The sequence below is a fragment of the Pelobates fuscus genome, chromosome 11 (genome assembly GCF_036172605.1).
Source record: "Pelobates fuscus isolate aPelFus1 chromosome 11, aPelFus1.pri, whole genome shotgun sequence".
NCBI lineage: Eukaryota > Metazoa > Chordata > Amphibia > Anura > Pelobatidae > Pelobates > Pelobates fuscus.
The window spans coordinates 9,940,602-10,012,690 of NC_086327.1; the positions used below are offsets into that span (position 1 = coordinate 9,940,602).

Here is a 72,089-nt window from a genome sequence, read left to right on the forward strand (position 1 = left end):
ACAGAGACACACTCTTTTTGTCTTTCTAGACTGGTATCATCATAAATCTGGAAAATGTTGTAGGTCCTAATAACAACAATACTGACTGTCCCTTCAATAAATAAACAGATCGAATCTGGTAACCTTAACTTGGACCAGCAAGGAATAATCTGGAATGCAAGCTAAACCCCTGAAATCCCATAAGGTATTCAGTAAAAAACAGGAAGGAGACCTTGCATCCCTGTCACCAGACGGATGGAGCCTATTAGCTAAAAATTAAGGTTTGCAGAGGAACTTTGAATGACCTATCTGCAGAAGTAGTGGATTCACGGCACGTCTAGCAACCAATACTTGTGTCATCCTGTTTTATAGGCTTAGAGCAGAGCAGCCTTCCCTATAGATGTCAATATTCTCCTGGCTGCCTGTTATATACGTGTAGAACTGCATCCTGGCAGCCTATTCTATAGGTGGAGAGATTCTCCTGTCACCCTGTTCTATAGGTGGAGAGATTCTCCTGACAGCCTGTTCTATAGGTGGAGAGATTCTCCTGGCAGCCTGTTCTATAGGTGGAAAGATTCTCCTGGCAGCCTGTTCTATAGGTGTATGAGATTCTCCTGGCAGCCTGTTCTATAGATGTATAAGATTCTCCTGTCATCCTGTGCTATAGGTGGAGAGATTATCCTGGCAGCCTGTTCTATAGGTGTATGAGATTCTCCTGTCATCCTGTGCTACAGGTGGAGAGATTCTCCAGGCAGCCTGTTATATAGGTGTATGAGATTATCCTGGCAGCCTATTCTATAGGTGGAGAGATTATCCTGTCATGTTCTAAAGGTGGAGAGATTATCCTGTAAATCTGTTCTATAGGTGGAAAGATTCTCCTGGCAGCCTGTTATATAGGTGTATGAGATTCTCCTGGCAGCCTATTCTATAGGTGGAAAGATTATCCTGGCACCCTGTTCTATAGGTGGAGAGATTCTCCTGTCATCCTGTTCTATAGGTGGGGAGATTATCCTGGCAGTCTGTTTTATAGGTGTATGAGATTCTCCTGGCAGCCTGCTCTATAGATGTATGAGATTCTCCTGTCATCCTGTGCTATAGGTGGAGAGATTCTCCTGGCAGCCTGTTATATAGGTGTATGAGATTATCCTGGCAGCCTATTCTATAGGTGGAGAGATTATCCTGTCATCATGTTCTAAAGGTGGAGAGATTATCCTGTCAATCTGTTCTATAGGTGAATAGATTATCCTGTAATCCTGTTATATAGGTGTATGAGATTCTCCTGGCAGCCTATTCTATAGGTGGAAAGATTATCCTGGCACCCTGTTCCATAGGTGGAGAGATTCTCCTGTCATCCTGTTCTATAGGTGGGGAGATTATCCTGGCAGTCTGTTTTATAGGTGGAGAGATTCTCCTGTTCTATAGGTGGAGAGATTATCCTGGCAGCCTGTTCTATATGTGTATAAAATTATTGTGTCATGCTGTTCTATAGGTGTATGAGGTTCTTCAGAGCAGCCTTTTCTAAAGGTGTATAAAATTATTGTGTCATGCTGTTCTATAGGTGTATGAGGTTCTTCAAAGCAGCCTGCCCTTTAGGTTTAACGATTCTCCTGGCAGCCTGTTCCTTGAAAAATTTTATTTCACCTTTTCAAGGAACACTCCAAGCACAATAACCACTACAGCTAGGCACTCGCTAGTTAAACTATTAGAGATAAGTTTGACCTTTCACTTGGACTCTGCCAAGTGCCACTCCCTCCTCCACTACTTCCATCTTCTCATGGAGAGCCAGAAGTTGTCTATCTGAGCTCAACCCCAAAGTTGCTTCTAGTGGCGATGTCCACTCCCACCTGGCAACATTCAATTTCTGAATTTTCAGATTCAGGAAGTGCGGAGTGTGGGGAGTCGCTGATTGGCTGAGAGCGTCTGCTAACCGCACTCCGCTGGCACTCCAAGCATCTTGAATCTGAAAATTCAAAAGCCGTATGCCGCCTGGGGGGAAGTGGACATCACTGGAGACAACTGTGGGGTTAAGCGTTCAACAACAGTTTAACCCCTTGGTATAAGTGTGCCTCGGGGCGCCTCTTTAACAACTTGAATTAGATGAAGTTGTTTTGGTGCCTGGAGTGTCCCTTTAAGTGCTCTAAATAGTTTGACTACTTACAATGGAGGGCACTCTTGGCACAGTAGCCGCAACAGAGAGCGCAGAGCTGTAGTGGTTATTGTGCTCGGATTGTTCCTTGAAAATGTTACATAAAACCTTCTGCGGACTTTGAATTCCTGATAATTTATATTTTAGTGACTAATGCTGCAGTGAAATGAAAACTGATTTACAAGATTTAAGCCAAGACAACCTATTTATAAAGATTTTCCAACTCTGCCTGAATATTTAGCATTTTGGTTTTCAATCCACTGTTTAGTAAATAAACCGTTCATAACATTTTAATTTATACAGAGGTAGCAGCCCCAGCCATGCATGGAGTGTTATACAGAGGAAGCAGCCCCAGCCATGCATGGAGTGTTATACAGAGGTAGCAGCCCCAGCCATGCATGGAGTGTTATACAGAGGAAGCAGCCCCAGCCATGCATGGAGTGTTATACAGAGGAAGCAGCCCCAGCCATGCATGGAGTGTTATGCAGAGGTAGCAGACCCAGCCATGCATGGAGTGTTATACAGAGGAAGCAGCCCCAGCCATGCATGGAGTGTTATACAGAGGAAGCAGCCCCAGCCATGCATGGAGTGTTATACAGAGGTAGCAGCCCCAGCCATGCATGGAGTGTTATGCAGAGGTAGCAGCCCCAGCCATGCATGGAGTGTTATGCAGAGGTAGCAGCACTGGACATGGAAGTTATACAAAGAAAGCAGTACAGAATTGAATATCCATGTTGTGATATAGAGAGGTAGCAGTCCTGGAGAACCATGATGCGTTATACAGAGATGGCTGCATACCGAGCTATATGCATGCTGTCTGTGTTTTAGAGCCTGATGCACTCATGCTATACATGTTATACAGAGGTAGGAGCGTTAGATTTGCATGGCATGTTATACAGAGGTAGGAGCGTTAGATTTGCATGGCATGTTATACAGAGGCAGGAGCTTTAGATTTGCATGGCATGTTATACAGAGGTAGGAGCGTTAGATTTGCATGGCATGTTATACAGAGGTAGGAGCGTTAGATTTGCATGGCATGTTATACAGAGGCAGGAGTGTTAGATTTGCATGGTATGTTATACAGAGGTAGGAGCATCAGATTTCCATGGTATGTTATACAGAGGTAGGAGCGTTAGATTTGCATGGCATGTTATACGGAGGCAGGAGCGTCAGATTTCCATGGTATGTTATACAGAGGTAGGAGCGTCAGATTTCCATGGTATGTTATACAGAGGTAGGAGCATTAGATTTGCATGGCATGTTATACAGAGGCAGGAGCGTCAGATTTGCATGGTATGTTATACAGAGGTAGGAGCATTAGATTTGCATGGCATGTTATACAGAGGCAGGAGTGTTAGATTTGCATGGCATGTTATACAGAGGTAGGAGCGTTAGATTTCCATGGCATGTTATACAGAGGTAGGAGCGTTAGATTTGCATGGCATGTTATACAGAGGTAGGAGCGTTAGATTTGCATGGCATGTTATACAGAGGTAAGAGTGTTAGATTTGCATGGCATGTTATACAGAGGCAGGAGCGTTAGATTTGCATGGCATGTTATACAGAGGCAGGAGCGTTAGATTTGCATGGCATGTTATACAGAGGTAGGAGCATTAGATTTGCATGGCATGTTATACAGAGGTAGGAGTGTTAGATTTGCATGACATGTTATACAGAGGTAGGAGCGTTAGATTTGCATGGCATGTTATACAGAGGCAGGAGCTTTAGATTTGCATGGCATGTTATACAGAGGTAGGAGCATTAGATTTGCATGGTATGTTATACAGAGGTAGGAGCGTCAGATTTGCATGGCATGTTATACAGAGGTAGGAGCGTTAGATTTGCATGGTATGTTATACAGAGGCAGGAGCTTTAGATTTGCATGGCATGTTATACAGAGGTAGGAGCGTTAGATTTGCATGGTATGTTATACAGAGGCAGGAGCTTTAGATTTGCATGGCATGTTATACAGAGGTAGGAGCGTTAGATTTGCATGGCATGTTATACAGAGGTAGGAGCATTAGATTTGCATGGTATGTTATACAGAGGTAGGAGCGTTAGATTTGCATGGCATGTTATACAAAGGCAGGAGCGTTAGATTTGCATGGTATGTTATACAGAGGCAGGAGCTTTAGATTTGCATGGCATGTTATACAGAGGCAGGAGCTTTAGATTTGCATGGCATGTTATACAGAGGTAGGAGCGTTAGATTTGCATGGCATGTTATACAGAGGTAGGAGCATTAGATTTGCATGGTATGTTATACAGAGGTAGGAGCGTTAGATTTGCATGGCATGTTATACAGAGGTAGGAGCGTTAGATTTGCATGGCATGTTATACAGAGGCAGGAGCGTTAGATTTGCATGGTATGTTATACAGAGGCAGGAGCTTTAGATTTGCATGGCATGTTATACAGAGGTAGGAGCGTTAGATTTGCATGGCATGTTATACAGAGGTAGGAGCATTAGATTTGCATGGCATGTTATACAGAGGCAGGAGCGTTAGAATTGCATGGCATGTTATACAGAGGTAGGAGCATTAGATTTGCATGGTATGTTATACAGAGGTAGGAGCGTTAGATTTGCATGGCATGTTATACAGAGGTAGGAGCGTTAGATTTGCATGGCATGTTATACAGAGGTAGGAGCGTTAGATTTGCATGGTATGTTATACAGAGGCAGGAGCGTTAGATTTGCATGGTATGTTATACAGAGGCAGGAGCTTTAGATTTGCATGGCATGTTATACAGAGGTAGGAGCGTTAGATTTGCATGGCATGTTATACAGAGGTAGGAGCGTTAGATTTGCATGGTATGTTATACAGAGGTAGGAGCGTTAGATTTGCATGGCATGTTATACAGAGGTAGGAGCGTTAGATTTGCATGGCATGTTATACAGAGGCAGGAGCGTTAGATTTGCATGGTATGTTATACAGAGGCAGGAGCTTTAGATTTGCATGGCATGTTATACAGAGGTAGGAGCGTTAGATTTGCATGGCATGTTATACAGAGGCAGGAGCATTAGATTTGCATGGCATGTTATACAGAGGCAGGAGCGTTAGAATTGCATGGCATGTTATACAGAGGTAGGAGCATTAGATTTGCATGGTATGTTATACAGAGGTAGGAGCGTTAGATTTGCATGGCATGTTATACAGAGGTAGGAGCGTTAGATTTGCATGGCATGTTATACAGAGGCAGGAGCTTTAGATTTGCATGGCATGTTATACAGAGGTAGGAGCATTAGATTTGCATGGCATGTTATACAGAGGTAGGAGCGTTAGATTTGCATGGCATGTTATACAGAGGCAGGAGCGTTAGATTTGCATGGTATGTTATACAGAGGCAGGAGCTTTAGATTTGCATGGCATGTTATACAGAGGTAGGAGCGTTAGATTTGCATGGCATGTTATACAGAGGTAGGAGCATTAGATTTGCATGGCATGTTATACAGAGGCAGGAGCGTTAGAATTGCATGGCATGTTATACAGAGGTAGGAGCATTAGATTTGCATGGTATGTTATACAGAGGTAGGAGCGTTAGATTTGCATGGCATGTTATACAGAGGTAGGAGCGTTAGATTTGCATGGCATGTTATACAGAGGCAGGAGCTTTAGATTTGCATGGCATGTTATACAGAGGTAGGAGCGTTAGATTTGCATGGTATGTTATACAGAGGCAGGAGCGTTAGATTTGCATGGCATGTTATACAGAGGTAGGAGCGTTAGATTTGCATGGCATGTTATACAGAGGTAGGAGCGTTAGATTTGCATGGCATGTTATACAGAGGTAGGAGCGTTAGATTTGCATGGTATGTTATACAGAGGTAGGAGCTTTAGATTTGCATGGCATGTTATACAGAGGTAGGAGCGTTAGATTTGCATGGTATGTTATACAGAGGTAGGAGCGTCAGATTTGCATGGCATGTTATACAGAGGTAGGAGCGTTAGATTTGCATGGCATGTTATACAGAGGCAGGAGCGTTAGATTTCCATGGAATGTTATACAGAGGTAGGAGCGTCAGATTTCCATGGTATGTTATACAGAGGCAGGAGCGTCAGATTTCCATGGTATGTTATACAGAGGCAGGAGCGTCAGATTTGCATGGCATGTTATACAGAGGTAGGAGTGTTAGATTTGCATGGCATGTTATACAGAGGTAGGAGCGTTAGATTTCCATGGTATGTTATACAGAGGCAGGAGCTTTAGATTTGCATGGCATGTTATACAGAGGTAGGAGCGTCAGATTTGCATGGCATGTTATACAGAGGTAGGAGCGTTAGATTTGCATGGCATGTTATACATAGTTTGTATCACTGGATTTATATATTCCAGAGAGGCAGCAGTTGTTGTTGTACAGAGGTAGGAGCGTTAGATTTGCATGGCATGTTATACAGAGGCAGGAGCGTCAGATTTGCATGGTATGTTATACAGAGGTAGGAGCGTTAGATTTCCATGGCATGTTATACAGAGGTAGGAGCGTTAGATTTCCATGGTATGTTATACAGAGGTAGGAGCGTTAGATTTGCATGGCATGTTATACAGAGGTAGGAGCGTTAGATTTGCATGGCATGTTATACAGAGGTAGGAGCGTTAGATTTCCATGGTATGTTATACAGAGGCAGGAGCGTCAGATTTGCATGGCATGTTATACAGAGGTAGGAGCGTTTGATTTGCATGGCATGTTATACAGAGGTAGGAGCGTCAGATTTGCATGGCATATCATACAGAGGTAGGAGCGTCAGATTTGCATGGCATGTTATACAGAGGTAGGAGCGTTAGATTTGCATGGCATGTTATACATAGTTTGTATCACTGGATTTATATATTCCAGAGAGGCAGCAGTTGTTGTTGTACAGAGGTAGCATGCTGTATGATACAGAGGAAGCAGTTGTGGAGATGCCTGCTGTGTTATACAGAGGTCGGCTTTATCCGCGTACAGTGTGGTTTTCCTCCAAGTTCACACAATAAAGCAATCCATCAGACGCATCCTAACAATGGCTGCTTTGAGCTTTCTAGGTGAAGTGTGCACTCTGAGCAGGGCTTGTCATGCAGGAGGAGGAGGAGGATCAAAGCCGAGCTCAGCTCACAGTCACAGGGCTGGGCGAGCCTGCACTGTCCCTTTAAAGTGGGAGGTGGGCGTGGCCAGAAGTAGGGCATGAATGAGCTGTAGAGATCGGTACTCACACCAACTCCAGAGACTCAGGGAGGCAACATGGGGGCGCAAAAACTCACCCTCATCACCTTCTTTATCAGCAACGTTTTCCTGTCTCTACAAAGTAATGAAGGTCAGTGGCTGTGTCTATGTTGGGGGGAATGAGTGAGAACCCCTGTATGGTTGTTATACTTCCAACACTCTCTGAAAGTTGGAGTGAGTGGTCCTGTCTGGGACTTCTATTGGGGTAAAGGCTTGAGTTACCCTGGCTGGGAACTTTATTGAAGTATCAGTGTGAGTGGCCCTGGCTGACTTAGACATTTCTTGGGGTGACAGTGTGAGTGAGTGGCTCTGACTGGGAGTTTTCTTGGGGTGACAGTGTGAGTGAGTGGCTCTGGCTGGGAGTTTTCTTGGTGTGACAGTGTGAGTGAGTGGCTCTGACTGGGAGTTTTCTTGGGGTGACCGTGTGAGTGAGTGGCTCTGACTGGGAGTCTTCTTGGGGTGACCGTGTGAGTGAGTGGCTCTGACTGGGAGTCTTCTTGGGGTGACCGTGTGAATGAGTGACTCTGACTGGGAGTTTTCTTGGGGTGACCGTGTGAGTGAGTGGCTCTGACTGGGAGTTTTCTTGGGGTGACCGTGTGAATGAGTGACTCTGACTGGGAGTTTTCTTGGGGTGACAGTGTGAGTGGCCTTCATTACAAATTTCTTGGGGTGATAGTGTGAGTGGTTCTGGCTGGGAGGTTTTTAGGGTGATAGTGTGAGTGGTTCTGGCTGGGAGGTTTTTAGGGTGATAGTGTGAGTGGTTCTGGCTGGGAGGTTTTTAGGGTGATAGTGTGAGTGGTTCTGGCTGGGAGGTTTTTAGGGTGATGGTGTGAGTGGTTCTGGCTGGGGGGTTTTTAGGGTGATGGTGTGAGTGGTTCTGGCTGGGAGGTTTTTAGGGTGATGGTGTGAGTGGTTCTGGCTGGGAGGTTTTTAGGGTGATGGTGTGAGTGGTTCTGGCTGGGAGGTTTTTAGGGTGATAGTGTGAGTGGTTCTGGCTGGGAGGTTTTTAGGGTGATAGTGTGAGTGGTTCTGGCTGGGAGGTTTTTAGGGTGATAGTGTGAGTGGTTCTGGCTGGGAGGTTTTTAGGGTGATAGTGTGAGTGGTTCTGGCTGGGAGGTTTTTAGGGTGATAGTGTGAGTGGTTCTGGCTGGGAGGTTTTTGGGGTGATAGTGTGAGTGGTCCTGGCTGGGAGTTTATATCAGGATGTTAGTGTTAACCTATTGCTCCCTGCATTGCTGGTTTTACGATTTGCTAGTGGGACATTTGCAGGGTTATTCACTGATGAGATTTCTAAGTGACTTGTAAATTTAAGGTCAAAATAACTGAATGGGAAAAATCCTCTGTCAGCTATGCTTCCAGTTCTGCTACTCTGGCCTTAAATTTGAAATTCACTTAGAATTCTCACTTTATTGAATAACCCTGTCGGTGAATTTGGGCTTTATTAAGAATTTGTTGTCTTTGACTTTCAGACTTGAGGGATTTTAGGTTTTCCTGATCTGTATAAATGACAGACATACTGACAGCTGTTACTTGTGCCCCCATTGTTGGTAATGTGGGGGGCTGTTACCCTTGCAGTGAGTAATGCTGAATGTATGGCTGGGTTGTGGCTGGAACCGGTCTGTTGAGTTGGGGAATTTGTCACTGTGTGAATGTGCGCTGACTACCTCTTCAGGTTATTTTACATAGTTTGCCCATGCTGCAATGTTAGGGTCAATACTGAATAACAGATTCATTATTAACCATTTCTCAGTGCTAAAAACCCTCTAACAGGTTGGCAATAGACCCAGTTGCTGGGAGTTTGTCTGAGCTCCAAGTGAGTTTGTAATTTCAGTGGTTTTACAGATTCTGGTTCTAGTCTTTCCCTGTGGCTACTAGAGGGGTGCCAGGCTTGGCTGCTAGTATCTGTCCTATGGGTGTTAGTAATTTACCCCCTGCTTCGCCGTAAATTTGGTGTAGCTTTTAAGATCATATGTTTCAGGTTGGTAAGAAAAAAGAAAAATGATGTTAATAGAGTTGGTTACATCGTATTCTAGTATTATACTTCCCAGTGATACTTTATCATTTAGTCTGTAGAAAGCTGTGTGTTTTCTATGTTTATGCCCCCTGAGTGGGGCTTGAATTTTAATGAAATGCTGCCCCTTCAGATTTTCTTTGGTTCCTATGTTCTCTCCTATTACCCCAGTGGCATTGGACTCCTCTTATCTGAAAGTCTGACTAACTACAGGGTTATTAGTGAAGCCTCAGGTCCTCGTGCCCCTGTTCCTCCACCAAACCATTTCATGTTCTAAATGCACTTCAGTACATCCTCATCTGAGGGTCTTTGTAACGGTTATTCCTTCATTAATACCTTATGTATAATTAGAACGCTTCAGCCATGTGATCACATGCAGGCTGTGAATAATGGGAATGAAAAAAAAGTGCCAGATATATTTTGGAACAATGTGTTGCATATGTAAGCTTCAAAAATAGTAAGTGAAGGCCCCAGGGAGACTCTGCTTTCTTTTATAGACTCCATGTGCCAAGGGAACCCACGTGGCACACACCAGACTTCACTTCTCTCTAGTACTGTAAAGACAGGAGAACAGGGTACCAGGGAGTAACAGATTACAGAAGTCATGAGTACAGGGTACCATTGATCTATGGTTCCTGACCCTGACTTCAAGCTGTGGCTTGAGACCTAGTATATGGGGTACCATGGAATAACCGATGAATTAAACCAGAACTATAGGGTACCAGAGAGTAGCAGGTTAATGCAATTCCAGTGTACAAGATGCAATGGACTATATAGGGTAATTGATAGTTACCAAATATTAGATTCCATATTCAAGGTATGGAAGAACAGGTGATCAGACTAATTTTAGTTTCTCTTAATTATAGGTTGCAATAAAATGTTTAATTTTGTTTCTCAGGTGTACATAATACTTTTACAACATCCGGTATGTACCTGTCACAGCGGCTCAGATCATTTTGCATACAGGATTTTTCTTTTACCCCTTGTGTCCTGTATGTGGATTCCTGTAATCTCAGCAGGCAGCCTGGATTTGTTTGATCCACTGTCCGTACAGTGCTCTGTAATCTAAGGCAGAAATGTTAAATTCTCCTCAGTCTTGTCATGCTCTGTAAGCCTTAGGGGGTCATTTGTCAATTCTGAATGTAGATTGTTTTGCTTTGTAATCTGGCTAAGTAAAGTGCACTATTAACACAACTTAACCCCAACAGCATAGCACAGAACCACAGAGGGGGAGACTGTGTGCTGTTAAGTTTTTAGTTGAGTTGTAAATAAAGTTTCCTGTAAATAAACATGATCATGCTGTACTCGTCACTAAACCAAGAGTTGACAAAGTTAATTGCAATTTTTATGCTAAAAATGTTTGATTAATTCTCCAAATTGCATATTTTTCACGTTGTAGCGATTTTTGGCGTGCAATTCATGATTCTCCTCTGTTCCTGATTTGGTGAATAAACTTTAGCATTTTTTTGTATCTTATTCCGGATTCTAGAAAGTTTTTTTTATTATTATTTTTTTATATATATGCAAAAGGGTTATTTTGTATAGTGTAAATTGTAGGGAATTCAAAGTGAAATTTATTTTTAAATATTTTTAGCTAACAAAACTGCTGTGAAAGCAATGTAAATTCACGTTGAATACTCGGCTATTCCGAATTTAGTGAATTTCCATGATTACATTATATGTACGTTGTGGCTTGTTCTAATAACTGGCCCTCATTTCAGTGCTGGAAATAGGGGCAGATGGTTTAGTGTTAAGCTGATTTCAGAAGCTGCATTGTAGAAATTAACCCTTCCATGTCAATATTGGGCTAATCACTTGTTTTAAGGATGGTTTGATAGGTCATCTGCCATAAAGGGGTTAAGTGGGTTTATGAATATGCTTTATTTCAGGATGAAAACAAAATAACCAGTCTTTATTTCTTTGTCTTACCAACATAGTGTGAGATTGATGTAATTTCAGTTTACTTTGCTCTGTGAGCAGTCAGTGATTCCATGTAGTCTCCCATTAAATGACCAGAGCACTTTGTTCCCCCTTCGCAGCCCTGTTTGACAGATTTTTATTAGAGACAATTTCCAAACTAGAATAGTTCAGGCTGATGGGAGTTGGTCAACGGACTACAACTCTCAACGGACTGAACTATATAAGGGTGCAGTTATCTGAACTGGTGGGTTTCAGATGTTTGCATTTTTATGGATATTTTAGTTTGATCGTTCTCTATTGTGGCATTAATGATGAATTGCTCACGATATAGTGATCAGGGAGGAACACCTCTGATTCACGGTGAGGAATGCTGATGTCTTGCTGTGACGTATCATAGGGCCGCACCAATGTAAATTTATTGACAACCATAAACCTCTGCTTCCTGAGCTGGGTGTAAAGAATATAAAAGAAATCACACAATAATGTGAAGGCCGCAATTACCCCAAAATTCCTTACAGGCTGGGAAATGCTTGGGGCATAACCCCCCTTCCCTCCCCCACCTGCTTAAGAACAGTTTCCATCATCCTCATTAGATTTCTCTTATCACAGCTGAAATCCATATTATTGGTTGCCCTGTTGAATTTCTCTTATTATTATATATTACTAACTGGTACTTTACAGAACCTTCAGGCAGCTTTTTATATGTGAATTTTAATCCTAGACTTTACTTATTTTGATTAATACAGAAAATAACTGACACAGAAAATTTTAAAAAAATCTGTTGTACATTAGTGTTGTAAAACAAGAGTCTTTTGAATTCCTTGCTAAATGAGCCAGTGAATCCTGCCAAGCATTTGGGCATCTCTGTGGATTCCAGCTTTTTTTTTTTTTTCTTCTTCTTCTTCAAAATCTTTATTTATGTTATTGATAATATTAATGGTATTATCACATTGAGTAACTTGCTTACCCTCACTGCCATTATGGCAAGTCTATTGGCAATCTCGGTTTTGTGAACTGTATCTCCCATGGTCCTAAGAGCCTGGGACGTAAGATTGTCCATTTTAAACTTAGGAGGCCATGTTGACATTGTGGACTCTTGGAGAATATCCTCCCAGCACTTGGCTCTGGTTATGACCTGGTAATTCATTCTCACATTTGATGGGGGATCATCAGTCCTATAGAGTTGCTAATGAGATGCATTCACAATTCCTGATGGCCCCAATCATGAATAATAAAAGGCGGTTATAGCCCTTTTACTAACTTTGTTGTCCTTTTTTTTTTTTTTCCCCCAAGAGGTGTTGTTTACAGTCCTATTCTCTGGTTGCTAGAGGCATAAATAATCAGTTTGCATTCCTTTTCTGGCTTTGTTCTTTTTATTTAATGGAAATTGGGGAATAGGAAAGGTAGAAGACAAATATTCACCCCGAAATGGGGACATAATGGATCCAGAAAAGTTCTGTTTTGTTGCTCCCCTTTTTTTTTTTTTTCATAGACTATTAAGTTGAATCTAAGTAAATGATTGCTGAATCTTTGAAATCTAATGCAAACATATTTGGTAGCACAGTTATTTGGACCTATTAGATACTTGTTGTACAGTTCAAACTTTCTATTAAACCTGGAAGGTAACCCTGCAACACCATGCTCTTTAAGATCGTGCGTTTTATGTGTATCTTTCTAGAATGTGTGCATCTTTTTATTAGAATCCCATCCCCTGACTTACAAACGGGAATGTTTTTAATATCTGAGAAGATCAGGAATTTTAGCTAAGTGAGAGATTTGATGGGCTATGTTGAAATCTTTATTTTGAGTGCTACAAGACTAGACTTGCAGGTGAAGAGGGTGTGGGAAATGCTGAATTTCTTCCTTGGTTGGGGGGGGGGGGGGTTGGAGAGCGTTATCCTGGGATTAGACAAATCTCCGGCTCAGAGTTCCCTGTAAAATCTCCCTTTTAATATAGATCTAGAAGTAGAGTGGAGACTTGTAGGTGGCGTTGAAGTTTGGCCTATGTCATGACACAATGACAAGCCCTGCAAAGGTTGTGTGTGTGTGTGTTAAAGCGTCACTGTCACCATCTGGGGTGACATCGCCGTCTGGTGGCTGGGGAAGCAGAAAAATGTGAGGTCTACCTACCTGAATCTTTCCTTTGCAGGCGCCGCCATCTCCCTCTGGCGGGTCCTGTAGTGCCAGGAGCCTATGTAACTTTTGTACTCTTGCGCATGCGATGCAGACCGTATCAATGGGGATAATGTTAGTAGAAAGGACTGTAAGTTAGTAGGGTTTTTTTTTTTTTTTTTCTCGTCTGAAGGGAATTTCCAGCTCAGGAAGGCTGATTTGACTTATCCGGTTTGGATCACGCTGTCTTGCCATGCATAAGAAGGAATGTCTCCTCTTCCTTCCCGTGACCGCATGTGGCCAGCCTACTGCCCCTTGCGTTTTTAGTCATACTGTAACCTCCGGAGAAAAGGAGGCAAATTCCTCATTAACCTCCACAGCCTGCCAGGCCTGGGTCAAACTGCAGCAAACCGTTAAATTCAAACTAAGAAATCCAATGCCATATATCATTATTTCAACACTAGAACTATTAAGATACATAATGATATAATTCCATCCAATCCCTTTTTGTTGTAATAAAAACATTATTTTCCTATAGCAATCAGTGCTTATTCATCTTGGCTCACTTTGTGTTATCCGTAGGAAGCAGCTGGCAGTCGTTCCTGCCCCTGGAGATGATTTCAATTTGGGACATAGGTTTCATATATGGTTATTCACTAAAGTGACAACTGCTGGGATTTCAAGGGGAATATTAAAATTTAGGCCATAAGAGCCAAGCTAGAACTGTTTATAGTTTGGCTATTCTGGTCTTAAACCTGAAATACAATTTGAAACCCTGTGTGGTGTATTAACTAAACTGAGAAATTATGGACATTGTCATTTAAGGGCTAAACTAACTGAACTGGTGACATTTTCCAACTCTGTTTCTCCAAATTGACTGTTCTGGAATAGTATTTGCAATGAACTTGCCGATGTTCCACAATTCCCAGTTTTACTTTTAGTCAATTTGTCAATGTCATGCTATCTTTGTAGTGTGTGTACGAGGATATTAAACCAGTGATCATCGCCGTTGTGAATTTGTGTAGGTGGTAGAGGATGGTTTACATTGCTATGCCCTCTGCACCCAGATTTGCCAAGTCCTTTCACTGCTTTGTGTACTCTGCTCTGTTTATCCAGGGAGGGGGCATTTTATACCAGGAGTTAAGGATTGCAAGCTGAGGGCCACACCTTAGAGACATTTCCTCACCACTCACTAGGGGCTCATTTCGCTTACCACTCAAATGAAAGTGAAACTGGCACATCAGGCCAATTATATGATGAACTGAGAAATCGATTTGTTTTTAAATGTTCCCTTTCAAAGATAAATAACATGAGATTCCGGAACTTATACTGCACACTTCACTTATGTGGGTGCCTCAAAGCACCTTATTACAGCAAGTCTCACATCACAGCTTTGTAATGTTTTGTAAAAGTAATACTATTTTTGTTGTCAGCTCTTTGCATTTATACAACAGTAGTGGTTTGCATGGACTTGCTTGGAGCTAGCAGCCATCTTGAAACATTGTAGACCCAAATAGCTCACCGTAAGTGAAGTTGTAGTGTAACTCTGGAATTAATGTAAGGTCTCTCTCTGTGCAGCCGCTGTTTGTAGTAGTTTCTTAGCAAGTGGGACAGATTCCCTTATCTGTAATTTTCTTAATGGTGGATTATGTCGAATGATTTGTGTTTTATGTATCTGTGTGGGGTCAACGAAATTTCATTGTGACTCACACTTTTCAAATGCCAGTACCTTGTGATCTCACCCAGAAATGCCCTTCAATGCGGAGTTTTGGCTCTATACAGCAAGGCATGTCTGGGCATGACTCTGCAATCCTGAAATTTTGAAAATGGCAGCTTGCTTGTTTATTACACGTTTTGTCTTTTTAAATGGCATGCATGGGTGATGTTTCAAAATGTTAGATAGAATGTACTTCTGCTAAATAAGCTTATCATTCTGCTATTCTATTTGGACACTTTAGCAGCCATGGAATACTATTTACCAAATGCCTGGCCACCAGTATGTGTAAAGATGGTGGAAATTCTAGTACTCTGCAAACTGGCTGGTCATGTTGCAGGGACATTGTTGGTGTTAATAAAAGTTGCAATGGTGTTTCACTTATCGACTATCTCCTCTGCTTCGTTTCCAGTTGTCCTGCTAGATTTCGAGAAGACTCAGGGAGAACTTGGCTGGCTGACCAGCCCTTATGGAAAAGGGGTAAGTTCCACCTACAAATACACTAGATCAATGCTCCGTGAGCACTTTATTTTAGAGGTATGGAATCTCTGCTGTAAGATATAATATGCATATGGGCTACAGATCCTGCTAAGAGTTATGATTCCCCTGTGTCACTTTGGAATAACCAGATATTTACTGAAGGCTGTATTTGTCTTTCCAATCCTGTGAGCTTTACCTTTACCCTGAATTCTTTCCAGAGGATTTGCCAAAGTCAGGTGATTTCCTTTACCCTTTAGTTGCTGGAATGGATGTGTCGCCCCCACACTCTCCCCAAAAACACTTCTGACAAACGCCTTGCTCCAAACCAATCTTCAGTTATTCATAGGGAATTATTGGAAATTTAATTTAACTAGAAAGTGTTCACAAATGCAGATCTGTCTGAATTATAAAGATGGCTTATCTGAAAATGTCACCTTTAAACCCTCCAAATAAATACCTCTGGTTGTGGGGGACAATTATATTCTCTTTATTGAATAGCACAGTGGCTCTGATAATCCAAATTGTATCTTAACAATGTGTACATAGATGGTGTAAACAGTTAACTTACAGCACCATCGTATGCCATAGCATTCTACAAACCTGCTCCGGATTACTGGCTTTCCGATTCTTCAACTTCAGCCTATACAAGACATGTCCATTGGACTACTGTGGTGCTTTATTTTTTATTTTATTTCTCCTTACTAGCCTGGGTGTATAAGAGCAGTGTTCTTTCTAATTACCAAAAGTCCTTCAAGGCAAAACATGGCACCTGTTGGCGTCTGTATCTATGAAAACAAGGAATGGTAACTGAGTGATAGTGAAGGCTGCCAGCTGTGTGTGCTGTTGAACTTTTCTGTGGGTTATACACATGTCAGCTGTGTTGTTCCCCAAGGATTAGAGAGTGTTTAGCAGAGTCGGGGGGCTGTATCTACTGGGTTTCCCATTTTCCTGTGACAAGTACAGAGGTTAATTGATATTTACTCGGCTATTCAGACTTCGCTGACAGATATAATCCTGGGTGCACTCACTAATCAGCAGCCACTTGGCTAGAATTATGATCTTCTAATTAAAAATATTTCATTTCCTCATACAAACACATGGTGTATCTCTTACAGAGGTGTGGTAAACATCATATGTGTACCATGTTATGGACATTTGGAGAAAAACTTTCTAGACGTGCCAGTGGTGTAAGAATTATGTTTTTGACATGGTTAATGTATATAAAGCATTTATTTACCACGGTAATTTTCTCTCCTTAGTGGGACCTTCTGCAAAATGTGATGAATGGAAGCATGATTTACATCTACTCCGTGTGCAATGTGCAGGAAGGAGACCAGGATAACTGGCTTCGAACCAACTGGATTTACCGCAGCGAGGCACAGCGCATCTTCATTGAACTCCGCTTCACTGTGCGTGACTGTAACAGCTTTCCGGGGGTCTCCGGTGCCTGTAAAGAGACTTTCAACTTGTTCTATGCAGAGTCTGATGTGGATTACGGCACCAACTTTCAGAAACGTCTGTTTCGCAAGATTGACACAATTGCCCCTGATGAAATCACAGTGCGGGATGATTTTGCATCACGTAATGTCAAGATAAACGTTGAAGTTCGGACTGTGGGACCGCTGAGTCGCAAAGGATTTTACCTGGCATTCCAGGATATAGGGGCCTGCGTAGCACTGCTGTCTGTACGCATTTATTACAAAAAATGCCCTGCAATGGTCCAAGGTATGGCCCAGTTTCCAGAAACTGTAGCCGGAGCAGAATCGCAGCCATTGGCAAAAGTTTCTGGGAAGTGTGTGGAAAATGCAGTGTCTGTTGGCGGAGAGGAGCCAAGCATGCATTGCAATTCAGATGGCGAATGGCTTGTTCCAATTGGACAGTGTCTGTGCCAGGCTGGCTATGAGAAAGTGGGGGACATGTGCCAAGGTAAGCCTTAAACCATGAATGGGCAGTTTTGAGTTTTGCATGCCAGAGGATTGACCAGAGTGCAAGCAGTGCACAGGTTTAAAAATGGCAGGATCAATGCAAAAAAAATCCCCTCTGCGTTATTCTAGGCTCACCTTGTTATACTTACTGGTTGTGGCAGCCAGTTTAAATCCTGTAATTTTCACCAGCATGGGTTACTTTGGTGAATGCCTTCTACTTGTATATACCACACGGACATCGGACTTCTAGCTCATTCATGCAGAGCCCTTAATTTACATTCCTCCTTTTGTTCACTCAAGTAATTAAAAGAACAATATCTGTCTGTCATTAAAGCATTTTATTGATTATGGCCCCCAGAACACAGGGATGCTGTATCCAGAAGTATACTATACAGTAGACAAACTTGCTGTATGTAAAAGTCAATCTTTCTCAGAATCCCTGAAGATTTACATCCCACTCTTCCATTCTCAGGCATTTAGCCATTGTTATCCTCCACATAATAGTTGCTGGTGACACCCTATATTGATGATTTTACAGATGATTTGAAATAAAAACAATTAAACAGTGAACGGATTAAATAAAATTAAAACGGTACATTTTATTATTTTGATTTAGTTATGGGATCCAGTCTGTACATCAGGTTCCTCTCTACCCTATATGCTAGTTCTCCTCTGCTGCTGGATTAGAGTCTGTGTGGCAGGTTCCTCACTTAATCCCCCCCTATATTCTGATTCCCCTCCTGTCCTGGATCCCACTTTGTATGGCAGATTCCTCTTGTCTATTCCCCTCTACTCCTTGAAATTCAGTCTGGCAGGTTCCTCTGTCTATTCCCCCGATTCCCCTCTACTCCTGGAAATTCAGTCTGGCAGGTTCCTCTGTCTATTCACCCCCTACCCCCCATATTCTGATACCCCCCCTACACTCCTGGATTGCAGTCTGTATGGCAGGTTCATGCTCAGTCTGCTGGGGAACAATAGCTGTCACTGTTCCCAGGCACGTCTCACTGGAGAGCAGATGGGGCCAACTCCCAGCTTACGGCAGGTCTGTGGAATGCGGGGAAGGGTGGTAAGGAGGACAGATCCACTCCGTGTACCTTTTTTTTTTTTTTTTTTTTTTTTTATCACTTGGAATGTGGGCCTGCTAGCACTGTTACATTCATTCACATTGTAGTTCATCATCAATGGTGAATAGATGTTCAGGATTGTAACATGTTACAGTCATTGTGTGATCAAGCATTCTTTTATTTTTATTTTTTAACCCTTTGAATGCTGTCTGGCTTTTCAGCATGTAAGGCCTCCTGATCATGTGTAATCTATAACCAATTCTCAATGGACAGAGAATCCAGAATTAAAAGCTATTTCTTCTTTTTGGGGGGGGTGGGGGGGGGGGGTTACAAATAACTACGGTAGATACTTTTGCCGTGTCTGCTACCTCCACGCTGGGCACCCAATGAAAACTGCATTAAACTAATATTTTAACTCAGAGTGCTGTGACACATTCCACTCATGCTTTACCTTCTATTCCACCTGCTATAGATTTTATTATTGGGGAACCTATACAATTTATTCCAATGGAAGACTTTATCCTGTGCATTTTGCTTTATGGGAAAAAGATTCCATCACCATGAATTAATTTTATTTTCATGGCACATTTTTCAATTGAAACGCAAGGAGGCTCAGAATCCATCTTGTTCTTGCAAGAGCTTGGACAGGCTCAAAGCAAATTAAAGATTTTAGAACCTGCCTCCAGAGTATCCTTGAACTGTAGGGTGCTTTGCAAGGAACAACCCTCCAATTGCTCAATTCACTTTATGCGTGAACAGTCTATACGTTTATATATCTGCAGACTGGCTCCTGTCTAGAAATGCCACTACTCTCCTATTCCTTGCCAGCAGAGCTCAAGGGAAGGGGGCTTGGTAATATTTGTCTTGCATGTGCAAAACACTTTCTTTATATCCGTTAACTGCCAAGTCTGCTCATAACCTATATTTCTATAGGTCCAACACACTGCAAGCATTCGAAGAACTAATGTAGGCTTTTTCTTTCCTGTAGCTAGTGGGCACGGTGGGAGCTTCTGAAGATTTATGACTAGCTCCTTCAGGAGCCTAAACATTAACGATCTTTTTATTGGATCCAGATTGTCTGTGTCTAAATTCTCCAAGAGAATATGCGAGCCTTGAGAGGATGGAGGTCAAATTCACCAGCCAATCCCAAAGAGGGAAGCAGACAGGCAGTACCCTGCAGGTGTCCTTAAACTCCCCAAACCAGTGGGGGTTGGAGGGAAATATGTGAGGAATGAGTAACTGCAATGTACACCTTCTCCTTGCAGGGGCGTGAAATACATTATGGAATTTCGGACAGGGTGTGGGCTGGTGTAATGAGTCGGAAGATGCTGATAAAGTGTTTCCCAACATTGCCATTTATTATTAACATAAAAATGCAAGGATTTTGAGTAAACTGGAAAATGTATTTAGTGAGATTCAAAATAGGATATTTCCTCCCCTATGCACTCAGGGGGAGTGTGTTGTTCTGGGATCTGTGGTGGATTCTTCTTTTGATGGCAGTTTGTCCATAGGACACACAGTTTGTCCCTGGAGGGGGCCCCAGGCTCTTTAACACATAGCTGTGATGGTGATGCTTTGGAATATAGGATTAGTGATAAGACTTGTTGTAATTAGAGATTTGTTAAAGTGCTAAACTGACTGGAATTGCTGGCAGGATGGTTTATAAATAAGAAACTGCTTGTAAGAAGAAAATACCCAGAGAATCTGGTGGATCAAACTTTGTGGGGTTCACTTCTGTGTCAAAGTTAAACTAGTAAATCTAGTATTTCCTATTCCTTTAGCGTATTAATCTGTTCCATCAAGATTTCGGGTAGGTACTTGCTATTGAAATTTCTACATTCGCATGTATACGGCGTGTGACCGTCAATGTCAGAAGGCAAGGCAGAGAATCAGGATCTGGATAGACAGAGAGGGGGTGGTAACACGTGATTTCACAGAGAGGTGTGATTTGTAATAAACCAGTTCACCACACAAAAAGTAATGCAACTTCATCTATGCCAGCTACACAAAGTGTGGCAGTATCTTTTTATTAATATTGCATTACTGTTTTGGGAAAAAAATACTTTCCACCTGGCCCCAACAATCTTTTCTGTTGCTATCTGAACATAATTTCTTCTAAAAGTGCACTCTGTTCAAGAACCTGGTATTGCCCTAAGATGTAAAGTTGACCCCATTTTATTAAAATGTTTTGAATGTTCTGTCTATTTTAAATAAATATTACTCCCTCGCCAGCACTCCCTGTCCCTCCCTCATAAATAAACAGCCTGTCTAAATAAAGCGTTTTACTTGAGAGGCCCTTGGATGGATCCCTTCTGCTATGCTGTGTGCTGGCACAAGCTGCAGGGAGCTGACCCCAGGGTTCTGGGAAAGGGACACAAAGACTATTTTTATCCTTTTCTGTGGTAAGTTTAAATTCTCACAATTTTACAGCCTAGGCACAGGGGGATACAGTGCCCTTGTATATTGGGAGAAATGCTTATTTAGATTTATTGCAATTCCTTCTAGGGAAAAGAGATTAAATAGGCCAGCATCACAGAGGGAATTAGTTATTATTATTATTATTATTATTATTATTATTATTATTTTTTTGTGAAGTAAACTGTTAGGAATGTGTTTTTAACTGAGATTTTTTAAAAATAAATCTCTTACCAGTGCATTATTTTAAGAAACTACATTAGTATTGAGGCATATTTTAGTTTCAGTTTGAAGGGTTGTATTGTGCTCTTGAGGAGGTACAGTTTGTCTTGTGTTGATGAAATAATCCCTGTGATGGTAATAGTAATGACATAGTCCAGCAACCAGAGAGTTAATATGACAGTCAAGCAGATCAGTCAGTTGTGAGATGCCATCTTCATTGGTAAATATTCCTAGCATTGGCCCCAGACCATTTGCCTGTTTCCTTGTCACCTGGGGTGTGAGGAATGCCTTTATTTGGAAGCCTTGAGTGCTTTCCAGGGCCTGTTTGTCAGGATGTGAATCAGTCTGGACAGGTGAGCTTCACGAGATCCGTGGGAACAGGGTGGTGCTGTCACTAGCACAAAATCAGGTCAGCAGTGACTGGTGGCTTTCAGTGGGGACCATCTCTGTACCGGTTTGCCAACTCCTCGTTGCACCGTTCCCACACCATGCAAGGCACAGGTGCTAGACCTTCAGGAAACGATATTTGGAGACATACGTGTAGTCAGAACCGGGTTGTTGTGTTTCATTTCCGAATTCTGAATATTCTACGTAGAGGTGTCTGGCAGCTGTTCGGCAAGATTTGTTAAAATCATGAGCAAATTTACAATATAATTTCTCTTTGGTACCAATGACTGTAATATGCATTTTATGTAATTGGAAGTGCTGTCTGTAAACGCTATATGACACAAGCCTCTAATATCTTCAGTGTTTATAATTAATTCTGTTTATTTGAATTGATAAACCGATAAATCTTCCCACGTTTGCCTATTCCATGAGAGCAATAATGTTGGTTATAGAATAGAAGCATTTTCTATCCATAATCCCCCTCACTGGCTAATTATCTATCCCATAACCTACTACTGGTCTTGCAGGCAAGCGTGCATAGGAAAAATAGATGAGGGTTAAATTGAAAGCTGCAAGAGGAAATTTAATTTCCCTTCTGTGCTTCGAAGCCCCGAAAGTTCACTGTGAGATGTGACCATTTGAGGGGAAGATCAGTGACAGGAACCGGGTCTCAAACAGGAAAGTTTGAATTGTGTAGGAAATCCGATGTGGATATGATGGAATTTGTACCGGATGATAAACTATGGCTGGGTTGCTCTACTGTTAAAACTGGTATTGTAGTGGAGAGAATCAGTGTGTGAGCATTAAAGGGACATCTAACTTTACACTCTTACACGTTAACCCTTTAAGAAAACATGATCAACATTTTCTGTCACGTTGGCCTTTTGCATCTGAAGCTGTGTCCTTAAGGGGTTAAAAACCAGTTTCTATGTCTGGCCACTAGTACTGTATTTTCTGAACACTGGTGACCATGCGGAAATCACTATGCCTAGCAAAGGATTGTATTTCGAGGTTTAGGGGGAAAATGCCCTAAAATGTAGGATTTTTATACCTCTGCCATTAAAAGATACATTGGGTTTCAGACAAGAGACTGCCTGTTCTTTGAGTGGAAAAAGGCCATAAATGTGTCTCCACAGATGTGTGCGTGGGATTCTGGAGAGGCGAGAACTTTGAGGTTTGGTTATTCTTGACCTTGATGACTACTGTCTCCTTTTCTCTCTGTTTTTGGCCAGAAGCTTGAATTCCAACTCCCCCACCATCTACTCTTACCCACCCACTGCATGCCGCTTATTCCCCCTCATTCTAGTCTCCAATAAAGTGTCTCCCTTATCTTCTATGTAAAGGGAGTCAACACCATGTGTTTTAATGTAATTGGCCTCTGCAATCTTTATTTTTAATCCGTGCCTTGGCTCAATGGAGGCGTGGGGTGCTCCTAAATCTTCCTGACATCAGGGAATGCCAGCAATGTGCTTTATTTACCCTGCTTTACAGTAAGGATTTTTAAAAGACTAGTGGAGGGGTCTGGCTGTTGCTGCAAGATAGCGGTGATCTCCGTGTCCACATTCAGGTGGATTTCAAAATTTGAAAGCATTCCTATTTTTGTTGTTTCTCTCTCTTTATTTAGCGGAGAAAGTTTGGTATTCCTAGTAACAAATTGGAGTCAAAGGTCAGGTCTGGCCAAGCAGGAGGGGTCTGGAGTCCATGCTTGGGGGTAAATTTCTGTAATCCTCCCCACCAGCTGCTGCTAAGCCTCCCAGCATGCTAGAGGGCAAGGAGGGGCTTATCTCTTGTGCAACAGGTTGGGTATGGGATGGTGGTAACTGCCACATGGCAGGGGCCAGCCAGGTAAGGAAGATAAAAGCCACATACTAGGCCACTCCAGAAACGTTGTACTTAACTTTGCCCGTAGCACTGCATTTAGGAAGCTTTTAAGTGTGTGGTATCTTAACTATTTAAAAACCTGCCTGGGCTGGTTCCCCAGTGGCCCTTCAGTTGTTGCAGCTATGGGGCCAATGTGTATTGTCCTCAACAGAGAATGAAGAAGAAATAGACATTTGTTTGTTTTTTAAGCTTTGGTGTTTGTTTAAAGTATTTGTAACTAGTTCTGTAAACTGGAGGTCAGCTGACACACCAGATTTTCAGGGTGATACCTGGTACTTGGTTTAAGGAAACATGAAGATAATTGGCTAATTACAGGCTAATCCTTTCAGAAAATAAAGCCCTAATCACTGCCTTCAAGGATAGATTTGAAAGAGACCTGCCTTAGTAACTGCATCTCAAAGGCTTTATTAACTAAGCAATGAGTTGACATCTGGCTTTACTTATTATCCCAAAATGGCCTGATAGATATTTTATAATTTTTTAACATTTTAATTATTTTACAACTGCTCATTGTTAAGTGAATAAACATAAATTGTGCCATCACAACAAAGGCATGGTTTAAACCAAGCAAGGGGCGTAAATCAGTAAGCGGATACAGTTGAATTTTTATAAGTATATTACAATGAGTTGTGAACATTTATTTTTTATTTTTTTTGTTTTTTAACTGACTGTGGCCGCACTGTTTTTAAACAAAAATTTACTTCAAATCACTGCTGGACCCTACATTTAACTCTATCTGCTAATTTAATTTTACCTTGACCGATTTGGATCATTACCTGTCACAGTGGGGTTAATAGGCTAGTGAGGCCAAGGATATGAATCCGGAAAGACAGATCAGTCAGTCATCACAAGTCAAACATTAGTCAGGAGCTCGGGTGAGTCCACAAACTATGTCCCGCATCCTGTTTAGGGCAAACGAAGTGTTGCCGTAGATACACCTGCCATTTTCACCCCTACAGAATGGAGAAATTCAAGCATTGGCTTATATTCTGGTGCATTCAGTGTTAAATGCTATTTTAACCTTTTCCTGACTGGTCTCCTTTAGAGAAATGACTGTATCCATTAACTATGCTGTGAGCAGCACTCATGCACATGCAGGTTAACAGTGAGCAACATGTGGCTTCTCTGTGATATTCCCACCTGCCCTGGGGCTAAATCCCCTTTTCAGTGGGTTCTGGTTTGCCAGGGTTTGGTGGCATAGGATAGGGATGTTTGAAATAAACTCTTGTATATTGCATGCATGAAACAAGCCATTATGCTTAGTGAGCCCTACAAAAATCCAGTCTATCAGATCGTGGTAATTTGTGCAGTGCATTACTGAAACCTTCTCTAGCAGCTTCTCGCAGAGTAAAGCCTGTGTCCTAGCATCATGCAGGTTTGAGGGTCTCCCTGCACTCGGCAGATGCTCAGACCCCCTCCCCTCCTTCCCTCTATTGTCCTGCAATCATTTCATCTGATTACAATGACTCACACTTGGTCTGGCAGAGAGCCTTGTGTTTTATTTCTATGCTGCCAACAAGTTGGGTCAAGAGTTTCCTTTGACCCTTCATCAATCTGTCTTGGGAAACTTTTTAAACTTTGTTTGGAAGAAGAGGGTGTGTCAGAGGGACAAATAAGAGAATACATAAACCAAATCTCATCAGTTGCATTTTAGATTATTTCAAATTAAAATGTTAACATAACTGGCAGAGGTCCTTGGCCAATACTTCCTTCATAACTTTGGATCATTATGGGGCTTATTTCTAATTAAACATTGCTTATGTATTCAGCAGTGCTATACAATAGGTTATTACAATTTCTATTTTCTACATCTTTCAACAGCTGTGTTGTGTTGAGATGTGTACTTTGCTTGAATAAATCTCACACCTCAAAGTATTTTTTTACGCTGTGCTTTTTTTTTTTTACTAAACATATGACCGCTGTATGTTCAGATTTGTGCTAGGCAGGATAAACCTACCCATAGACCCTCTCGGGTTAGTGCTATTGTGGGAATGAGTCTGAATCTCACTTGGTTTCTATTGTTGGGATCTTGTTTGTACTTTTCTAAAACCATTTTCTAACCAACACGTTCTCTGGTTAAATTTAGGATTACATTGTATCTCACCAGGGAGTCTCTTCACTGTATGTTTGGGGTCTTCGATGACCTTTAGGGCTGTATCCAGCTGACTTCCTTTTATGTTCTGAGCTTGGGCCACGGGCAGGAAACCTAAGTTTATTTTAAGGATTAAACACTTGTTATATTCTTAGAGCCTCTGCCCTACACCGTTCTTCCTGCCTTCTGTAATCCTCTCCTGGTACTCAAAGACAAAAAAGGGACGGTGGTCTAATCCAATGTTCTTGCCTCCATCATACTTTTGATCTGGTCATTGTTCTCGACTTGCTTTTCTACCTTCTTTTACCGACTTCTAACCTCAAGAATTAAAGGGACTTAACTTTATTTTTAGTCTATGTATGACATGGGTTAGTCCCATCTTACAGCAGTCATAACACAACCAAAACACCAGTAGAAAACTAAACTCCTCACCGTTTGCTACACATCAAAGAACTTTAATTTGCTGACCATTTAAAGACGTTGCTACATAGCCCCAAATAACTCCACCTGACACCCAGAGAAACTGCTCCCATGAACTGAATATTTTACACTGTATTGTGTTCACTGGTAGAAGATCAAAGGGCCCGTTGTTTTGCTGGATTTATTTGCTGTTCTTCAAAAACATTCACTTTGTAAGCATTGGTATAGCTAATACTTCATATGTATTTGTGTACCATGCCAAGTCATTGACGTTGTAGTGAACTATCACTTTAAATCGACATTTTTGTCTACAGCAAATGTGGCATCGTTAATCACTTGATTGTTTTTGCACTTTTGCTGTTTTACAAACAACAACAAAAAACTGAATAGATTCCAGGTCCCAACATTCCTACCAACTGTGTACTTGCTAGTTGCAGGAGAGAGAATTTTTCGTGTTTAGTTTAGTGTTAGTGTGATTTATTTTATATATATATATATAATTTTTTTTTTTTTTTTTCAAATGCGTTATGGAATGAGGTTATTCTGGGGCTACTAGCCTGCTCTTTGCGTGCTGCAAAACAGGTTCAGCTAGAGGAGTGCTTTTTGGCTGCACCCTGTGTCTAGAGAGGCCATGTGTGAGGGAATAGTGGAAAACTGCAAATGAGCCACAGAAAGTTCATCATCTCTGTGATCAGTGGAAACCTGTACCCACGTATCGCTTGGGAATGTGCAACTTGGCTCATTTGGAGTTCTCAGTGAATGTCAGGGTAAATGGAATAAATCCTTACATGACACTCAATGAGCCATGCTTTGGTTTGCTGCTCAGTGTTGCTGCGTGGTGGCTACACCCAGTGGTTTCTGCTAGAGGAAAATCTAGGTGTAAAGGTGTAAAATAAAAAAAATCCTTTTTTACTTTGGGCCATGTCATGTGTGGGTGAGCAAGTGTATGCATCTGCAGCATTTCCTTATTAACCCTTCAGAAGGAGGTGCTCGAAGCAGTAACTATTAAAGCATGGAGCTGTGTAGATACTGTATTCATATATGACGCACTATTGTCCTGAGCCATATATAGTGCACGCTCACTGTGTGTCTGATAAATGAGTTTTATGCATTAAAGATTGAATTGCGATGTAGAACAATGGAACTCAGCAGAGTGACAAGATACAATGTTTAAGAGCTGTTCACACCGTGCCAAAGAGAGCGTGGATTGTACAGCTCTCAGGGTACTTTTTTTTTTTAAAGGCCAAAGTTTTTTATTTCCTTGTTTTGTTTATATATGTAATTCCTGCAGCATGAATAATAATTAACAAACCATGTCTCCCTCTCTTCCAGCTTGTCAACCTGGATTCTTCAAAGCTGAACCCTCTAATAGCCAGTGTGATCCCTGTCCAAAACACACTGAGCCATCTTCTGTGGGCGCCACTTCCTGTCCATGCCAGGATGGCTATTTCCGAGCTTTAACAGACGCCATATCAGCCTCCTGTACCCGTAAGTTTATACAAAATCTAATAAAGTATTAGGATCAATATTGGCACTGTCGTATTATTTGTAAAGTGCACAAACTGTTGTAATTCACTAATTCTTGTATTTATGTCTTGCTTCAGGATCCCCATCGGTTCCTCGTGATCTCACTGCCGTAGGCTTTGGAACCAAGGTTATGCTGCGTTGGTCCACTCCCTCTTACACTGGAGGCCGTGAAGATGTTACCTACAAAGTAACATGTGAGCTCTGCTTTCCAGAGCCTGGTGACTGCAAAGCATGTGATGACAGCATCCGGTATTCTGAGAGCCCAGGCAGCCTGAAGGGTACCACCTTAAGCATAAGTGAGCTAGAACCTCATCTCAACTACTCCTTCACTGTAGAGGCCCGAAATGGGGTGTCTGATTCCATCTCTGGACGTAGCATTGCAACCATACATGTCAGCTTGAATCAGACAGGTAAAGAAATGGCTGCTTGTTAAGTGTGTTGCCAGCATTCAGTAACATATTCCTAGGATGTTGTGATCACTGTGTACCCCTTGCTCTAATTTCAGAACCCCCAAAAGTGACATCTGTGAATCTGGAACAACGAAGCATGAATTCCCTCACTCTCTCTTGGACTGTGCCGCCACGTCAGCCAAACCGGTCCTGGAAGTACGAGATCACCTATAACAAGAAGGTACACAACATCCCATTCCGCTATGTTCTACCCTGCAGTGTTCCAGCATCTTCAGGTCATTTGGATACATCATAATGAGCTGATTAGTGTGGGGATAACAGGACATATCATCTTGTATTACTTTGTAAGCTTTTTATATGTGCGCTAAGATTGCAGTCCTATACAGTATAAATGGTCACAGACCATGTAGTACAGTTTTGTGACGGTTGCTTACTCTGCATAATCCTAAAATTCACAGTTAGTTGTCCTTGGATGATGGCAATAAAGCCATTTTTAATCTGAAACCCATGCTTCACACAGGCAACACCCTTTGTTCTCTAAATCACTCTACAGTGGACATTAACCGATCATTTGTGCCAGAGGGTGATTGGGAAACTAATCTTCATACCCCTTCTTTTCCAGAATGATGAGAACAGCTACTCCGTTCAGCGTTGTGAGGGGAATTCCATAACCCTCAACAAACTTTCCCCTGAGACCACTTATGTAGTGCGGGTTCAGGCTATAACGCCTGATGGCTCTGGAGCTGGAGGCATTGGGAGCATGGAGTATGAATTTGAAACATTATCTTCTGGTGAGTGAAGGCAGCAGTGTGTTTAATTCTAAAAAATGTAGTCCATTCTAATCAATGATCGCTTTGCAGAGCTCAGACTGAGAGGGATATCAGCACAGTATTTTGTACAGGATGTATAATTGGGGTATTGAATTGCATATCTTTACACGGCTTGATTCTTTGGATTTTGTTTTTTTACAGACTCCGAGGGTACAAACCAGGCTGCCATTATTGGAGGGGCAGCAGCCGGAGTATCTGTAATCGTGGTCTTAATAATAGTAGTCATTCTTCTGCATAGGAGGTAAGTTCAGTGTGCCTCACTCAGGGCTGACTGGAGATATGATTATTTCATTTTATGCATTTTATGTTCCTAATGAGTGTTCTATCCTGTGCACTTTGTGTCATGCAGCATTTAACCCTTTCCATGACTTATTTTTCAGCAAAAGACATGGCCGTGGTCGGCAGTCCCCTGAGGATGTGTATTTTTCTAAATCTGGTAAGCAGATATATTTCATTTCTTTCTACACACTTTTTTTTTTTTCCCTCTCTGACATTTGTGAATCTTTTCATCACAATCCTCCTCTTCCTTCACAGAGCAACTGAAACCCCTTAAAACCTATGTAGACCCTCACACATATGAGGACCCCAACAAAGCTGTTCTGAAATTTACCACAGAGATCCCTCCCAATGCTGTGACCCAGCAAAAAGTGATTGGGGCCGGTAAGCAACAATTTTTCAAAAAACAGAACTGTATTGACTATAAGGGTAGAAAATAATTTCTGGTTTTAATTCCAGGAATGTCCTCTTTGACCTCAACTTTATTTTTTTTATTTTTTATTATTTTTTTTAGGTGAGTTTGGTGAGGTTTATAAAGGGATCTTGAAGCTCCCAGGAAAGAAGGAGATACCAGTGGCCATAAAAACTCTGAAAGCTGGCTACACAGACAAACAGCGCATTGACTTCCTGAGTGAGGCAAGCATCATGGGACAGTTCTGTCACCACAACATTATCCGCCTGGAAGGGGTCATCTCAAAATGTAAGAATTCTATTTTATTTTTTTTATTTTTTTTGCAATGCAGCAATTATTGGAGCTTTGTTTGTTTTTAGATGATTTGTATTCATATATCTCCTCCTTCCCACTCAGATAAGCCCATGATGATTATAACAGAACACATGGAGAATGGAGCCCTGGACAAATTTCTAAAAGTAAGTTCATTGAGCAGGTTCTAGGATTAAAAACTATAAATTCAGGAAGTAATGGTCTCAAGGCTTTTTATTTGTTTGATTTAATCAGGGTGGTATATACAAGGTAAAGGAAGGGGGGTCTTTTTTTTTTTTTTTCTATTATAATTGTTTTCTCAAATGTCCCATTAAATTAGGGAAGTAAATACAAGAACTACTATTATTCAGTAATCTCATGTCCTTGCACCCATAGGACAATGATGGCGAATTCAGCGCCATCCAGCTGGTGGGCATGCTCAGGGGCATCGCAGCTGGCATGAAATATCTCTCAGAGATGAACTACGTGCATCGGGATCTAGCTGCTCGTAACATTCTGGTGAACAGCCAACTTGTGTGCAAAGTGTCTGATTTTGGTCTGTCTCGCGTCCTGGAAGATGACCCAGAGGCAACATACACAACCAGTGTAAGTATCTTATAGCCAGAGGATGCGGGAGAGCATTGTCAGCATTCACTCTGATTACTCTTAGGGCAGTGCTGCCAGAGCACAGGGTGGTGACTTGATTAGATACCAGTTCTAAAGGTTTGTTTTGGTGGTGTCAGCTGTCATTGTTTTATCTTGTTGCTGTAGAGACAGCCCTGAATTGATTTCCAAATGCTTTCCACATGGGGTGCAGTTTATGGAAAAGACTATTTGAGAAGGATTGTTTTATAGCCTTGTTATTTCATCTCTCATTTACTTGTCTCTTGCAGGGTGGGAAGATCCCAATTCGTTGGACAGCCCCAGAAGCCATATCCTACAGGAAGTTTACCTCTGCCAGTGATGTATGGAGCTATGGCATAGTCATGTGGGAAGTCATGTCGTATGGCGAGCGGCCTTACTGGGAGATGTCTAACCAGGAGGTGAGAATTCTCCAGGATCCTGTAATGCTGGACGTTTGGAAGTGGGAGAGAGACCATTACTTTTAAAAGTTAGGGAAGGGGACATTGAAATGTAACAAGGAAATATTTTACAGGTTAGGTTGTAGATGTTTTGAATAGCCTTCATTAAGAGCAGTAAAGGCTAACTGTGATATGCATAGGGTAGTAGATACCTGGAATAGCCTTCCAGTGGGAACAGTAAAGGCTAAAAGTTATATAGAAAGAGTAGTAGATACCTGGACTAGATTTCTGGAGGACATAGTAAAGGCTATCGGTGACATAAAAAGCATAGGAGAGCTAAAAAAGTGAGTTTTAATAATCAGAGTGCAATTTAACAGGGCCATTTGCTTCCTATCTGTGACACAGTCTAAGTTTCTTTAATGGTCATTCATCTTTTCTGGTCTCACATGAAATGAAATGACTTCCTGTCAGGAACTTTGTGGTGTCTGCTCTTTGCTAGAATAACATTTCATTGCTAAATGAATAATACTCCAATGCAATGTGTGTGAGCCCTCTCCCTGACTCCTCTGTGCCCATTACAGGTCATGAAGGCCATTAATGAGGGTTTCCGGCTCCCGGCTCCCATGGACTGCCCCTCTGCAATATACCAACTTATGATGCAGTGTTGGCAGCAGGACCGTAGTCGTCGGCCCAAATTTGCAGACATTGTCAGTTTCCTGGACAAGCTTATCCGAAATCCGGACTCACTGAAGACTTTGGCTGATTTTGACCCAAGGTATGTTTTCAGTAAGGTGTAATTACAGAGCTTTGGGCAAACACTGTGTCCGTACAACATTCTGCATGCTAGAAATTTCAGCTCATTGACATCTCAATTGAATCAGCAATCTTTTTCTTAGATTGGACTTTGTGGAGCTTAGACTATTTTGGGGAACAATTATAACCTCCAATACTTTGTCCTCCTAGGATTTCAATCCGCCTTCCCAGCACCAGCGGCTCAGAAGGAATGCCATTCCGGAACGTTGCAGAGTGGCTCGAATCCATCAAGATGCAGCAATACACTGACTGCTTCATGTCCTCTCAGTTCAATTCCATGGATAAGATTATCCTCATGAACCAAGAGTGAGTGTCCTGATTTATAGACCGTGTGCAAAGTCTCAGAGCTTACATGGAAGTCAGACTCCTAATTCACACATGCAGTAGCTCCTACATTGCATGCAACTGTCTTTCTGTCTGTAAATTCTGACATTGTCTCCTGAGTCGTTTGTTAGCACATGATATGCGTGCCTGAATTCAATGTGACAGACTTTTTTTTTTTTTTTTTTTTTTTTAAACAGATATTTAAAGATATGCGTAATTCCTTCTAGATTCTTGTCTATTAAAGGGACACTCTAGGTAGTGTAATCACTTCATCTCGTTGAAGGGGTTATAGTACCTATAGTCTCCTGGTATCATTCCATTGTTCAGTGAATCGTTAAAGGACCACTATAGTGCCAGGAAAACAAACTTGTTTTCCTGGCACTATAGTGCCCTAAGGGTGCCCCCACCCTCAGGGTCCCACTCCCGCCGGGCTGGATGGAGTGGAAGGGGTTAAACACTTGCCTTTCTCCACCGCCGGGCTCCCTCGGTGCTGGAGACTCTCCGCCTCCTTTCCCCGTCATCGGCTGAATGCGCAGCAAGAGCTGCGCGCGCATTCAGACAGTCCATAGGAAAGCATTCTCAATGCTTTCCTATGGACGCTGGCGTCTTCTCACTGTGAAAATCACAGTGAGAAGCACTGAAGCGCCTTTAGCGGCTGTCAATGAGACAGCCACTAGAGGCTGGATTAACCCATTTGTAAACATTCTCTGAAACTGCTATGTTTACAGCCGGCAGGGTTAATTCTAGATGGACCTGGCACCCAGAGCACTTCATTAAGCTGAAGTGGTCTGGGTGCCTATAGTGGTCCTTTAATGCTAAACAAGGGTACTTTTCAGCCAGGCCCCTCTGTGCTACTTAAGCTAATGAGGAAGCATTAGTCAAAGCATCAATGGACAGCATGCGTAGACAAAGAGCATTAAGCACCATATTTGATTACTCCGAATAGCGGAGTTTCTCAGGTTTGATTTAAGAGTTAATGATTTGTGTTTTTCCTTTGCAGTGAAATCAAGCAGCTCGGCATACGGCTCCCGGGACACCAGAAACGGATTGCTTTCAGTATCCTGGGATTAAAGGAGCAGGCTAGTACCATGGGGATCCCAATCTGAACCTCCAATTTAGCACAGGAACCCTAAGCATCAAAGGATCAGTGAGGTGCAACAGTACCTTCATGAAGCTCCAGTTTCCATATCTTCTGTGACCAAAATAAGAACCTCCTTCCATGGCCCTAGAAACGTGGGCATACTTGAAATGAAACGCATTGGGTTCCAGAGCAGGATGGGAATTGTAAAGGGTTGGTGAAAGGAAACACCAGCGGTGTCTCCACTTCCCATGATGCACATGGGCAGTCCAGTCTGTGGATCCTCATGTTCTGTGTATGCTTTGTAATGGTGCAGTCATGCCAGTGTGCACTTCATATAGACTGCTACAGGGATAGGGAGCAGAACACACACACACACCTCATTAAGACTGGAGTGGATGTGATTGCAGTAAGGCATTTCAGGAGCTGATATCCAGACGCCCACTGGACATCCGTCAGCTCTTGCATTTCTTTTATCTTTTTCTTCCTGTGTGTAAATCCTTAATCATTCTAAAGGCCATTCCTGCAGAATGCAGTGCGTTTGCTGGACTTGAGAGAGCACTTTGATTTTTATTGGACTTAAGGTTTATAAAGACCAGCCCTCTGACATCCTTCCGGATCCAAAGTGGGGGGGAAGACGCAAAACATTTGGCCAGTTACAAGACTTCGGCGCATTCCCCATAAAGTACAGGCTTGGCAACAGCTGAGAATATAATTCTACAAATTTTCTTTTGAAACCGGTTTATTGCAGCTGATGTCTGTTTGAAATGGTACAAGAGACAAGTTCACTTTGACTTTTTTTTTCTATATTAACCTGCCTGAGGGCAAATCAGAATTATTACATTGAGTCTGGATAACTTTTCCTTCCACAGAAGCTTCCCAGTTCCCTCATACAGATACATCAGTGTCCAGGCCTTACACCCTATTCCATAATAACTATTTTAACCTTTTTGTATTCTCAAAGTGAAGACGACAGTAGGGGTTATGCACATAGAACAATTCAAGATCGCTGTTATTAAAGTGGAGCAATTGCTTTGGAAACCTATAGAATGTTCCGGCTGATTGTTCACATTTTTACAAGTTTTTGCTGCAGAATTGCTCTTTATACCAAGGCCCTAAGAGTTTGTCATGGACACTTGTTAGACAGTGAGGGCTGTGTGAAAATCATTATTCATCATATGTGCACTTCTGTCAAACAGAGGGATAATCTGCTTTTTAAGCTATTCAATGGCCTGTTATCCGTTATCTTTGTGCACTAATCCGCACAGAGTTTTTATGACTTAAACATACACACTTACTGTCTGTACCTACCAAGAGCCCTACTGAGTAATAACCCAGACATTTTCTGTTGTACGGCCCCAAGAAAAAAAAATATTTTTTGTTATATTTTGCAGATTTTTACAGTGTAATATAACAAAATTATACAGCGAACGATGTTATGTTTCAATTTTATATATTTGGGAGGGCCATTACCGACAAGTGCCTTGTTTCACGTGTCCGATTCTTCATTTTTCTTGTTATTTTATTTTTATAATTTATTTCTGCTGTGCCTTGTTTTTGTATTAAGAGTTGCGCTTTATGCTCAGTGTTAATACTGTTTGTCCGAATTATTTATTTTTTTATATTTATTGATAGACCTCTGAAGGCTGGTTGTAATTTTCTCCGAAATAAACCTGCATATTAGTTTTTCAAAAGTATATGGTGTGCTTTTATTTCTCAAGTCATTCAGTTAGTTTAACACAGAACAGACAAGTTAAATTATTTTGTTGCTGGTTTTGAATACAAACCTGTAAACGGTTCATGTTTCCTTTTTTTTTAACCCTACTTTAGATGCGCCACAAAATAAAACCAGAGGTACAGGTACAGAAATCTGTTTATTGATCTTAAAACAGAAATGATTAAATTGAAGTCTGCCTGGGATTGTTTCTGTAACGGATCACCTGGCACCCCGACTGTGTACCTCCGTTGATGGATGCTCCTAGTGCTTCCTCAGGGCTCCAAGCACTCCACTCGACACCATAAGCACTGCAGACCGAACCTCTCTTCCTTCAGAGAGCAAAGCAGGAAAAAGCTCTTAAAAGAGCTTAGTGATTATAGCCAGGGGAGTATACAGAGTATAGCAATCCCCAGTGTAGATGCAGCCTTTTCCCCCACACATGAGACGAGGCTCTATGTTGAGGGTAAAACAGGAACTCTGCAGTCTGAGGGTTTGTTGGCACTTATATACAAGTTTTCCCACAAGGTTACCACCCACGTGGACCTTGTGGAATACACGACATAATGTTGTAAAAACCAATCAGGACAGACTTGTACATTTAAACACTCCCAAATACTACACACAAACCCTCCCCTCTGCCTGTGATATAATTACTGAACCCAATGGGTTAACTTAATTATCACCGGCAGGAAAATATATTGTTTAATACAATATTCATAACTTCCAAACTATAGATGCAATTTACATATTCTGAACCAGCATAATCGGTATACAAACATATGTAAAAATCATCCAAATTGTTCAGTGGTTCTGAAGATAGTTGGTAGTCCTATTGACCAACCTCAAGCATGGCTTTCCTGCCCAAAAGAGTTCCATAGATTTGGGCTGTGCGGTCGGTCTATTTCACAGAAAAAAAGACCAAGTCCCATTCGAATGCACAGACGGGGGCCGCTCGTGCAAATATCCCATATTAATGCGGCGTTTGAATATTCGAACGCACTTCGATTTCCGTCGAAGTGGCATAGAAGGTAAGGTTCAGCTGTGTTCGTGCCATCGTGTAGCCGATTTCAGTTCCAGGAGCTCAACGGCAAAACACCGCTGACCGCGTTCGACTAAACAAGATGGCCGCCACCACATGTTCGACTATACGTACGGCGGCCACCCAGCGTTTGACAATTAACTTGTAGTTAACCACCAGCCTGGGAGGTAAATGGGCTGCAAACGTCCACTTGCCTGGGGTCCGCCTATTCAGTAATTGGTTCGGTAAGCCCCAATCACCGAACCATATAGGAAAAGGACATAAACAAATATTTTCACAGTCTGGGGACACAGTGTTCAAGGGGCACTGTGTCAAAAGTCTCAATATGCCCAAATAATGTTTTTAAAGGGCCATACACCCCAGGTTAATAGTCATAAGGCAGGAGGCTGGCAATTAGGCTCCTCCAAAAGCAAGTGGCGTAGGGCACTTCGTCACAGTTTCCCTTGGCAATAATGTATGGTTATGTAAAAAGTTATATATACATCAATGCAATCTACCAATTTATGCTAGTTCCTCCACACATACACAAATTCTAACTTTAAACTATTTTTCAAACCGTTCTTGATCTGAGAGCTTTGGACGTCACATCACTCTTAGAATGTAAAAGTAGAGCAGGGTTCACAAAACTATTAAAATATTAATTGCATTCAGCTTCTCACTCTTTCAGGTACTCATACACCTCAACCACAACCGATCTGTTGCAAGCCCGAGTAGCTCTTTGCTACTGCTTATATTAACCCCTTTCATGACAGGGAGCTAGATACATTCCAGTATGTTAGGACACATCTGAACTTTTGTCTCTCCAGGATTTGAGTAAATTAGTCCAATGACCATCTAAAGCCAATCTAATGTTATGCTATAATACAGTGTTTCTTTTTAGAATATATTGTGTTTTTGTATACATGTTCCCTATACGTTGTAAAGTATCCCTGTATCTCTCCATATACTTTGCTTCAGCTAGAAGATTATGCTCCAGCTCGCTTTTGTGTGATGAGCAGCTGTACGATCCATTAATTTTTCTGTAATGTGTTGGGGCAAAAATTAGGAGGATTTTAGCTATTTTATGTTCCACATCAAATTGATTGTTCCCCTCTCTTTCCACTGACTGGTAACATGACTGCACAGCTGGCCTTCAAGTGGACTCTGAGATTCTCTACAAACCACTTCCTGGTTCCCATTAGATCTCCCATCACTTGGTGAGAGGGGGGAGGTCCAGTGACCTTAACTTGTTTCCCATGTGACCCAATACATGTAAATCCTGGAATCCATTCTGTCCTGTGGTTTTGTTTCTTTCTGTTTTGTTTCTTATGCTTATTGAATTAAGCAGCTGGTAGTCTATTTCCCATCAATATACTGCTTTCTTGACTTCCAAGCCAACAGTCAGGGGAGCACAGATTCTGTAATGTGGGAGGGGAGAGAAAGGTGACCCTGTAAGAGGTTCCATATTGCTTGTTTAAATTAAATGTTGCCAGTTTTTCCTCTTTAATTAACCAAGTTACATCATATGTGCTTTTTATTGTGGTAATTTGTTTTACTGAAGAACCCCATATCATATTCTTATATTAAGGCATTCGATATGGTCTTTTAATTCCTCTCTATGGTAAAGGAAAGCAAATTCCCCACTAATAGCTTCAGGTCTACAGATCCCAGCTGTCACCTGAATATCTAAATTATATCTATGTTCCATATGGAGTTATTTTACATTTCCTTTAAAACGTTTGCTTAGTTTCTGCCTTTCGCAGAAAGACACAGGACTGAGTGAGGAGAATGTTTACCATGATGCGGCGTCCAGGTGTGAGACGGAATGTTTACAATGCAGGTGAATAAACGGTTGTAGCGTATAGAATGTTGACAATGCTTGGAATTCAACAGTTATAATGACAAAAGTACAGTATGGGACTGAAACCTATACCCATTGTCTCTTACTGGCAAATTTCACTTCAAAATGGAAGTATGCTTCTATGTACTACTTATTAAAGGGGACCCAACATGCCCCAAGTCACTAATGCTCTTTTGATCATGATATTCCATCTATACATTGTGCTTGATATCTCTTTAGAAAATGTATAGCTTGTGAGGAGAAAACTGTTTACAAATTCATCTTTCTCCTTGTTGTCACTCAAACCTTTGGCAAGGACTCTATGCCGATGACTTGACTAATTTGGAAGAGCAGAAAAGACCTCGCACAGACAGGCCTTTTGCTCTCCCAAGCATACCAACTACAGTGAATGTGCAGTGATTGCCCTGGAAACTCCCTAGCAGATGCTGCTTTAGCTGCGTAAAGCGTGTAGAAATAAGGGTCTAACATCACTATGTTCAAAGCCAGCATGCTGGAGGTTTGCTATCCCTAATTAGGACAATCACACAAAATAGTAGGAGGTGTTGATACCGGAGAAACTGACGGAAGCCAAGCACAGAGAGATGGACACAGGTTTCTTCAGGAAGGAAGAGATTCTTTATTGGATCACCGATCGGGACTCAGAGGGACTAATGTCACCAAAATACAGCAAGTTCTGAGCCCCGGACAATAGTGCAGGCTCCTTATATAGGCACATAACTCCTCCCATATTAAGCTCCACCCGCACATTCTCTTGACCAATCAACACAAATAAGAATTAACTTCCTGTTTGACCGCATGGCTTGTCCAGCACAATGGAGGAGGGGAATACTATATCCTGTATTCTTGCACATGCTCCGTACACTACTGATCGTATCTTGCCACGTGCAACCAACTGATCGATACGTCAGCATATGCACGTACACATGCCACGTGGTAATCTCGGCCTACTAAATTTATTTTTACCGAGATTCCACCACATTCCCCCCTTTGATGCCTCTTGATATTTTACAATTACTTGAGGCATCACTTAACCTTAGTTTGCTTACACCGCAAGTTACCTTGAACCAGACCAGACTTATCTTATGATGTGAATCTTCAACACTCATCTTCCTGCATTGGTTCTCCCTGATCTAGAGCCTTATATTTATATATTGCCATTATCTGTGCAGCAGCCTTCCTCTCTGCTATATTTTCTATCAGGCTTTGCACAGACCTAACTACTAAGGGTATAAGACACGGTAGGAGTAGACACAACATTAAAATCAGTACGACTCCACCTACCACTGCCTTAAGCCCTCCAAACCACTCATACCAGCTACCAAACCAACTACTTGGATTATACCCTTTCCATACCTGAGTAGGCACATGCGCTAGTTTAACCATATGGCTAGTAAGCTCAGCTATTGCTTGTCCTTCGTCATCTATTTGAAGACAGCAATTGCTCAGGTTAAACTTCCCACATACACCTCCCTCTACTGCCAAAAGGTAATCCAAGGCTAATCTATTTTGGTAGACTGCTGTCCTCATCCTGGTATTATGCTTAGCTAGAAGATTGAGCGCTTGTGATGTCTCGTTAGTGATAATCTCAACCACCGCCTGTAATCTTATAATGCGGTTGAGCATATAAATAGGGGTTCTATAACCAAAGGTACCATCTTCTGCCCACGTGGCTGGCCCATAATAATCTATAATACGCTGGGGAGGCCATTCATTATCTTCCCAGGCGCCTATCTCTATGGGTCCCCTTTTCTTCCTATGATTCACATCATACACTTTAACACCTAAAGTCTCACCTGTTTCAATAGGTAACAAGAAGAAGGATGGTTTGAGCATACCCAACACACATGCCCCTTCCCAGTCCTGTGGCAACTCCGAATAGGCTTTCTTACCACAGATCCAGTACAAATTTGCTGGGGCTCTCCAGGTAGATGTGATGGATAAATCAAACCACACATCCTTTAAATTGGCGTATCTAGCAAACGGGTTAGATGGTTCTGAGACATTTGAAGCCGACCACCAAGTTGTATTCTTTGTATCATCATCATAAGCTTTTTGCCCTAGACAAGTTAATTCTCCTACAGAAGTATTATACATTATTCCTTTCCTTGCTATGCAAACATAACCTATGATGGAGGTCTTTAATCTCCACTCAGATTTACCTCTAACACTCATATGATAATCGGCTTGTGTAGATATTAATTGGTCAACTGCCTCAGAACCGAACATTACCTCCTTTGCTTCCCAAGGCCATTGGTCTCCCATGTTAGTACCTCCACACACATAGCAGTTGGTAACATTAAGACTACCGGCAATACTTTCGGCTAAATCAATGAACAGGTTTTTAGCATTATGGGGGATCTTATTATCTATACTCATCTCTTCATAAAAGGAATGGTATACTTGATGAGTCTGGGAGGATACCGTATCAGTCTCCATCCCTATAAACAATATTGTCCCAGGATCTAAACCCGTCCCGTATATCTGAAACCCAAATAAATTGCCATATTTGTCTAAGAACTTGTCGGGGTTATTTATAAGTATATGGACTGGATTGCATTCCATAGACTTACAATATGGGCTGGTAGGCAACTTAGTCACTATCATGTCCTTGTCTACTGTCTGTCCCCAAGTTGCCCACCCCACACAAGACCAATATGGGCAAAAGTTATAGTCTTTATTTGGGCATCTAGGACTCACATATTTATTTTTACTACTGGGACAAATATATTTATCATTAGACCCATACGTCCTCTCCCATATAAGATCCCCACATACATTCCACGGCTTTCTACCACTTGATATCGCCTTACATGCATCAAATAGCAGAACACCCGAAGAATGTACGGATTCTAACACCGTCTTATTAATTAGGGTCCCCTGAGGATCTCCATTCCTGAGAGTCAACCAAATTGTACGAGGTTGATACTCCGGACTGAAGCACTTAGGTTCTCCTACTCCTAAATGGCACACACTATAGTCTATATTTAGGTATCTACATCTCGATACATCTCCTTTACACTCGTATTGTGAATGCCAAATTAGGGTTTGGGAAATATGGTTACCTGTTCTCGTAGTCTTAATGCATACCTCACAGCTAGGAGTGTCGGTACCTCTACCATCCTGAATATAAAAACACACATAAATAAACATTATCATCAACACATCTTTCGCCGTCATCCTCAGTCTTCGTCCGTGCGAAGGCACCTCAGCTTCCAGGATGTAAGGGCTGCAGGGAATGGAGTTCTGCTCGTCTTCACAGGTGTCCCTTCGAGACTTTCCTGGCTTATATACTATATGTTGGTAAGCGGACAGGCTTTATTATGGCCTTCTCACTCACGCACCAAATCCCAAAAATAATAAAATTTGTAATCCACAATAGTTCCTCGTTACTCCGACTGAGTCGTGCGTTTTAACCGGATCTTGCAGGGATTCTCTGGATCTGCTGTAACTTGCCAAGAATCGACTGCTGCTGGTTTAACCCTGGAGTGATGTATCCACGGAGTCACTTCGGCTACTTTTATTGCTGTAGGGGTAGACAAAAGAACAACATAAGGACCTCTCCACTTGGGCCCTAACGGTACATTATTCCACTCTTTAATCCACACTTGATCTCCTGGATGATAACTATGAACAGGGGGATAAATATTCACAGGTAATCTATCTTGTACCCATTTCTGTACCTCCTCCATAGTCTTACCCAACTCTACAACCTGCTGCCGGGTAATTCCTTCTCCCAACTGACTCAAGTCCCCCCTTAAGTTACCAAGTACGGGAGGTGGTCGCCCATACATGATTTCAAAAGGAGAGAGGCCCATCCTTCTGGTAGGGGTACTGCGGATTCGCAATAGAGCTATGGGTAAGAGAACGTTCCACTTAAGTTGGGTTTCCTGACACATTTTAGCCAACTGGTTCTTAATAGTTCTATTCATTCTCTCTACCTTACCAGAACTCTGGGGTCTATATGCCGTATGAAGCCTCCACTTTATACCAAGCATATGAGTCAGTTGTTGTAGGCACTGGTGAACAAAAGCTGGACCATTGTCCGATCCTATAGAACAGTGTAGTCCATATCGAGGTATTATTTCTCGTAACAGGAATCTCACAACTTCTCCTGCTTTCTCTGTACGAGTAGGACATGCTTCTACCCAGCCTGAATAGGTGCACACAATTACCAGCAGGTAACGATGTCCACCCGATTTAGGCATCACTGTAAAGTCTATTTGCAGATCGGACATGGGGAGTCCCCCCATAAACTGGACTCCTGGTGGCTTTACTGGTCCTTGTCTTGCATTATTTTTAGCACACGTTACACATCTGCGTACAATGGCCTGAGTCAAGTTGGACAATCTTGGTATGTAGAAATGTTTTCTGAGAGATTCTTCTGTGCTGTCTCTCCCAGAATGTGTCCCGTTGTAATAATTTTGGACAATTTCTACCGCTAGTGATGCTGGAATGACTATTCTTCCATCTTCTAGCTGATACCACTTGTTCTCCAAATACTTTCCTGGTTCAGTCTTTAACCACTCCTCTTCTTGAGCTGTATAAACTGGAGTCCATTGAGACAGAGGAGTAGGTATAAGAGCAGCTATATGCCCCACATACTCCTGTCTTCCCGATTCAGCGGCACGCTTAGCTGTACTGTCTGCCATCCGATTTCCCTTGGTTACATCACCATCTCCTCTCAGATGCACTCGACAATGTATGATACCGACTTCTTTCGGCTCCCACACTGCTTCCAATAGTTGTAGGATTTCAGCTGCATACTTGATTTCTTTGCCTTCTGAATTCAATAGTCCTCTTTCTTTATACAAAGCTCCGTGGGCATGAGTGGTTAAAAACGCATACTTGGAGTCCGTGTAGATGTTCACTCTTAAACCTTCAGCCAATTGTAACGCTCATGTCAGTGCTATCAATTCTGCCTTTTGTGCTGATGTTCCTTTCGCCAGTGGCCGAGCTTCTATCACCTTGTCTATTGTTGTTACTGCATATCCTGCATAGCGGATCCCTTCTTTCACATAACTACTGCCGTCGGTATAATATTGAACATCGGGGTTCTGGATGGGAAAATCACGAAGATCTGGTCTACTTGAAAATACTTCATCCATTACTTCCAAACAATCATGTTGACTTTCAGTAGGTTGTGGCAAAAGGGTAGCTGGATTTAAGGTGTTTACAGTCTCTAAATGCACTCTTGGGTTTTCACACAACATTGCTTGATACTTGGTCATACGGCTGTTACTAAACCAATGATTTCCTTTGTAATCCAACAACGTCTGTACTGCATGTGGGACTCGTACATAAAGTTCTTGACCCAGAGTGAGTTTATCGGCTTCAGCTACTAGCAGGGCAGCTGCAGCTACGGCTCTTAGACAAGGTGGAAGTCCGCTGGCCACTGCATCCAATTGCTTAGACATGTAGGCAACAGGTCTTTGCCATGATCCCAAGTACTGTGTCAATACTCCCACAGCCATTCTTCTTTGCTCATGTACATACAGGTAGAATGGTCGTGTGTGATCAGGTAGACCTAATGCTGGGGCACTCATCAAAGCCTTCTTCACATCTTCAAATGCCGTTTGCTGTTCTTGGGTCCACAAGAAGGGGTCGTGCTCTGTACCTTTGATAGCTGCATACAGAGGTTTTGCCAGTATCGCGTAGCTGGGAATCCATATCCTACAGAAGCCTGCTGCCCCCAAGAATTCTTGCACTTGTCTTCTATTCTTGGGTATCGGTATTTGGCACACAGCTTCTTTTCTCTCTGGCCCCATAATTCTTTGACCTTCAGAGATATGGAATCCCAGATATTTGACAGTTGGCAAACACAACTGAGCCTTCTTTCTAGACACCTTGTATCCTGCCTTCCAGAGAATGTGTAGTAGATCGTGCGTTGCTTGCTGACAGATTTCTTTTGTAACTGCTGCTATCAACAAGTCATCTACATACGCAACAATACACACTCTCCTGGGATGGACTCGAAATCCAGTAGATCTTGACTTAGAGCTGAACCAAATAGGGTAGGTGAATTTTTAAACCCTTGGGGCAGTCTTGTCCAGGTCATTTGGCGTTTTGAGCCCGTTACAGCGTTTTCCCATTGGAAAGCGAAGATACATTGACTTTCTGCGGCAATTCGGAGGCAAAAGAAGGCATCTTTGAGATCTAAGACTGTAAAGTAAGTAGCCCCGCCCGGAATTAAAGCAAGCAGGTTATATGGATTGGGCACGACTGGATGTATACTAACAACCGCATCATTGACTGCTCTCAAGTCCTGCACAGGTCGATACTCATCTGTACCGGGCTTTTGAACAGGCAGCAATGGGGTGTTCCAGGGGGAAGTACAGAATTTTAGGATACCATACCATATGAACTTATCCAGATAAGATTGTATGTTCTTCTTAGCCTTCTGCGGGATGTGGTATTGTCTTAGGCTCACTGGATAAACCCCAAGTTTTAGTTCGATTTTAATAGGTGGAATATTGCGGGCCAGTCCTGGTGGGTTGTTCTCTGCCCAAACTCCTGGTATGTTGAATAAGGACTCATCACTCCTAGGGTTTTGGCTAGTCAACACTGTATAAAGTCGCCACTCTTCTTCCTTTGGTACGGATAATGTCATAATACCTGAAGGTCCATTAAACTTTAAGGATGTTGTTCCATTTGGTAGGAACGTAATCTGCGCTTGTAACTTAGATAGCATATCACGTCCCAGCAATTGGACTGGACATTCAGGCATATAAAGGAATTGATGTTTTACTACGTGGCCTCCCAATGTACAGAGTCGACTTTTAAGAACCGGTTTTTCAGCACTTCTTCCAGTTGCTCCTATCACAGTAATAGTCCTTCCAGATGGAGGAGCAACTAGATTAGTCACCACTGAATGTTCAGCACCAGTGTCGATCATGAACGCACTCCTTTTTCCCCCTATTGATACATCGACCATAGGCTCCGCTCGACCAAGGGGGATGAAGCCCGGTCGGTATCAATAGTCCTCCATGACCGTGTCAGCCAATCCCACAAAGTCCCTACCTTCTCTATCGCGGGACCTTTGCGCTGCTGGAATATACCTGTCTTCCCTAACACTTCCTCTATTCCCATTACTCCCTCTATTACCATTACTCCCTCCGGGGCCTCCTCTACCTCTCGCTCTGCCTCTAAAGTTTCAGTAACCTGCCCTGGGTTGGTCTCTCTCGTACTGCTCTCTTTGTGGACATTCGTTCCTCCAATGCCCTTCTTCCTTGCAATACGCGCACTGATTCCTACTCAAAGGCTCCCTATTCCATCTACTATCGCCTCTATCTGGGCCCCGTCTATCTACGCCTGCGATCGCTACCGCTAGCATATCAGCCTTTTTACGCATCTTGCGCTCTTCCTCTTTCTTACTTTCTGTTTCCCTATTCATATACACCTTATTCGCTACCTCCATTAGTTGGGTGATTGACATACCTGCAAACCCTTCTAACTTTTGTAGCTTGCGCTTAATATCTCCGTAAGCTTGGCTGACAAAGGCGGAGTTCACCATTCGGGAATTATCTGCGTCTTCCGGATTAAAGGGGGTATACAAGCGGTATGCCTCCAATAATCGGTCATAAAAGACACTGGGCGCTTCATCACTTTTCTGAATCACCTCAACTGTCTTCGACATATTAATAGCTTTCTTTCCTCCGGCTTTCATGCCAGCAATTATAGCGTCTCTATAGGCTCTGAGTTGAACCATATCAGCACCATTTACGTTCCAATCGGGATCGGTGTTGGGGTAATGTGTTGCGGCCCATGCTGCTGGATTAGCTTGATTCAAAGTACGGGCTCTATCATCTAGTGCTTTAATGGCTGCTTGATTAATTCTTGTCCTTTCCTCATTATTAAACAAAGTCATTAATAACTGCTGGCAATCAGCCCATGTCGGGTTATGCGTCTGTACTATTGAGGTGAACAGATCAGTCATAGCTTGTGGTTTCTCAGTATACGAGGAATTGTGGGTCTTCCAATTTAAAAGATCGGTTGTAGTGAATGGGACATATACGAAGACTGGGTCAGCATGTGCCATTTGACCTGCGGCATCGATATAGGCTGACCCGGGATTCAGGCGAAGAGGCATCTGATAGTGCTTTAATTGTTGGGTACCGGTCAGTTGTCGGGTCTGTATGGGGCTACGTGGAGGGGCGTCAGTCATAGGTTCCAGTCGGGGAGAAATAGGGTATGGGGATGTGGGAACTTGGTTTTGGGAAAAGGTTGTAAATAAAACACTTCAAGTCGAGCTAGATGAAGCTTGACCGGAAGTCTGAAGTGGCGCCAAATCAGGATATTCGGATTTAATGGGGGTTGGTTCTGATTCCGGAAGGGGAGATTTAGTACGAGAGGGGGTGGATTCTGTACTGGAGGAGGAAGCGGAAGTGGATGGGGGTAATGAGGGGAGGGTTGCAGGACTTCCTGCATTTGCGTCACTTCCTCTTAACGGAAAGTAAGGGGGCGGCAAAGGGATCTCGGACTCAGGGGGCGTGTCCAAAATGGGCCTAACACTAGTCCTAGTGGACAAACAAGTCCTAGCTACCATGAGGCGACACTGCTCCTCGTGGCATGTCTGAAGCCATTTTGGCGAGTCATTTACGGCCTGTCTCCAACAATCAATATAAGGAAACTGGCCGTAAAGTTCAGGCCTACCTGATACAGCCACGTGTAAGCGCTGTACCAGAGTTGGATCCAAACTGCCACGTGGCGGCCATGCCGCAACCAAAGTAGGCCACTCCCTAGTACACAAAGTGACCAAACGTACAGGAGACATTTTAACCCCAAAATCACAAGTTTTGAATCTCTTTTTAAAATTCTTCACCATACAACCTAAGGGATCCGGAATCGTTGACTGCGACGCGCCCATACTTAACAATGGAACGTCGTCGACAACGAATACTATACACGCGTACTATTCAACAGTCACACCCGTTTCCTCTGGCAACAGCACCACATGGTACGGTTACCAAGTGAAACTTTCACAATAATACAATAAACACTCAGGGAATTCCCGTACACACACAGCTGTTACACCAGTCACTAGATAATCAATATTATGCCCTTTGGCGTAACTATACAGTCACCCACGCTATAATTCTCTATATATGAATTACCCGTCTATAACACAGCCCAGTAACATCGTCTTTTACAAATAGCGGTTACAGTACGGTTAGCATAGGTCAAAGCACAAGTTAGGGTCACAATACAATTATTAGTGGTTATGGTGTTAAAACATGCAATAGACGACAATGATTAGTACTTATATACAGTGTCAGTAAATATACAGGGTTATGGTACCGTGCACTATAATACAGCAACACACTATTAACACTCTCGTTAGACGGCTGAGCTCGCGCTATCTAACAAGATATACACTTTACTAAACAATCTTTATCACATTTACAATTCCCAACTAAACTATTGGCCAGTACCTTGAATGGACTACCTAAAACTATATACACCCGTTTTGGTTAGCCACACTGCCCAATCACCACATATAGCGAGCTAGAGAACCGAATTTACACAGGCGCCTCTTAGTCGCACTATCAAAAGTCTAGTGGGTTCCAAATTTACACGCCTTCCCACTTAGCCCAGATAGGTTGAGAGCTAGCGAACCGAATTTACACAGGCGCCGCTTAGTCTCCCGGTCCCTCCGACCTAGCGAACGTAATATACACCCTAGAACGCTAGTCTAGACAAGACACCGGTGTCCGGCTAGGGCTATTTACACCAGGACCCCGCCTGACTAACAAAATCAAACGGTCTGACTAAAGAGCGTTCGATCGAGCGGTGCGCCTTCGCTCCTTCCCTCCGACAGAGGGGGCAGATACACAGATTCAAACCCCTTTGGGCCTACCGCACAATCGGTATACCCCTAGTGGGTCCTGCCGTCTAAAACAGCAGTTGTCTTACCTCCTCGTTCCTGAACCTGAGTTCACACTCATCGACGGGGACACCCCAGCACTTCTCACGTAGAGGCCGATGATCTCCTGGACAACAGACCAGTGGCGCCGAGACGAAGGGAGGTCCACGCAGAAGTTCAGGGGTGCAGCCGTAGAGAACGTGGGCAAAGATAGACCGTCTCACGCCTCTGCCTCTCAGCTACCGTTGAACGATGAGCTTCCCGGCCAATGCACCAAATGATACCGGAGAAACTGACGGAAGCCAAGCACAGAGAGATGGACACAGGTTTCTTCAGGAAGGAAGAGATTCTTTATTGGATCACCGATCGGGACTCAGAGGGACTAATGTCACCAAAATACAGCAAGTTCTGAGCCCCGGACAATAGTGCAGGCTCCTTATATAGGCACATAACTCCTCCCATATTAAGCTCCACCCGCACATTCTCTTGACCAATCAACACAAATAAGAATTAACTTCCTGTTTGACCGCATGGCTTGTCCAGCACAATGGAGGAGGGGAATACTATATCCTGTATTCTTGCACATGCTCCGTACACTACTGATCGTATCTTGCCACGTGCAACCAACTGATCGATACGTCAGCATATGCACGTACACATGCCACGTGGTAATCTCGGCCTACTAAATTTATTTTTACCGAGATTCCACCACAGTGTGTTATACAAAGAACACATCCATGAAGCCTTGAAGATGGCAGCTCGGGTAGGAGTTGCAGTGAGTATGTCTATACATTGTGCTTCTTTGTGATATGTGATGTATTCAATATGTGGGGCGATTAAAGTTAAGTTATTTTATTCTTAACAGGTTCATTTTAACCCCTTAAGGACACATGTGTGACATGTCATGATTCCCTTTTATTCCAGAAGTTTGGTCCTTAAGGGGTAAATAGACACTATAGTCACCAAAACAACTTGTTTAATTAAGCAGGTTTGGTGTATAGATCATGCCCCTGCAGTCTCACTACTCAATTCTCTGCCATTTAGGAGTTAATCACTCTGTTTATACTGCCCTGGCTTCACCTCCCTGCATGTGACTCACACAGAAACCCTAAACACTTCCTGTAAAGAGTCATGTAATGTTCATACTTCCTTTATTGCAAATGGACACCATACCTCCCAACATTTCAAATAGACAAAAGGAACAATCTAAGTATGGCCAGGGGCGGAGCTGTTCGTAGAAATTATATGTGACATCCTAAAATAATTGGTGACTATAAAGAACAATGACTGATTTCTAAACACATTTATTGTAGTTTAAAGACTTGTTACTCTCTGTTATCTACTCACACACCAAGAGTACTGAGCTCCTAGAAAAAAGAGACAGTGGGTTCCCTCCAAATAGGAACACCAGAGGGGAAAAAATAAATAGGAAGAGCAGGAGCTCAATGTCAGGACTGTCCTATTGGATCTAAGACAGTTGGCAGTTGTGCATGGGAAAGGCAAATTCTAGATGGAACAATGTAAGGAATATTAAAAAACCCTATATGTGGTATGCTAGACTATGAGATGTATTCACTAAAGTGACAAACATCTTGATCTGTCAACTCCTAGTGTACACCGCCCCCACTCGCTGTTTAGTGAATAAGCCCCTGTCTCTTACTCATTGAATTCTGACCCTGAGCTGTGTTTGGTGTCAGGATACACAGATCGTTTGTAGTTATATTAGAGGTTATTACAATGCTCTGGGATGGGCGTAGTCCTGTCTGAATCACACTCATTTAAGTTAATATTTCCCTTAAATAGAGGACTATGAACGGATTTCACAATAATGCTCAGGGCTGAGTGATAACCGCTAATCAAACCCCAGCACTGTAACTCTTTCATTTCCATGAGTTCCATGAATGCCTCATAAAATAGTACTGTGCTCCCTTTAGGGCTATGAGGTAACGCACACTATCAGAGCTGTACCCAGCAACGTGGAGAGCGCACACTGTCAGAGCTGTACCCAGCAACGTGGAGAGCGCACACTGTCAGAGCTGTACCCAGCAACGTGGAGAGCGCACACTGTCAGAGCTGTACCCAGCAACGTGGAGAGTGCACACTGTCAGAGCTGTACCCAGCAACGCTGAGAGAGCGCACACTGTCAGAGCTGTACCCAGCAATGTGGAGAGCGCACACTATCAGAGCTGTACCCAGCAACGTGGAGAGCGCACAGTGTCAGAGCTGTACCCAGCAACGTAGAGAGCGCACACTGTCAGAGCTGTACCCAGCAACGCTGAGAGAGCGCACACTGTCAGAGCTGTACCCAGCAACGTGGAGAGCGCACACTATCAGAGCTGTACCCAGCAACGTGGAGAGCGCACACTATCAGAGCTGTACCCAGCAATGTGGAGAGCGCACACTGTCAGAGCTGTACCCAGCAACGTGGAGAGCGCACACTGTCAGAGCTGTACCCAGCAACGTGGAGAGCGCACACTATCAGAGCTGTACCCAGCAATGTGGAGAGCGCACACTGTCAGAGCTGTACCCAGCAACGTGGAGAGCGCACACTATCAGAGCTGTACCCAGCAATGTGGAGAGCGCACACTGTCAGAGCTGTACCCAGCAACGTGGAGAGCGCACACTGTCAGAGCTGTACCCAGCAACGTGGAGAGCGCACACTGTCAGAGCTGTACCCAGCAACGTGGAGAGCGCACACTGTCAGAGCTGTACCCAGCAACGTGGAGAGCGCACACTGTCAGAGCTGTACCCAGCAACGTGGAGAGCGCACACTGTCAGAGCTGTACCCAGCAACGTGGAGAGCGCACACTGTCAGAGCTGTACCCAGCAACGTGGAGAGTGCACACTGTCAGAGCTGTACCCAGCAACGCTGAGAGAGCGCACACTGTCAGAGCTGTACCCAGCAATGTGGAGAGCGCACACTATCAGAGCTGTACCCAGCAACGTGGAGAGCGCACAGTGTCAGAGCTGTACCCAGCAACGTAGAGAGCGCACACTGTCAGAGCTGTACCCAGCAACGCTGAGAGAGCGCACACTGTCAGAGCTGTACCCAGCAACGTGGAGAGCGCACACTATCAGAGCTGTACCCAGCAACGTGGAGAGCGCACACTATCAGAGCTGTACCCAGCAATGTGGAGAGCGCACACTGTCAGAGCTGTACCCAGCAACGTGGAGAGCGCACACTGTCAGAGCTGTACCCAGCAACGTGGAGAGCGCACACTATCAGAGCTGTACCCAGCAATGTGGAGAGCGCACACTGTCAGAGCTGTACCCAGCAACGTGGAGAGCGCACACTATCAGAGCTGTACCCAGCAATGTGGAGAGCGCACACTGTCAGAGCTGTACCCAGCAACGTGGAGAGCGCACACTGTCAGAGCTGTACCCAGCAACGTGGAGAGCGCACACTGTCAGAGCTGTACCCAGCAACGTGGAGAGCGCACACTGTCAGAGCTGTACCCAGCAACGTGGAGAGCGCACACTGTCAGAGCTGTACCCAGCAACGTGGAGAGCGCACACTGTCAGAGCTGTACCCAGCAACGTGGAGAGCGCACACTGTCAGAGCTGTACCCAGCAACGTGGAGAGCGCACACTGTCAGAGCTGTACCCAGCAACGTGGAGAGCGCACACTGTCAGAGCTGTACCCAGCAACGTGGAAAGCGCACACTGTCCTAGCTGTGCCCAGCTCATTCGATGACAGAATACAGATTACAGATTTTGGGGTCTATTTTGCCCTTGAATGACTAGTAAATCATGATTCCAAGTCAAAGGGATAAAAATGCAAATGTAGCTATTTAAACGCTACGATGTGAACAGGTCCTACATTTATCTAATAAAGAACTTACAAATATCAGAGTGTTTCACAAAGCATCATTTTAGGGAATTACATTTTGAAATTGTATTTAGCTAGAATTCAGAGTTTATTGAATAACAGTTTATGCACAAACATTGTGGATACATAGCTCACTCTGGAAGGGCTGAGGCTTTATACCTGGAATTGCTGTGGGAAGGAATGAAAGGTCTATAGTCCATACTTAGAGGCACTCTCCGCTCTTTATTTCTTGGTGTGAGCTCGCTTTCCTTTTCTGTGTCAGGACAGCTGAATAAACCAGTGACCTGGCACCGACCTGAGAATTTATTTGTTGCCCCATTTGCACTTTGGCAGCCATTTAAATTGAGATGTGAAAGTCTGCTAGATCCATCGCACCATTCCAAACACATAATCCCTTCTGGATGATGGTGGCCAGGGTATGAAATGGGCTGCCCTGGTTGTTGCCGTCATGTGCTGTGTGAGGGAATCTCTGTGAACTTCGCCATGCAGATCGTTTCAGCATTTTTCTTGGTGAATGGACATCACTGCCTTTGATCTGAAAATGCAGTACTTACACCAAAGAGCATGCATATGACTGACTTTACTAACCTGAACAACTACATTAAGCTGGGGTTGTTTTGGTGACTACAGTGTCCCTTTAAGGCCAGAGCAGCCAAACTGGAAGTATCGCTCAGTAAGAGGGTTTTTCCAGTTTGGCGATTTTGGCCTTATATTTGAAATTCACTTTGCATTCTCGCTGTAGTCAATAACCATGTAATGACTCTGCATTTACTGCTTTACACTTTTTTGCCTATTGTATGTAATAACCATTATTTACGGCTTACGTGATTTTACAACCTTCACTTTGTTGTATTTATATTTAGAAAATAAGTGTGCAGAACGTGGTTTATTATCTCTTGTAGATTTTTATTATCGTAACGTTATGGATGCGCATGTTTTTGTTCTGTAACTTTACACTGCTCAATAAAAACATAAATCTATATAAAGACTGTGAATAAAAAAACCTGAGTTTCATTTGTCTGGAACGGAATGAAGGGCTGTGTCAGCTTTATGGCCCCATGGTGGTGGGAATGTTGGAGAAGGAGGTGTGTTGTATGAAGTAAGGGGTGATGTTGGATGAATTGAGGGTAGTGGGCAGGAGGCGATGTTGCAAGACAGCGTGTTGGAGTTGTATGCTTGAAAAAATTAGGGTATTTTGGAAACGTGCTGGAATGGGGACTTGTTGGAAGAGGTGATGAGGTTGGATTGTGCGGTGTTGGAAGTTGTGGGAATAGGGTGGCGGGGTGGATAGTATCAGAGTGTGCTGGGGGAGAGAACAAACATGGCTGCCCAGTTACCCATTGCTGGGGGAGAGAACAAACATGGCTGCCCAGTTACCCATTGCTGGGGGAGAGAACAAACATGGCTGCCCAGTTATCCATTGCTGGGGGAGAGAACAAACATGGCCGCCCAGTTGCCGATTGCTGGGGGAGAGAACAAACATGGCTGCCCAGTTACCCATTGCTGGGGGAGAGAACAAACATGGCCTCCCAGTTACCCATTGCTGGGGGAGAGAACAAACATGGCTGCCCAGTTACCCATTGCTGGGGGAGAGAACAAACATGGCTGCCCAGTTGCCCATTGCTGGGGGAGAGAACAAATATGGCTGCCCAGTTGCCCATTGCTGGGGGAGAGAACAAATATGGCCGCCCAGTTACCCATTGCTGTGGGAGAGAACAAACATGGCTGCCCAGTTGCCCATTGCTGGGGGAGAGAACAAATATGGCCGCCCAATTGCCCATTGCTGGGGGAGAGAACAAATATGGCCGCCCAGTTACCCATTGCTGGGGGAGAGAACAAACATGGCTGTCCAGTTGCCCACTGCTGGGGGAGAGAACAAACATGGCCATCCAGTTGCCCATTACTGTGGGAGAGAACAAACATGACTGCCTAGTTGCCCATTGCTGTGGGAGAGAACAAACATGGCCGCCCAGTTGCCCACTGCTGGGGGAGAGAACAAACATGGCCGTCCAGTTGCCCATTGCTTTAGGAGAGAACAAACATGGCCGCCCAGTTGCCCATTGCTGGGAGAGAGAACAAACATGGCCACCCAGTTGCCCATTGCTGGGGGAGAGAACAAATATGGCCGCCCAGTTACCCATTGCTGTGGGAGAGAACAAACATGGCTGCCCAGTTGCCCATTGCTGGGGGAGAGAACAAATATGGCCGCCCAATTGCCCATTGCTGGGGGAGAGAACAAATATGGCCGCCCAGTTACCCATTGCTGGGGGAGAGAACAAACATGGCCGTCCAGTTGCCCATTGCTGGGGGAGAGAACAAACATGGCCGCCCAGTTGCCCACTGCTGGGGGAGAGAACAAACATGGCCGTCCAGTTGCCCATTGCTGGGGGAGAGAACAAACATAGCTACCCAGTCACCCATTGCTGTAGGAGAGAACAAACATGGCTACCCAGTCGCCCATTGCTGTGGGAGAGAATAAACATGGCCACCCAGTTGCCCATTGCTGGGGGAGAGAACAAATATGGCCGCCCAATTGCCCATTGCTGGGGGAGAGAACAAACATGGCCTCCCAGTTACCCATTGCTGGGGGAGAGAACAAACATGGCTGCCCAGTTACCCATTGCTGTGGGAGAGAACAAACATGGCTGCCCAGTTACCCATTGCTGGGGGAGAGAACAAATATGGCCGCCCAGTTACCCATTGCTGGGGGAGAGAACAAACATGGCTGCCCAGTTACCCATTGCTGTGGGAGAGAACAAACATGGCCGCCCAGTTACCCATTGCTGGGGGAGAGAACAAACATGGCTGTCCAGTTGCACACTGCTGGGGGAGAGAACAAACATGGCCGTCCAGTTGCCCATTACTGTGGGAGAGAAGAAACATGACTGCCTAGTTGCCCATTGCTGTGGGAGAGAACAAACATGGCCGCCCAGTTGCCCGCTGCTGGGGGAGAGAACAAACATGGCCGTCCAGTTGCCCATTGCTTTAGGAGAGAACAAACATGGTCGCCCAGTTGCCCATTGCTGGGAGAGAGAACAAACATAGCTACCAGTCACCCATTGCTGTGGGAGAGAACAAACATGGCCGTCCAGTTGCCCATTGCTGGGGGAGAGAACAAACATGGCCGCCCAGTTGCCCACTGCTGGGGGAGAGAACAAACATGGCCGTCCAGTTGCCCATTGCTGGGGGAGAGAACAAACATAGCTACCCAGTCACCCATTGCTGTAGGAGAGAACAAACATAGCTACCCAGTCACCCATTGCTGTAGGAGAGAACAAACATGGCTACCCAGTCGCCCATTGCTGTGGGAGAGAATAAACATGGCCACCCAGTTGCCCATTGCTGTGGGAGAGAACAAACATGGCCTCCCAGTTACCCATTGCTGGGGGAGACAACAAACATGGCTGCCCAGTTGCCCATTGCTGTGGGAGAGAATAAACATGGCCGCCCAGTTGCCCATTGCTGGCTATGTCGCTGTTTGGATTGTATAGTCCTGTGTCAGTGTCTTTCATCTTTGCAACTAAAGAGAGTCATCTCTCAACCTCAGAAGAGGTTAACGTGACTAAGAGCCCGCACTGAGAGATAATGACAGTCCAGGCTTCCTGTCACATACCCCAGGAATGTAAATTAAAAAGGAGGACTGAGCTCGGCCTCAGATCCACAAACTGCCCACTGCTTGAATTGCTTGCAGAAAAAAAGGAAAATGTGGAATAATGGTAAGGCGCATGTGGGAGTTAATTTTAACCCTTCCAGCACAACAGAGGAGTGCACATTACAAACCTCAATCGGAAACTGCGATGCTCAGCTTGTTAAACAATACCGAAGATGGAGATTGAGGTGATTTTGGTTTCCATTTTACAGTCAGTTGTTGGATACCTGCAGCTCACTGTTCAGTGAATAAATCCCTTATCCTTCCCTCACACTATTTATGTACTGTGTGTGCATGTCTACACAGGTTGGGGAACGTCCAGACAGGTTTATTGTAGATGGTTTCCCCTCCTTACCTGGCAGAGAGTGAGAGAGCCCCCACTCAGGCCGTCAACGCTACCTCCTGACAATGAACCCACGCCTTTGACAGAGTCCCACTAGGTGGAAACATTGGGTGTTTAGGTATCCTGGCTCCAGTCACACGCCACTATTGATACAGACGATTTACATGAACTTGTGACATTTATTTTTGCCTGGCCGATTATTACTTGTGTAGATTACCTTATCTTTGTTTTTGGACTATATAGATTTTGTATAAGGATATTATTTACCTATTTGTACATGTATTTTGTATATTTGAATCATTTAATAAAGTGTTATTTTAATTTTGCTACTTTTTTTTTTACCACAAGGGGCAGTGTTTTTTCACCAAATTGCACCCACTACGGGGAAGGCAGAAACCGGGTAATGCCAGTTTCAGAGGGGGAACCCCTATTCTGTTTCTATAAAAGTCATTAACAACCCTACAAATATAAATGTTAAAGTGTTTTTTATTCGATAAATACTCAATCTGTATGATATTCTGGTATAATCAGAATTTATAACTGTTCTCAGTTACCAGATACCATAATGGAGGGGATTATATTGTCTGTAATAATTTATTAATACAGATTTATTTCCATTATCACTTTAATGTAGAATTAAAATGATTTTGTCACAAACAGTTCTGTTTATTTTACTAATTGACATCTGAATGTAATATGTAATAGACATGTTCCATAAACATTGAGTGGTTACAATATTACTAAGTATATGGTTATTGCTATATGGAATATCTGTCATTTTGTAGGAGATGTCGAGCAGACGCCAGACGCCATGCAGGGTGTTAATGAGCCGTTCATTGTGCTGGATTCTGGGGCTTAGCGTTTTCACGGGTGACAGAGTCACTGAAAGCTGGAAATTCCCACGTTTTCTCCTGTATTGTATCCTCGTGCTTTGCCTGCTGAAGATCCATAATAATGTTTTAGATCTGGCTTTCTTTATAGATGAATGGTGTATACGGCCTAAATCTGTGTACACCATGCAGAACGTGCAGCCTGGGCAAGGGGGGGGGGGGGGGCGTTGGGGAAGGAGAGCAGTATGCTGGAAGATTAAATGACCATGTGTGGGCAGACTGTGCCCCAGTATAACCCAAACCACAGACAATTACAGGGCAGTGAATACATTCCATCGCTTTACAGACATTCCTTCGTGCTGCCCTGGCAAAACTAGCCAAGAGTGCTTCCCTAACACAGGCTTTTATCCTTCTGACCAAGCACAAAGAAAGGACAGACAGACTGAGAATGACAGACAGAGACAGATAACAATCGAACCGTCCAATCAGACATCTTTAATCCTACCGACCAATCACACAAGGGGAATCAGACAGCCAAACAGAGAGACAGACATCATTAATCCTATGATTCAATCACACAGACAGAGAACCATCAAACATATTCCAATGACATAGCATTAAACAATAACGTAAACTTACACTAACAACAGTACACGCTAATAGCATATAAGAATATTTTCTTGGGTTTTCAATCTAACATGCTATTCGATTTAGGAGTTGAATTTAGAAATACCCAATATTAACATGTTCTTTGCTTTTTTGGAAAGTTATAGGGCAATACGTACAAGTAGCACTTTGCTATTTACAAACCATTTTTTTTTTCAAAATTAGCGCAGGTTACATTGTAACGCTGATATCTGTCAGGAATGCCTGAATAACCCTTCACATGTATATATTTTTTAAAAGAAGACAACCTAAGGTATTAAACTTGTTTTTTTTTTACTCTTTTCATGCAACCATTTTACCACTAATGTATGCCAAATTAAAAAAAAAATTGGTGATTTTTTTTGGACACACATAGCAATTTAAGAATACAAAACAAAAATAGTAATGCACTCCACCTTTCTTGATGTACTTGCCCGGTGCTTATCAGCAAACAGATACAGCCAAAAGTACAAGATAGCACTCCAGGGACTTCCAAGTCGAATGAATAAAACGTAGCTTTTATTATCTCATCCTGATGAAAGTCTGTGATACAGACTGAAACGTTGATTTTTATTTTGAGCTAATAAAAGCTACGTTTTATTCATTCGACTTGGAAGTCCCTAGAGTGCTATATTGTACTTTTGGCAATTTAAGAATACATGTACGGAGAACTTTATGGGTTACTGCTAAAGAACACCCCAATATGTGTTCAGCAACATCTCCTGAGTACAGTGATACCACCCATGTATACGTGTGTCGGGTTCTATGGGGGCTAAAATACCTTATTTGGAGGGTGCGCATTCCATTTTCCCAACTTGGAATTTTCACAGCTTTTCATTATGCACCCATGTCCTATTTGGGAAATTTTTGAAGCTGGCCAATGTAATTTACCGTCATCAAACCATATATTTTAGAAAGGTAGACACCCTAGGGTATTTCAAGTCTTCCGAGTCTCTACTCCAAGTCTCCCGAGTATAACAATACCCCCCATGTACAGGTTTTATGGTGTTTTGTAAAGTTACAGGGTCAATTTAGTGCTTGTCCGATTCAGTTTGCCAGATTGGTTTGCTGGGTCTGTGTAGCCTTTTGAGACCATATGTTGCCCAGGAATGTGAAATAACCCCATCATGGCATACCATTTTCAAATGTAGACAACCCAGGGTATTCAAAATGTATTGTTATACTCAGGAGACTTCGCTGAACACAAATATAAGTGTTTGAAACAGTAAAACTTATCACGATGATGAAATCACCAGTAAAAGTGCAGTTTTTGTGTAAACAAAATGCAAAAAACAAATAATAAAGCTAACGTTGGCCAGCGTTTGTGACTAAGTGGCTACTACAAAAGACTGGACATACCCCATTCTGAATAACGTGGGTTGTCTACTTTTACAAATAGTATGCCATGATGGAGTTAATTTTCATTCCTGGTCTCAAAGGCAACATAGGCCCAGCAAACCAATCAGGCAAATTTCAATGTGCAAATATGGAAAGGGGGAAAGCCCTACATTTGACCCCTGTCAGATTGCAAAAACCCATAAAACCTGTACATTGGGGGGACTGTTGTACTCAGGAGATGTTGCTGAACACATATTGGGGTGTTCTTTGTCAGTAATACATAGCAGGAACTGAGAATCCATGCCTAAAGTACAATGTGAGAGAAAAATAACACAAAACAATTACTACCCAAAAGTTTGACAAAGACTGGTGGTAGAATTAGTGCAAAGTGTTAAAATAGCACCATTTGAAATACCCCAGGGTGTCTTCTTTTAAAAAATATATGGTTTGATGGGGGTAAATTACATTGGCCGGCTTCAAAAATGTCCCAAATAGGACATGGGTGCATGATGACCAGCTGGGAAAATTCCAAGTTGGAAAACTGGAATTCGCACCCTCCAAAAAAGGTCTTTTAGCCCCCAGAGAACCCGACACACCTATACATGGGGAGTATCACTGTACTCGGGAAATGTTGCTGAACACATATTGGGGTGTTCTTTGGCAGTAACCCTTAAAGTTCTCCGTACATGTATTTTTTAAATGCTATGTGTGTCAAAAGAAAATCACTAGTTATTATTATTTATTTATTTTACATTTTGCATAGATTGGTGGTAAAATGTTTGCATGACAAGAGTAAAAATACCCCAAGTTTTAAGTTTAGGTTGTCTTCTTTTAAAAAATATATGCATGTGATTCCTGACAGATATCAGTGTTACAATGTAACTTGCGTAATTTTGAAAATAAATGGTTTGGAAATAGCAAAGTGCTACTTGTACTTATAGCTCTATAACTTTCCAAAAAAAGCTAAGAACATGTTAACATTGGGCATTTCTAAACTCAGGACAAAATTTTGAAACTATTTAGCACGGGTGTTTTTTGGCGGTTGTAGATACAAAGTTAGATAAGGTGTGTTTTTAAAAAAAAAATCATCATATTTTATATTTTTTTATAGTAAATTATACAATATGATGAAAATAATGGTATCTTTAGAAAGATCATTTAATGGCGAGAAAAACTTTATATAATATGTGTGGGTACAGAAAATGAGTAAGAGGAAAATTACAGCTAAACACAAACACCGCAGAAATGTAAAAACAGCCCTGGTCCTTAAAGGGACACTCCAGTGCCAGGAAAACAATCCGTTTTCCTGGCACTGCAGGTCCCCTCTCCCTCCCACCTCCCAATCCCCGGTTGCTGAAGGGGTGAAAATCCCTTCAGTCACTTACCTGAGACCCCCGTCGATGTCCCTCGGCGGTGGTTTCTGCTTGCCGCCGCTCCTCCTCTTCCTTACGTCAGCCGGTGGGCGAGACTGATCCCGCCCGCTGGCTGAGGAGACCTAATGCGCGTGCGCGGCATGCATTAGAGCTCTCCATAGGAAAGCATTGAAAATGCTTTCAATGCTTTCCTATGGGGAATTGAGCGACGCTGGAGGTCCTCACACAGCGTGAGGACGTCCAGCGACGCTTTAGCACAGAAAACCGGTGCTATGGAGCAGGAAGTGCCCCCTAGCGGCTGTCTAGTAGACAGCCACTAGGGGAGGACTTAACCCTGCAAGGTAATTATTGCAGTTTATAAAAAAAACTGCAATAATTACACTTGCAGGGTTAAGGGTAGTGGGAGTTGGCACCCAGACCACTCCAATGGGCAGAAGTTGTCTGGGTGGCTACAGTGTCCCTTTAACGATAAGAAAATTAAAAAACGGTCTGGTCACTAAGGGGTTAAAATAGCCGCTAACATATAGATAATTATCAAACAAGGGATTGCGATTGAGGCCCGTGTTCACCATTATATCCCTCACTGGCGTGCAGGTAGCTTGGCATCTCATTGAGTAACACAAGTTTGGTAACATGCCTTGATTCTTCTCACCACAAAACGTGACAATTTGACTAGAAAACTTTCCTGGGAATAAAATGGGAGATGATTAATAAAGGCCCTTTTAATCTAAATGTTTCTCTTTTACAGTTTTTTTTTGAAAGGTAAGTTCTAAATAAGCTGCAATTAGCCCAAAAATGACCCAGCACCAATAATTACTAGTATTGTTCCGAGCCCCATCCTGGCCAGCTCAACTTCACCAGCAATTACAGAGCAAAGCAGGCATTCTTCCAGCATTTCAGGAATGGAATCAGCCTCTCGCCAACGGGGAACTAAACCTCTCCATAATCACAGGCCTCAGAAATGAACAGTAAAGGTCTACAAGCAAAAATATAACTGGCTACAGCTGTGTTCCAATTCTCTGCTATTTTAGTGTTGTAAATAAACCCCTTAGTTTTCAATATTGGGATAAAACATTGTGGTTTATTTTAAGACAATTCTAATTTGACACAATGACACATCCTCCTCGATGTGCTACTATCTGGGTCCTGTCCTGGATATTAGGAGACATATATTCTTCTCATAATATTCAGAGTAACTAAAACCTGTCTAGATCAGATATCGTATTCACATCATCTTCAGTCTATAGAGCTGAACTTTGTAATAGCAAAACGTTCAGTTAGTAGAACTGGGCTCCTTCACTCTCTATCACCTGATATGAGATACAGGAGCCCAAGTCTTCCATTTCTGTCCTCTGTCCCGGTGTAGAGTGTCGCGTCACAGGTACACACCATCAGTTCTCAGAAGGGAATCTTCCGAGGGCTTGGTCTCTGAAGCTTTCTGCCTGACTAGGTGCGTATGTGCTGGGAGGGCACTCTCTTAAAGAGGTAGGGGGTGGTGCAAGAAGGGAGATGTGTTGGGAGCCCAGGGATGACGTGGTCCCTTCACATATATATAGCAGTCTGTCTCCTTGCCCACTTCATTCTGTTGTACTGTGCTCACTGTGGTGCTACGTGTGCCTATCATGTATTATATGAATATCTGAGACTTTACTTGTTATATCGTTTGTGAACCTGTGCTGCCTGTCCTGATCTTTGGCAATGTCTCTCTACATCCCCTGTTTTTAATGCGTTTGGTGAATATTCGCCAGTAACCTGCTGCATTGTGGGCTCCTTCCACTAATACCTTACACCCTTATATCCAAAAGCACATCCTCTTTCTCTGGTGTGAGAGACAAGAACAAAAAAAATGTCTAAAATGTAAACAATACATTCAAGCCAAGACATCAGTCAGTCCTGAAACAGTCACAACCATGAAATTCGTCTTCCAGGCACAGGATAGCAGGACTAAGCTGAAAGGAAAGAGAAACGTATAAAAGGTACCTCAATATGCCCGCTATTGTCAAGACAATATATTCTACAGGGGTACAATATCGCCCAGACAATATCACACTGTCCGGGGAGCGGTGACATTTCTAGCCAAAAACATGGAGAGAGTCAGAGAGGGAGAGAGGGGTGAAAAGCGAGAGAGACTGAGGAAGAGGAAAAGAGAGTAGATAAAAAGAGAGACAGGACGAACGGGGAGGGAGCGGAATTTTGGGCCACATTGCGATTAGTGCAGCAATCAGTAAGGACATTCCATTGGTTTCCACGGTGATTGTTCATCTTATCAAAACATGTTATCATATTTCAATACTTTGTAATTGTATACATAGAGACCAGTATGATATATCTTTACATCATACTGAGATGTGAGATATATAAATAGATTCGGGTTAAACCCCTGCAATATTTACGATATGTTCAGATGATGGGTTTTTTTTTCAGATGATGTTTTTTTTTTGTTTTTTCCTTTGATACTGTAATAAGTGACATCTGATTATGCCGACACAATGATGTCACAGTGGTGACAGACACACAGACCTGAGCAAGTCACGATAGCAAAGTTTGTGGGATTTGATTTTGATGGCTCAGGTTAACCCTTTCACAGGAATGCTTTAGTAAAAACCATTATAGCATGCCAATCCTGGCATATTCTTTCATGAATGGGTTAAACACTGTGTTCCCTGAAGCACCTTCTAAAAGTATTTGCATTTTTTTAGGGAGTGCCATTTCCTTTTAAATGAAAATTTTACCTTGCGGGGAATAAATGTCACAGCTAGTTCACATCAATCTTTTTATTCACGTGAAGGCGGAAAGAGATACTGTATCATTTTTAGCACATGAAGATCAAACGTTTTCCGCAGACACATTTTATCTAAGGCTTACCGCCATGGAATAAACTCCTGAGCCCGCCATGCCAGCGAGGATAACGTCTGTTACAGTCCGGCCATTCGGCTTCCTGTGGAAGTATTGCCATTTACACAGTATGTGCGTACTTGCTGATTCGTGTGTTAGGCATGGCTTCATCTGGTGCAGATTTCTGTATTATTTTATGGTCTTTTACGTGTTGCATGTTAAGTTAACACTCCCATCTTCATGGCAACTTATGCTCATTTAAAGGGACACTCCAGACCCCTAAAGCACTTTAGCTTGCTGACATGCTTCATGTGTGAAGAGTGTGTCGTCTTTTTTTTGTGTGCAGATTTTAATAGAAATTGACACTTTTATAGATTAACCTTGTTACACACTCTGGTTGTCAATCAGACAACTGATCCTCTTACTTCCTGGTTATTTAAAGGGACACGCCACTGCCACAAAATAAATATTAATCACTGTTTAGTAGATATAACCCAAACAAAACGTGAATGCATTTTGTTCATTGAGTTATAGCTCAAAACAACTTGCATAAGTTGCAGTTCTGCCTTTGCAATCCTTCCCCTTCTAACCCCGCCCATACTTTCTGTGGCTGTCCAATCACAGACTTCCCAATGCTGCTCATTGAGACGTAATTGCTGCCTCTTGAGCTTAGTTCAGCTAAACTGACCAAACCAGGAAGTAACAGGACTGGTTGTCTGATTGACAGCCAGGTGAGTGTAACCAGGTTCATTTATAAAAGTGTAAATTTCTCATGAAATCTTTTTGCAAAATGAAATAGAGGACACACTCTTGACACACAAAGCTTTTCAGCAAGCTAATACTATCCAATGATTTTTATTTTTGTTGTGTTTAGCCAGTGGCGTGTCCATTCAAGTTGTAATGGGGGACAGGAGTGTCCAGGCACCTTGAAGAGTTAAACCGTTTGGCAATGTTTTTATACAGAAAAATTTGTCATGAATTGAAAGTAAAAATAAACCTTTAAGGCAAAGTAGCTGAACGAGAAATATAGCAGAATACAAAAATGTTTGGGCTTTTGTGACCTAAAATTTGAATTTATTAAAATGATTAAACTGCCCAAGTACTCAATGCTGACATGAAGCCCTGGAAATTAAGCCCAGCTCTGAATTATGGGATATTTCACTTGGGATTTTAGACTTTTTTTCTCTATTCCGTTTTGTTTTGGCTGAGATTCAGCAAGGGGAATAGAACGGATTATCCTAAAACAACATCCGGAAGAGATACAATCTATCTGGGCATTACTCTCCATCCAAGCAAAGGCATGTGCTTATCATGTGCACAGAAAGCATGTACAGACCTATCACCGAAGGAACAAAAACAATAATAAACTGGATGGAAAAAAACTGCAATAACAATGTTCCTTCTGGATTTTCTTCTTTCGTTGTAATGACCAAAAATCAAAATGCAGCCTCCGAACACGCCACAGAAAGGAGAGAAAAGAATAAAATGAATAAAACATTTGTACAGAAAAATTAAACCTCCAGAGACAGAGCGGACAAGATCTTGTGTTTCCACAGCTTGAAAACGTCCAAATAGTTTTAGTACATGAATATGTTTGAACAATTCTTGATAAAAAGTAAGGTGATAACGCACAGATGGTAGAAGTATTTCACAGCAGCAACAAATCTGTTAATAAAAACATAAACGCGACATAGTGCAGACTTTATAAAAGTGGTATACGTATAAGTAAAAACAGGAGGACACTCACATATTCAAGAGCCCTTCACGTCGGCTCTGAACTCAGTAGATATAATATCCCCACTCAGACTGATGTTGTGAAGAAGGTAACAACGTGGTAAATCTCCAACCAATGAAGTTCAGGAACCAATAAAAAGTAAATTACTTTATTATACATAAAATAAAAGCACAACAAGACAAGGGGATAAGGCTAAGGGCACAACGCATATCAACAGTTAGTGGTGTTCGTCAGGTGCACCTAACGAAGACCATTGTGTTGCATCTGAGGAAGACCAGTAACGGTCAAAACATGTTGCGCCCCTAGCCTTATCCCCTTATCTTTTTGTGTTTTTATATTATGTATAATACAGTAATTTACTTTTTATTGGTTCCTGAACTTCATTGGTTGGAGATTTACCACGTTGTTACCTTCTTCACAACATCAGTCTGAGTGGGAATATTATATCTACTGAGTATGTTTTTTTTACCAGATTTTTTTTATTTTTTTATTACCAGATTTGTTGCTGCTGTGAAATACTTCTACCATCTGTGCGTTATCACCTTACTTTTTATCAAGAATTTATGTATGCATAAGTGTTTTTATGGGTGATTTTATTCTGCACTGGTTATTTTTAGTATTATTGTAACGCCAGTTATCTTTAAATATCTTTTGGGATTTGTATATTTGAACAATTATTACATTTATTATAGATTTGCTATTTGATAGGTAAATTAACAAAAAAGTATATTTTTGTAATGTCCATTTTAAATGTTTATAAGGACTTGACTTCACTAATATTAAACTGCATATATATGGTCTGCAGACAAAACTATCACAAATCACAATATCTGACTGCTAAGTAAAAAGTAATAAACTGTAAACTGATCACAATATGTAAAAACATACAACCCCATTTATACCAACAAGATTTTATGATTCATTTATTAACAGCCAATGTTTCTTCCTGAAAGATTCACTATGAAAGATTGGGCTGTTAAAAAGATTGCTGTCATTATAGCAGCAGTATAATGTTGCAGAATTAAAAAAGACACCAATTATACATCATTAATACTATCAAGCTGATTACACCATTGTACCCAGTTCTCTAATTATGTAGGGTGCAGCAGTATGCCCCATGATGTAGGTTTAGTGGTAGGAACTAGAAAAGGTTAGGGGGCTTAGATGAAATTTTGGGTTATGTGTAATTTAGGGTTAAAGGTTTTGCTTGGCTGAGCATCTTAAGAAAGAATCCTCAGCCCAAACCGTGATGGCAGTGGAATTCAGTCGATCATTAAGTTGACCTGATATCATCTTGACCTCTGAGGAGTCTTTTTTCAAGCGCATCCTAGGATTGACGAAGACCTCTCAGAGGGCTAAACATTGCCAGCCATGATCTTGACAAAGACCTTTCAGAGGTCAAAACATCGGCAGGTCAGTTTAAGAGCAAATTACATTCCCGATGCAGGACAATTTGGACAAAGGATTTATTCATTTATCTTTTAAATTTGGGGACCTAGGGGTGGAAGACTTATCCTGACTGTCCAGTGCACCCACTGTTATATCCTGCATACTTTAACAGTATATTAAGAGCAGACATTGTCTAAACCCAAGTACCCATCATGAAACAAAACATAACCACAACTTATGTCTAACCCTAAACCTTATGCTAACCTCTCACTAACCCTAATTCTTATGCTAATCTCCATTTAGCTCTAAACCTTATGTTAATCTCCCTCTAACCCTAATGCTTATCTTAACCTACCCCAATCCAAAACCTTATCCTAAACTACCGCTAACACTTATCCTAACCTCACACCTTCCCTAAACCTTATCCTAACTTCCGCCATCCCTAAATCTTATTCTTACTTCCCCTAACCCTTATCTTAATCTCCCCCAATCCAAAACCTTATCCGAACCTCTCTCACACCCTTACCCTGGGTTCCCTCAAACCTAAAACTTTTCATAATATCACAGTAGCCATAACCCTTATTAACCCTCCCTGTAACCCTTAACCCAACTTTCCCCCAAACCTAACCCTTATCCAAACTTCTCCTAGTAAAAACACCATTGTGACGATCACTGTTGTTAATGTATATCAACAGTGAAGTATGCATTTACTATAAAAATTTTCCCAATATATCAATGAGCTGCGTGTCTTATAAATCCATTGAACTCAAAGTATCCTTGTAAGATGAATTTTGTACATACCCCATATTACAAAGTACATCTCTGAAACATGTATTTATTGTAAGCACCTATTATGCCTTGTATGGCCTTAAATTACGGTTTTGATTCAAACCTGGATCTCCAATCCAATAGGCAGGATGTGGGCCACCTGTGGCAGTAGAGTGGGTATTTCCTTTCTGAGTGCTTGGTACCCGTGAGGACCCTTACAAGGTTCAGGCCGATGACAGACGCCATGAAGTGGTTTGTGATAACATACTGATACATTTACCTAGTCAGGAATTGCCTAGCAAGTTAAGTGGCGGCATTGACAGATCTACGGTAACGAACCTTTCCATCCTCCAGGGGAAGTTTCCTAAATTACTTAAACTGCAAAATGACAGTTATTAGTAAAAAGATTAATGTCTGTGAAATATGCCGGATTCCTGAACTGTTTGGATATCTCTATCACACAGATTGCACTAATCCAGCTAGATTCAAACAGACGTGTTTATTGTTCAGGATTACACGATAACTAACAGTCAGTTTCTGTACATCGGATCTCGCTGCCAAAAACTTGACACTTATTCATTACATCTCCCCCTGCGGGTCACATCTTCTCTTCAACACAATCAAAAATAACTGATTTATCTTATTGACACAACAATTAAATTAAACTCATAATAAGTAAAAATAAAAGCATTTATAAAATGTCCACTAGTGTTTTAGGTTAACGTTCAGATGAGCTTAATTTTAGTAGCCTTTTATTTACGGATACATATTTATTACACATTTGTACTTTTTTCTATTTTCTTTTCCTTGTTGGCCTCTTGCAAGTCATTGTATAATGGTTCTACTAATCTAATTTGCTTCACATTGAATTCAGGTTTTGGATTTACATCTAGTGTTGTGTCTGTTGTGTCTCTTCTGCTGGAGTAATGTGTTCTCTTCTTTTATCTGCTGTGATATTGTCCAAGTAATCCCCTGTCTTCTCTTTATACCGGATGGACCACAATTCAAAGTATGGTTTAAAGAGTCAGTAACTTTTTATTTGATAAATTAACCAATTTTAATGATCTTACATACAATGAATGCTTGACATATGGAGATTTGTTTGACTAGGTATGGAAGATGGCATCATTTAAATGAGTTCCATTTGCCGCCTCGCAAAGTCGGGCGCTTTCGATTGTAATTTTTAGAACTTTAGTTAATGTTTGAGGCTCTAGCGCTCAAATTTCTGCATGGATAATTTTGTGGAGCTGCTCAAGTGAATGCAGTTTATTCATGTACACCTGCTCCTTCAGTTATCCCAACAGGACGTAAGCGGGAGCTGAAAGGTTCATTCTTTACATTGAAGTGGTGGTGGTAGGTCTTTTCCATCCTCTATTTTTACTTGTTCCTTTGTAAAAATGACCCACGATGAATTTCCCAAGACTCAGTTATAATACGTACCTGCAACAAAAAATACAACTACTAACAAATAAGTTATCTACTTATCAAATCCTACTGTGAACTTTGCCCACCCTGTATAATAAAGGTTTCAGGCGTTAGCTTTGTGTCAGTACTTACTGTATTTTCTACGAATTATATCTGCATAATGTCATTGTTATATAGAACACAGATCATTTGCATACTGCTGGTTAGAGTCTGCTGTTTCTGTATTCTCACAGTCCGAACACAGTCCGGTTGGTTTTGAGTTTATCTTCACAACAAATCTTTGATGACTCTTTAGAATAAACGAACACCTCATTTCATGAGAACGATATGTCTGGAGATCCATGTTTTTACATTGTAATGGCAGTTTTGAATCTGGAGTCTTTTAAATAACCCACTCTCTAAAAATGTCTAAAATGGTTCTAAAAAGCTGAGTGGATATATCTACGCCATCATTTCCCCAGGAATATTGCGTGGGTGCAGAGATGTCTTCATTTCTCTATACAGGTTCTTATCTACTCGTTCATTGCAGGCCGATACTTTATAAACATCCTTCAGCGCCTGTGTGTGAGTCTACGTTACCTCTGTCCTCAGACCCTCAGGCCTTACGGTTCACTCACCCATGAAGATTATAGCAACCATGATTGACAGCTCATCTCTGAAGTGAAATCTACACTATAGTACATTCCTAGCTTTAGGCCAGCCTTGTAATATGGCGTTTTTCGAGAATTGTATTGTCGTTTCTGTGCTTATTGGTTTGAATTTAGCTGCTTATTTGATAAGGGCAGATGATGGATCCTATGCCCTAATAAGGTTCGGCTTTCGATGTGTTTGGCAGCTGCCTTGGATGAGGTAGGAAAACATTAGATATTTCACGAAAACGTAAGCGTGATCATCGCACTATTAAGAGATTTGTGGCTGATTCCGAGCACAGACGGGTTCGTGCAGATAAAGGCACATTGAGGAAGATTTCTGCCAGATCCATGCATCGGATCAAGAGAGCAGCTGCTAAAATACCATTACATAGCAGCAGACAGATATTTGAAGCTGCTGGTGCCTCTGGAGTCCCACGGACATCAAGGTGTAGAGTCCTCCAGAGTCTTGCAACTGTGCATAAACCTTCTATTCGGCCACCACTAACCAATGCTCACAAGCAGAAACGGCTGCATTGGGCAGAAAAATACATGAAGACTAATTTTCAAACAGTCCTGTTCACTGATGAGTGACGTGCAACCCTGGATGGTCCAGATAGATGGAGTAGTGGATGGTTGGTGGACGGCCACCCTGTTCCAACAAGGCTGTGACGTTAGCAAGGCGGTGGTGGAGTCATGTTTTGGGCCAGAATCATGGGAAGAGAGCTGGTCGGCTCCTTTAGGGTCCCCGAAGGTGTAAAGATGACCTCTGCAAAGTATGTGGAGTTTCTGACTGACCACTTTCTTCCCTGGTGCAGAAGGAAGAACTATGCTTTCCGTAATAAAATCATCTTCATGCATGACAATGCACCATCTCATGCTGCAAAGAATACCTCTGCATCAATGGCTGCTATGGGGATAAAAGGAGAGAAAGTCATCGTGTGGCCTCTATCCTCCCCTGACCTCAATCCTATTGAGAACCTTTGGAGCATCCTCAAGCAAAAGATCTATGAGGGTGGAAGGCAGTTTACATCCAAACAGCAGCTCTGGGAGGCTATTCTGACATCTTGCAAACAAATTCAAGCAGAAACTGTCCAAAATCTCACAAATTCAATGGATGCAAGACTTGTGAAGCTGCTATCAAATAAGGGGTCCTATGTTAAAATGTAACGTGACCTGTTAAAATGTTTAAAAAGTTAAAATGTTGTTATAAGTTTGATTAAAATAGCTTTTGATTTCAGAAAAAATGCTCCAAATACAACAAATGACAATTTTCAGTTCTTTACAACCTATAAAGTGTTTTGAAACTTACTGTGCGTAATAATTTGGAACAGTGCATTGTAAGTTTTTTATGTTTAAAAAAAATACTGTTATCATTAGGAGGTTTGTTAAAAAAAATTTGAATTGTACTCTTTTTTTTTTAAATTCTTTATTTTTGCAGTGCATATGAGATAACAACATGCGTGGGGTACCCCAACAGCAATCCTCACGCTTTGTATAAACATTTGTAACAGTAAGGGGTTTGTTGAAGCATGCACAATTTTATAATTAATACGTGTTTTGTATGATTATTCACACATGGTAACGTTTGGACGGAGCTGCCTGTGTTTAATTTATACGTTAAGCCATATGCTAGTCATGGCACTCCTGCAGTTGCTTATATGGGTATGGGGCAGTTACTTGTTAAGTTCAGCGCGGTGGGCAGCATTGCAACTGTAATTGTATGGTTACAAGCTAGGTAAATGAGAGTGATTACGTTCACCACTGGGGTCGGGCCGACCGCTGTGAGGACATGTAAATAATTCAGATAGGGGACATCTAAAAAGAAAAAAGCAACCCTTAGCCAGGTACACCTAGCCCCTGATCCGGACAAGTCAGCATTACCCTCCCCTGCTTTAGTTTAAGGTAAAGCATTATCAGTGACATTTCCCTCCATTGAGCCCATGAAAGACAGAAAAAGACAGAGGGTTACATGTTAAACATCCGCCCTTATATGCTGGGTGGTGTCTATATGTGAGATCGTTTTTACTTGACGGTGGGTATGCCGCTTTGGTCTCTGCCTCGTTACTGTCCTCATTAAGCTCTGGACGGTCCAGTTGGCGGTTGGTTGGCCCTGTGTGTCGAGGGCACGTCGGAGCTGGCTGTGAGGCGGTCTAGGAGTGCACGGTACCTTGCCTGGGGATCCCATTCCCCGATGTGTTTGGAAGGTAAGTCGTTGGTTGTCAAGTGGCCATTGCTTGCAATGTGTTGCGTTCTCCAGCATTCCACTCTGTCTTTTCTTTCTGTTTCGGGCCTTCCCCTGCTCCTGAGCCGCAGTCTTGCGTTGCCCCTGGGTGGGTGGATGTCTTGCCTGGGTGTTGTGTCGGATTTGAGTATGCTGCTGTAGCAGGCGTTGAGTCAACTTGCGCCTGGTTGTCACTTTGCTTGTTGTATGCTCTGGGGGAGAGCTTTTCAACCCTCCGGCTTCAGCGCACGTGGTGTCCGCCATCTTGACTGGAGTGTCCGAGCTCCGTTTCAGGGTGCCAGTGTTGCTGGGCTCGGGTTCTGTCACCGCGGTCTCAGCCCCAGGGTGAGGACCGGGATCACCCCCACCGGCCCAGAGGGGAAGAACAGGGCCTTGTTCAGATTCGTTTGGGCCCCAGGCTGGGTTCTGTTAGGCAGGATAGTGGGGCAGCGGCTGTCCACCCCACTCACCGCCGGAGTAGGCCCCGATTGGGGCATCGATGCCCTCTCCTTCAGGGGACTGCAGCTCGTCAAGCCAGCCTCACCCTGGATCCAGTATCCCCTTTGCTCCGTGGACCGCCGCTGGTGGTCGCTAATAGTGCAGAAAATCATAGTTTCTATGCTTAAAGTTTGGTGGCTTGCCTGCGGCCATCCAGCTCGGCGGTCCGCCCCCGCCCCCTGAATTGTACTCTTAATAGTTGATAACATGAGAATTATGCTGACTGTTATTTACATCAATTATTTAGGTAAATGAGAAAAATATCATTTGCATAATAATTTGGAACATGGTGTATGTCCAGGAACTTCTAGATGCCAATGCATATCTCCAATAGGTGGTATTTCCTGAACTGACCCACTTCTAAGCCATTTAATGTTAGAGAATGTTCATTATAGGACACTTTAGCCACTTTCAGTTTCTCCAAATTCAGGGGAAATTACAATCTCATGTCTGATCTTTCTTGACATGTTAACGACTACTGATAAGCCACTAACAATGTTAAAAAGATCACAATCCCACCATACCGAGCAATTTTACATTTATGACAGCGGTAAAAAGGGCCTTAGGTAAAAAAACTCAAATATCTGTGATCACAATGCTGTCATGGAATTCATTTTTATTATTTTACTTTTTCTGGTTTTCCTGCAGATATTACTATGAGTGTGCACACGGTCGGTTTCAGTAGCAAAGTTACATAAAAAACAAATAAATGGTATGGGAAATGAATGAACTTTAGTATATTTATCTTATAACTATTTACCAACATGCACGTCCATATAATCTGCACAAAATATACACTCATTGTCCTGAAACAAGAAACTGTTATTTACCTTCTGATCACAATATGATCATGCATTGACCGTTGTCTCTGAGTAAGAGGGAATTTTTACGAACGAACATACATCCCTGATCCCTACATGTAACAGGTCTGCAAAATCTAACATGTTCTCCTACAGTCCTGATATGACACGAGTTATATCGACCACAGAAACAGGGAAATGAGATACAGATGCCGTTGTACGTGAGGGGTCTCTTTTTTGCTTCTGGCTAAACATCTGCAGGGAGGGGTGATGTTAGGGTCCCGAGACCCTGTGCCCCATGAACATCTGCACAATGTCTGCGCGGTCACTCACACTGTCAGGATCTGGCAACCGCGAGGAGGACTTCAAACCCAAATA

At 42.6% G+C, this 72,089-nt stretch overlaps 1 protein-coding gene across 1 annotated transcript; it reads left to right on the forward strand.

The window, feature by feature from the left end:
* Positions 1 to 7,323: 7,323 nt before the first annotated feature.
* On the forward strand, positions 7,324 to 34,641 carry EPHA2 (EPH receptor A2). The gene is made up of 17 exons (XM_063436444.1): positions 7,324 to 7,411; positions 15,490 to 15,557; positions 16,817 to 17,483; positions 27,296 to 27,451; positions 27,568 to 27,900; positions 27,996 to 28,120; positions 28,523 to 28,691; positions 28,872 to 28,971; positions 29,111 to 29,166; positions 29,265 to 29,390; positions 29,521 to 29,706; positions 29,815 to 29,876; positions 30,106 to 30,315; positions 30,603 to 30,752; positions 31,313 to 31,506; positions 31,695 to 31,850; positions 32,869 to 34,641. The coding sequence occupies exons 1-17, from the start codon at positions 7,339 to 7,341 to the stop codon at positions 32,972 to 32,974; spliced, it is 2,937 nt and encodes a 978-aa protein (XP_063292514.1). The 5' UTR covers positions 7,324 to 7,338; the 3' UTR covers positions 32,975 to 34,641.
* Positions 34,642 to 72,089: the final 37,448 nt, after the last annotated feature.

What these genes read in the sequence shown, in the direction of transcription:
- EPHA2 (XM_063436444.1), top strand. Translation starts at nt 7,339, where the DNA reads ATGGGGGCGCAAAAACTCACCCTCATCACCTTCTTTATCAGCAACGTT. An exon ending in TGTCAGCTTGAATCAGACAG is followed by an intron (nt 27,901 to 27,995) that starts GTAAAGAAATGG and finishes CTCTAATTTCAG; the next exon opens with AACCCCCAAAAGTGACATCT. An exon ending in AGGCAACATACACAACCAGT is followed by an intron (nt 30,316 to 30,602) that starts GTAAGTATCTTA and finishes TGTCTCTTGCAG; the next exon opens with GGTGGGAAGATCCCAATTCG.